Raw genomic sequence first — 72,089 nt, forward strand, 5'->3', positions numbered from 1 at the left:
CATGAGAGGGGAGAAGGTCAGAGAGAGAAGCAGGCTCCCCGCTGAGCAGGGAGCCCAATGTGGGACTCGATCCCAGGACTCTGGGATCATGACCTGAGCCGAAGGCAGTCGCTTAACCAACTGAGCCACCCAGGCGCCCTCAGCAATCTTTTAGATCAAAATCTGGGAAGGTTCTAATTCAAAAATTCAGTCGTTATAGCCAGGAGTCAAACCCAATGTTGTTTGATGCCTTTCTAGCCATATTGTTTTATTTTATTATGTTAACTTTGATTAGCACAAGCTTAAAAATTGATTCAACTAGATAGGGGAAATAGATTTTTGGCCATGTGCCAATGTTGGTTGGTAGTAGCTCTCTTAAGCCCTATATTGCAAGTCTTGTAAGACCATGTCCAGACTCCATATGGAAATGGATCACAATGTGTTACTTAAGCTTGCCATGGAAAAGGGAGGGAGGAATAGCTCTAGCATGTTCTATATATGTGCCCTTCTTATAATAAGAAGTATTTTAGTTTCTATAGAAAGTGTAGTTTTCAACTATTTGACCATCTACCTGGAACACTCCCTTTTGGTTACAGGTAGACATTCTTATCTATCTTAGCTAAAATAATGCCCACATTAAAAAGGTGACCAGTTTGCATTCCCACCAAAGGTGTAGGAGGGTTCCCCATTCTCCGCATCCCAGCCAACAAGCTGGTGCAGCCACTCTGGAAAACAGTATGGAGGTTCCTCAAAAAGTTGAAAATAGAGCTACTATACAACCCAGCAATTGCACTACTGGGTGTTTACCCCAAAGATACAAATGTAGCGATATGAAGGGGCATGTGCACCCCGATGTTTATAGCAGCAATGTCCACAATAGCCAAACTATGGAAAGAGCCAAGAGGTCCATCGACAGATGAATGGATAAAGAAGATGTGGTATATATACACAATGGAATATTATGCAGCCATCAAAAGGAATGAGAGCTTGCCATTTACAACGACATGGATAGAACTGGAGGGTGTTATGCTGGGTGAAATAAGTCAATCAGAGAAAGACATGTATCATATGATCTCACTGATATGAGGAATTCTTAATCTCAGGAAACAAGCTGAGGGTTGCTGGAATGGTGGGGGGTGGAAGGGATGGGGTGGCTGGGTGATGGACATTAGGGAGGGTGTGTGCTATGGTGAGTGCAATGAATTGTGTAAGACTGTTGAATAACAGACCTGTACCTCTGAAACAAATAATACATTATATGTTTAAAAAAAGAAGAAGAAGAAGATAGCAGGAAGGGAAAATTGAGCGGGGGGGGGGGAGCGGGAGGGGGAGACGAACCATGAGAGACTATGGACTCTGAGAAACAAACTGAGGGTTCTAGAGGGGAGAGGGGACTGGTTAGCCTGGTGATGGGTATTAAAGAGCGCACATATTGAATGAAGCATTGGGTGTTATACGCAAACAATGAATCATGGAACACCACATCAAAAACTAATAATGTAATTTATGGTGATTAACATGACATAAAAAAAAGTGACCAGTATCTAAACTCATTCAAGAAGCAGATTTTGTCACTACTTTATTATGTGGAGTCACACTTTAGCAACACTTTCTGCCTTCTCCACTTTTCCCCTTCCCCAGACACAAATCTGTCCTGTTGTGTCTTTGACTTCCTCCTGTCCTGTCTTTTCTCATGGTGCTTTCTCTACCTCACTTATCTGAATCAATTCCCTCTGCTTTCTTATGCCTTTTCTTTCTCTCTCCTGATTCTTCCTTTTCTGAAATGCCTTTTTATCTTGATATAACAACCCACTACCCACTCATCAGCTTTGTTACTAGAACCACAATGGACTCAGCTTATAAATTTCATTCCTTTTAAGAATAAATCACTACAAACTCTCATCATGATTTCTTTCTTAAAAAAGAAGCAAATATACATTATTTATAACTTGAGTGTTCAGTTGCCTTTTTCCTCCCAGCTTTTTGAGATATAATTGACAAACGCATTGTGTAAGTTTAAGGTTTACAATGTGATGATTTGATATGCATATATATTGTGAAATGATTACCACAATAAGGTTAGTTGACACATCTATCACCTTACACAATTACCATTTTGGTTTTTGTTTCGTGGTGAAACATTTAAGATCTACTCTCAGTAATTTTCAAATACACAATATTATTAACAGTAATCACCATGCTGTACATTAAATTACATTAAATTAGTCATCTTCTAACCAAAGTTAGTACCCTTCACTAACACCTCCCACCTCCATGGGTTCTTAAAGCTTAACCTTAACATTCCTATATCAAAGATATTCATTATCAATCATATGGAGGACCTTGCTGTCACTCTTTATAAAACTAAAACTACTTAAGAGCAATTATTTTTATAACATATTACTAAAGCTAAATGTAACCCATATCTCTCTCTGTAAAATAAATAAATAAATCTTTTAAAAAATAAGTAAAAATTCTTAGGTGATTAGTGAAACCAAACAATTTTTTTTTCATTTTTGATAAGTACTGTGTTGGAAAACAGCAGAAATATTTATAAAATTATGAAGTAAATAGCTTTTGAAATTTAAAAATATATCCTGAAGATGAGTAATGGATTTGAAGAAAAATGAATTTCTTTCCAAGATATCATTCTGGTTTAATTTGTTATTTGTTATTTTGCCCCCAAGGGATGTATATATATGATACAGGAAGAAATCTGACAAAGAAAATATTTTTAATCCAATCCAGGGAAAAGAATATATAATTCTTAAAGTTAATGTGCTACATTTTATATTCTGTGGAAGATGTCGAGGAGGGAATGTGAAAAGGTAAAGGAAAGTAAGAAAATCAGTACCATTTCCATGAGAAGTGTTAATTAAATGAAATAATAAAAAAAGGGATGCCTGGGTGGCTCAGTAGGTTAAAGGTCTGCTTACAGCTTGGGTCATGATCCCGGGGTCCTGGGATCAAGTTCCACACTGGGCTCTTTGCTCAGCGGGGAGCCTGCTTCTCCTTCTGCCTCTGCCCCCCTCCCCCTGTTTGTGGTCCTCACTCTCTGACAAATAAATAAAATCTTTACAAAAATGAGATAATAAAGAAATATTCCTAAATTATCCTGAAATCTTACAGTGACTGTACTTCCAGAAAAATGTTTTTTTTATTTCCGATATTTTTGTTCCTTAAAATCATTAAACTCACAGAAATTGTAATATTTTACTATCTGTACTCTACTTCATTTTCTGCATTTTCTATTGAGAAGCACCACAAAACAGTTTTATCAGGACCAAATATCTAAGGTTTTGATTTAGAAAATATGTTTACTGCACATGCTTTACTTCACATGCAAAAGCAGCTACAGACCACCACTGAGGTCTTTAATCTGTGAGCTTTTTTTCCCCAAGGATTGTAATGGGTTCGGGTTAAGTGATGGATATATTCGAACTCAGATCCCTCACATCTAATACTGTACATTTACAAGATAGTTGGTGAGGGTTATAATGCAGTCAGTAGAAAAGAGACAAAGCAAAACAAACATTTCCACTTTGGATCCAAATCTCTTATTCAGGATGCTTAACAATTGATCTAGTCCACATAAGCCAATTAATTACTGTATACTGGAATATTCAATCAGATTAACATGATCACTTACAACTGGATGTAGCACAAATGCCCCAAACTCAATATATTCTAAAATAATTTATTATTTTTTCTCTCAAACCCAATTCTATTTCTATAATCTTACTACCTAGGAATAATCTGATGACCAAAACAAGACACACTTGAGAGTGAAAGGGGGTCACTAAATCATACTTATGCTGAGGCAATGCATGTAAATGTGATATCTCAGGCAAACTGAGATGGAAGATCATACTGTAAATAACATAATCATTTAGTCATTTGGTCAAACAAAATCAGGCGTCCTATTTGACTTACCATTTTCCTTCTAATAAAATAAGCTTGAGGGACTTGATTTTACTTTCTCTTCCCTTTTCTATAATCCCTATGTGAAGCTCTCTCATCATTCCTCACACAAACAGGACTTTCTGCCCCGACCTATCCAATAACCTCTGCCAAAGTGATTGCCTCGCAAAGTGCAAAGTGCAATCTGATAATGTTGCTGTCCTAGTTAAGACAAAAATAAATATATAAAAAGATCTTGCCAACTCCAGGATAAAGTTCAAACTTCTAAACATTTCATGTAAGATTCTTTATGAGCTCATTTCCTCTGAAACACTCCATATTCCTGCTCACACAGGCTCCTCTTAATACATTGTGCTTTTTTGTGTCTTCTTGATCTGAAGGTTCTAATTTCATTTGCACGGAATATTCCCTAATACACACACACACACACACACACACACACACACACACACACACACACAGATTCTTATTTATCTTTTAAATTATTGCCTAAGACTAGAGACTCCGGTTTTTATTCTGAGTACTCAATCTCTGAGACCAAATTCCACCTTTTGGGGAAATATTTCTCCCACATTTCTGCCATATGATTCTAGTGAGGGATTCTAATTATAGATTTACATCTTTTGATGCAATTTCCAAATGAAGATGGACTATTTGTTCAGGGATAGGCATGTAGCCCAACAGTGCCAAATAGTCCATCTTCATCATTTTGTTGATTTGGCTGAGTAAAGAGATTCCGTCCCTATTTGATGAGTAAGCTATACTACATGAGGCATGGGAATGCCAGAAGCCAAGTTCACAAAATAAAGCAATTTGGAAATTGCATCCAATAACACAGAAAGAGACTGTGATGTTAGAGCAGAAGCCCTGCAAGTGTTCAAGGAGATTCCCAGTTCTATTTGTCCCTGAGGTCCATGCTTCCCAAGGAAATACGAAAATTTAAATAAAATCCACTTTACTTTTTTTCTTTTATTTATATCATTGATTTTTCTCAACTGCAAGCAAGAGTAAGATGAGATGGATGCCAAGATGAGAAAAGCTTTCTCTAATCTGTGATTTCATACGATGTTGGAGTTATATCATACAAACTTTACTTACACAAAATCATCCGCATATGCTAATCAAGAGACTAAAAAGAATTAAGATTTAAAATAATGTGGACAATTCCACTCAATGAACATAGGTTTTAATGTGTGTGTAAAATATGAGTCTCTCTCATTTTTAGTTCCCATGTTCCCCCCAGAATGGAAGTATCTTTTGTTGTTGTTGTTGTTGAGTGTGAGCCTTACTTTTTCATATATGATATAATTTTAAAATTAAAAATAGCCCCCAAATGCATAACAGTATCTTGGTTTCTAAATATTATTCACCAATAAATAGAAGTGGGGCTTCTTGGGAAAGTGATTAATTCCAGGACTAGGCAGGGAAAATACATGAACCCAGTTCCAGAAAATAAGGAAGTGCTCAAAGAAAGATTAGGGCTTGTCAAAAGAACACAAGAGCTAACCTAATGGCCCAAAATGGAACACTTTGAGCCTCAAAATAAATAACGATAATGTTGGGATTAGCCTGCAGAATAAAAGAAATATCCAAAGTCCATACTCAAATAAGCAAGAAGGGATAATGTATGTGTAAGGAAAGAGGGAAATAGAAAATCAGCATTAAGCAAATATCATAGTAACAATATCTGCTAATGAGATCTATTAGTGGATACTAAAGCTAACTGGTTAATATCTGAGGAGAAATGGGATTTGCATCATATCAAAATATCTCCCCCCCCAAGTATTCACTAAATAAAAAGTGATATATATAGTAATGTTATATATAGTAGAGAAAGTCCACAGAGGGCACCTCAATCAAGTGATCAATGACAACATCATCAGTAAAAACATATGATCGTCATGAACCCCATGATATAATGCACTCAGAAAATCACAACATCCTTCCTGTGGTACAATGGCTGAAAAGCATAACCACAGTCCTATTATGAAAAAATATCAGAGAAACCAAAGTTGAGAATTCGAAAAATAACTTACCCGTACTTCAGAAGTGTCAAGATCTCGAAAGACAAGGAAAGGCTGAGGAAACATTGAAAGATTGTAGGAAACCAAGGAGAAATAACACTGAATAAATTCAACACTGGATCTAGGATGAGAGGATGGGATCCTAGCAGAAAGAAGTACACTTATGAAACTGTGGTAATTAAGCTAGTGATCTGTTGACAGAAATAGAGTGTAGACAGATCTGATCTGCAGACCCAACAGAGTGCCCACACAGTGACCAGTGCATGTATGGAGCTCAAAATAAGCCAGAATTGTTGGGTCAAATGAATGATAATAAGAAAGAAAAAAATAATTAACCATGGGAAAAAAGATGAGAATCTTTCCCTAGTTCATTTAGGTAAAGGACTGTCCATCCATAGTAACACTCTTCACGATAGCAAAAGCCTGGAATAAACATAAATGGGTAATGATGGAAAGAGGATGAATAAGTTTACACACACATGACTATATTATAAAGAAGTCAACACAAATGAATTAGAACCACATATTATCATATGAATAGATGTTAGCATTAACACAATGGACAAGTCCTAAAAAAATAATGATTTTTATATAAATTTTAAAAATTTAAAAAATTAAATTCAAAATTATACTCTATATTAATACCTATAAGTACAATAAAACTATACTATTAAGAAAATAAGAGATCATGAATATAAGATTCAGAATGCTGGTTATTCCAGATGAATTAGAAATCATCTGCTTTTAGTTATATGGCATTCACACCATCCTATTGCTCTGTCTCATTTGTGGATGTACTGTATTTTAGTCCACCAATCCTTTCTGAGTCCCTCCATTAATTTATCTAATATATTACCTGTTAGGCAATATGAAAATCTTTTTACTTAATTAGTGAGTTAAGCTCATTTGCACTTATTGATATTATTGATATGTTTGCTCTGTGCTAACCATTTTATATAGTATTTCATTATGTGGTTTATTTACTCAATCTTTATTTTTTATTAGGAAAGCTTTTATTTTAATATTTACTTTTGCATGAATAACTCTATCCAAGTCAATGGCCTTTTTCTGATTTTCTCTCATTATGTATTGATTGGTACCCTGCTACAAGCAAAAGGGAAATTAGCAACTAACCAGTTCTTGCCCCCCCTTTTCCGCAGCATCTGATGTGTAATAAATTTTACTCTCAATAATCTCAAGCAACCAAAAAGTTTATTCTACTAGTCTGTGATCCCCTCACTTTATTCTTATATTTTTATGGTTATATTCTTTCTACATTACCAGAGCACAGAGCTATGACATACTGTACTCTCCTTTATAACTATTATTATAACCACTTATCTTGTTTTTATAACCATTATTTAGTCTTGGTTCTGATGGAAAATATATTTTTTATGTTCCTCACCAGTACTTATGTTCATGTCTATTCTGCCATTTGGTAATCTAATCTAGTTCTAGATTCCTCAGGAAGTATGTATGGAAATAATATTTCCTGAGGAAGTTATCATATAAATAATATTATATACTTGTATATTTAGAACAGTGCAGTCTTTTTATTTGAAAGTCAGTTGGTTAGATATAAAATCACTGGCTCACATTTTCTTTCCTGGAGTGTTAAATGTATCATTTCATTGTCCTCTGGCGTATGATTATTATTATTGAAATATTCAATAATAATTTGACTTTCCACACTTACAAGTGACCTTTTCTAGAGGCCTAAAGGATATTTGCCTTTTACATAGGCCTAAAGGATATTTTCCTTTTACATAATTTACCAGTTTTATCAGAATGGCTGCATTTACTGTTCCATGTACATTTTCCCCGATATATGGTATGTGATCTCAGTATTTCATTCTGGAACTATTTAATGAGAAAATTTTTAAATTTGAAAAATTTCAGGAATTTGTTTTCAATGTAAATTTAAGTTTTAAATTTTAGTAATTTTTCTGTGCTGATGGTTTCATTTACTTTTTTGAGGATACCTAACAGAGCTAATTTTTGCACAATGTAAATTGATCCAACAAATAATGTGAAGTACAAGATAAATCAAAATAACAAGTCTATAAATTCCTACCAAATCTGACTTCTCTTCCCATCTTTCTACTGAAACTTTTTGCAAAACTCCCTAATGACTTTCTCTCCCCAATACCTAATGGCTTCATTTGAATTATCATTTGACATTGTTTCATCTCTGATGAATTTGCTTCTGTTGACTATTTTTCCCCCCTCAGGCTTTTTTTTAATTTGGATTCTTGGATTGTTCTTCCTTGATTCTTTTTGTATATTTCTCTATTTTTCTTTTTCCTATCTTTCTCTAGCTCTTAAATAATTGACTCCCTAGAGTTCAGTCTTGATTCATTTTTCTTCTTTTTTGTTACATATATCTCACTGGGATGTCATCTACTCCTAAGTCTTTAACTGGATTCTCTCTGTTGAGATTTTCTAACTTCTATTTCATGCTCCAATATGCATTTTCAACTGCTTACTGAGTACTGCTGTTCTGGTAATACCTCAAACCTAATGTGTTCATAATGAATCTCATTATCTTCCTCAAATTCCAAACCTGTTTTCCTTATTCCACTTGCTTTAAATTTTCCAATTGTTTTATGAATCCTTATTTGGCTCCACTTTCCCACTTTTATTCACATCAGTTGCTTTCTGAATTACCTTAAAAATGCTTCCTAAATGCATTTATTAAAATCTATGCTACCACTGCTTTTAATTGAGGCTTTTTTCAAATTGTCAGCATCAGTCTAACTGCTGTCCCTGCTTCATTTGTCTATGTCTCCCAAAATGCATATTCTTGACCAGACCTTCAGAACAACACTTTAAAAAACATAATTTGGCATATCATTCTCCTTTTACAAACACTGGATAGCTTCTCATTGCATATAGCAGTGATTATCAACTGATTTTATCATTATTTTAGCAATGGCTTTTTATCGTTTTCTCTGCAATGAAGTGTATAGATAAAAAGAGAGTTTCTCTGACAAAGGCAGAGATGGGAGTGCTACAGGGTGGAGGGTCCAGAGTTTTGCCCACTAAATCTTCTTACTCCCTACATCCTGGGACACCCCTGATGAATCCTAAGAATTCAAGATACAGGGTTTGAAAAAAGCCCCAAACATTTTAGCATGCTATTAAAGACCATCATAAGCTGGTTTAACTATCTACTTCTTTTCTACTCTCACACCATTTACCTACTGCAATCCCAACCTACTCACAGTTCGCTGTATATACTATGCATTTTCACAACTATTTTATTGTGCACTTTCCACTTCCTTTTCCCCTTTCTATGCCTAATAACTTAAATTCATCCTTCAAAGGCCAGTGCATAAAATATCCTCTTCTCTTTCACTCCATCCCTCAAAACAAAACTAATTTTCCTTCTATGCACTAATTCTTGAGAACACCTTGTATAAATGTTTCCTACAGTACTGATGGTACTTCACTATCATTCATGTATGTGTATGTCCCTCGAACAGACTGTATATTCTTCAAGTGTGGGCTCCGTGTCTCAGTCTTACCTATAATCTCCCAATGCCTCATATAGCTCCCAGAATTTAGAAGCTGTTTAATAAACATGGGCATAAGAACTGACAATGAGAGTATGGAATAAAATATAAAATTATTATTAAGAATACACAGTTTATAATACTTGGCACCAAATCAAAGTTTGTACTCTATTCATATTTTCTGATATCAAGCCTCAATGCTCATCTTGACATATATCCCAGAGTCACTTTCATCTTTATTTTGGGGGCATGTTGCATTTTCCAAAGATGGCTGCAGCAACAATATCCTTCATCCCACATATTCTTTTATTTGTTTTTTATTTTTTATCCCACATATTCTTTTGGACCAAAGTGGGCAAACTACAGACTATGAACTAAATCAGCCTAGATTTATACCGCCATCTTGTTTTTGTTGTTGTTGTTTGTTTGTGTTTTCACTGCCCGTGAGCTAGGATTGTTTTCTACACTTTTAATTATAAAATAACAAAGAATATTGTATGAGGGGGCGCCTGGGTGGCTCAGTCGATAAGCGTCTGCCTTTGGCTCAGGTCGTGATCCCAGCGTCCTGAGATGGAGCCCCACATCCGGCTCCCTGCTCAGCGAGAAGCCTGCTTCTCCCTCTCCTGCTCCCCCTGCTTGTGTTCCCTCTCTCGCTGTGTCTCTCTCTCTCAAATAAATAAAATCTTTAAAAAAAAAAAAAAAGAATATTGTATGAGGCCTGCAAGATTTAAAATATTTGCTATTTGGCCTTTTGCAGAAAGTTTGACAAACTCTGTGCTAGAAATTTGATGCCTCCTTCGAGGATGGCGTTTGATTTCTTTCCTCAGTCTTGGTGGATTTATGGCTTACTTGTAACCAATAGAATGAGATGGATGGGATACTGCATGATCCCCAAAGCTAAGGAAGAAAAAACCATGCACTGCTTACCTTACTCACTGAAACGTTCTTGCTAACAGTCCTGAGACTGCCACATTGAGAGAAAGCCCAAACTGCCCTACCTGAAGAAAACACATGGAGAATCCTTGTGACTATGTGAATAGAGAAATGCCTGACCAGCTCCCAACCACTCCAGTTTAGTTGCAGCCCCAGGCTGCCTACAACTGCATGAGAGACTCAAACAAGAACCTTTCATCCAGGCTTTCCCCAAATTTCTAATCCATAGAATTTATGTGGTAATAAAATTTGGGGGGTGGTTTTTATTCAGGCATACTAGCTGAAATAGATATTGACACTGGGAACTAGGGTGCTACCATAATGCGTGGCATTGGCTTTGGGGCTGAATGGCAGGCAGAAGTGGGAAGGACCTTGAATGGGCTGTTAGTAAAATAAAGGGCTTCAAGGAGGCTCTTGGTGAAGACGCACTGTAAGAAAGATGATACTGAAAACTGAAGGAAAGGAAATCTGTGTTATGGTATGGTAGCAGGTTTGGCAACTCTGTCCCCTGCAAGAAAGTAGAAAATAGGAAATATGCTTGATTACTGTGATGATAGAAGTAAGCACATTTCCAGGCAAAATATTGAAAGTGGTGGCTATAAGGTGGTGGCTTTTGTCTAGTGGAGAGAACCACAATAAGATTCATAGAAAAACCCACAACACCTTAGGATAAATATGTTGGTAGAGTACTGCCAACTTGTACTATCAAGGACAGACACAAAAAGAAGTGACGAAAGGATTTTGAACCGCCATTATTTTATGGACATGAAGCAGGATGAGGTGACTCAGTTTCAATCTCAGTTTTACTGATTTGTATTAGTTTATTTTTATGGAAAAGAAAGGGCGAAATAAGATTTCAGATAGTGGAGCCAAGAGCCCAGAGAACAGCTCTCAGAGTAGTAATAAGCCCTAATCAAGAAAGTAGTGAGAAGTGCCCAGTTGGGTTTTAGGATTGACATGGACCAGTGACTACTGGGAACCTCCTCTTTTTCTTTGTTTTGAGCAAGAGTCTTTGTATTGGTTTGTGCCTGTCCTACCATTGTATGCTGGGTGTGTGGGGAAGCCGTAATTCATCTCTTTAATTCACTGATTTGTTTTTAATTTAAAAAATGGTACTCATGGTACTGTAGTCAGGGAAATACACCTGAAAAGCCTCATCCACATATCGAACTAACATACCTCCAGTCAGAAGTGTGAGCTTTTTTCCATAGTATGGTGAGAACATGGGGAGTTTAGGGCTAAAAGGTGAGTATATTTTGCAAATAAATAATATTTACTGTGGCCAGAGGACAGACAGTGACATCAGGAGCATATTGCATTTTTTAAAGATCAACACACAAATATTCCCTGTCCTACATGATTTTTTTTTAAGATTTATTTATTTATTTATTTGACAAAAGAGAGACACAGTGAGAGAGGGAACACAAGCAGGGACGTGGGGGGAGGGAGAAACAGGCTTCCTGCCGAGCAGGGAGCCCGATGCGGGGCTTGATCCCAGGACCCTGGGATCATGACCTGAGCCGAAGGCAGACGCTCAACCGATTGAGCCGCCCAGGCACCCCTTCCCTGTCCTACATGATTTTTATTTCTTCTTTTTTTCAGCTTTATTGAGGAAAAATTGACAAATAAAATTGTAATATATTTAATGTGCACAGTATGATGATTTGATATATGCATCCATTTTGAAAGAATTCTCACAATTGAGTTAACACATCTACACATCACATTTTGTTTTGTTTTGTTTTGTTTTTTGGGGTTTTTTATTTGTGAGAATGCTCAAGGTCTATTCTCTTAACCAATTTCAATTATACAAGACAGTATTATTATTTATAGCTACCATGAGATCCATTAGATTGGCAGATCTTATTCATCTTATAACTGAAAGTTTACAACTTTTTACCAACCTCTATTTCCCCACCCCCCTCAGCCCCCTGGCAACCACCATTCTACATTCTGCCACATGGTTTTTAGAAATTTGAAAGTCACCCATAATGAAGTAGAATCTATGTACTCTGTTCTTGAAATCATGTGGGCTTTTGTGACTGCCTCAACCATTAGAGCAAGGTGGATGTGATGCTATATGACTTCCAAACCTAGACCATAAAAATGCCTTGCATATTTGCCTTGTTCTCTTGAAATCTCCACTCTTGGATCACTGCCACCAAAAAGAGATGCCTCTGGTCTACAGCCCCAACCGAGCTTCCAGAAGACCATAAGAACCTACATTCTAACCATGAGAGTGAGCCATACCAAAAATGGGTTTACCGCCATTAAAACCTTATGGAGCAAAAACAAGCCACCCCAGGTAACTTCTTCCATGATTGTAAATACATAAGTAAAATAAGTTATTGATGTGGTTTTAAGCCACTAAATTTTGGGGAGTATATTTTTTTATTTTTATTTTTGTTTTGTTTTTCTTTTTTGGAAGAAACGACCAAGTCTTTATGCACTCACTAAGATAACATAAACAAAAGACAAAAATAAGTGCAAGCTCCCCAATAATCCATTTTTCCCCCATGGAAAAATGTCAGAAATAAATAAATAAATAAATAACAAATTTAAAAATAAAATAAATATTTATTTTAATTTCATATATATTACAATTAATTGCATATAAACATACATATTTACGTGCACACATATATACATATAAAGGGATTTATTTCAAGGAATTGGCTCTTTCAATTACATGGGCTGGCACATCTGAAATGTGTATGGCAGGCCTAGGCTGGAAATTCTTAGAATCTGATGCTGGAGTTCACAGGTAGAATTTCTTCTGCCTAGGAGTGTTTTGTAATGAAGTAAAAGACAACCGATAAAATTTATTTGCTTAGTTTGTCGCCTTTGACTGGACTGCTTAATCTCATGTTTTCACCCACCTCCATTCCCCATGTTTTCCAATCTAGCACAATCTACAATTTCTAGTGCCAGTGGTGCGTCTCTAGAGTTCTCTGAATCTTCCCATTAGTTTGAAACTATTTCTCTGTACTCCCCAGCAGATTATCGCATCTCTTTTTTTATTTTATTATGTTATGTTAATCACCATTACATCATTAGTTTTTGATGTAGTGTTCCATGATTCCTTGTTTGTGTATAACACCCAGTGCTCCATTCAGTACGTATCACATCTCTTTTTTCCTCACCTTTTACCAAACCATGTAACTCTATTAACATTTCATGTATTCTGCTGAGACAAATAATTTTATTTAAAATACTTTGTAAACTGGGGCTCCTGGGTGGCTCAGTCGGCTGAGTGTGGGACTCTTGGTTTCGGTTCAGGTCATGACCTCAGGGTCCTGGAATCAAACCCCCTGATGGGCTCCATGCTCAACAGGGAGTCTGCTTGTCCCTTTCCCTCTGCTCCTCCCCCTACTCACTCTCTCTCTCTCTCTCAAATAAATAAATAAATAAAATCTTTAAAAATAAAATAAAATACTTTGTAAACTTACATTAAAAATAGAAGCCATATGTTCTTTACCTTGTTTTTCATTCTTGCCTGCTAATAGTATACATTCCACATAACAAAACCTCAATAAGTATTTGATGAATTGTATAATATTTAATTTTAAGTAGTTTTAGAAGACATTTTAAATTAATAAACCTGTGACATTTGCTTACAGAAATTGGGGGAAGAGAAACAATATGAAGTTTCCTTAAAAAATTAAAAATAGAACTACTTTATGATCCAGTAATCCCACTACTGGGTGTTTACCCAAAAAATACAAAAACACTAATTTAAAGGCATCTATGCACCCCTATGTTTATTGCAGCATTACTTACAATGGCCAAACTATGGAAGCAGCCCAACTGTCCATGGATAGATGAATGGGTAAGGAAGATATTATATATATGGAATATTATTCAGCCATAAAAAGAATGAAATCTTGCCATTTGCAACAACATGGATGGCTCTACAGGGTATAATGCTAAGTGAAATAAGTCAGTCAGAGAAAGAGAAATACTATATGATTTCATTCATATGTGGAATTCAAGAAATAAAACAAATGAGCAAAGGAAAAAAGAGAGAGAGAAACCAAGAAATATGTTCTTAATTGTTATGGTAACCAGAGGGAAGGGGAGTGGAGGGATGGATAAAATAGGTAATAGAGATTCATGTGTACACTTATATGGAAAAAAAAAAACTTGTCATTATACCACATGAATTTTCAAAGTAATTTAAATATGATCTATTAATGCCAGGCTTTATACCAATTAAGAATTTGCATGTGATTGTTTTCTTTTTTATGAGTAAATATGAATATGTATATAAGGTAGAAAGAATAATATATACTTGAGTTATAGTAAATGTCATGTTTCTTGAAGTTTCGTATAGAATGAATACTAAGCATACCATCTAAAGGCTTCCTTTGTCATTAAAAAATAATCATTTTTGTTTTTTCTGAAAAAAAATGAAAGAAATTGGGAGAATGGACTAAGTTGTTTGGTCCATCTATTAGTTTAGCTTAATTTTTGTTTCTTTTACTTAAGGTTAATTCCTACAAAAGTGGGAAGATAACATACCACAGAATGCTAATTTTTAGATGATATATAACAATGCAGGTAAGCATCCTCTATCCATCTGTGACATCACAACTAAAATATTATCTATTTGTTGTTTTAAATATCCTTGTTGAAATCTGATGGCTATAATATTGAGAGAAGGAAACCAGACAGAAAAAAAGACATGCTGTATGATTCCATGCTTATAAAGTTCAAGAATAGGCAAAAATATTTTCTGCTGCTGTGACACAGGACGGTGGTTTCCCTGGGAAAGACTAGTGACTGAAAGGAGGCAAAAGGAACCATCTGGGTTGCTGGTAATCAGTTTCTTGATCTGAATGATGGTTACATGATTAAGCACTTGGGAAAATTCACTGAGTTGCGTTCATACGATTTGTAAGCTCTGTTTAACAGTATACTTCAATTTCAAAAGTACCTATTTTTAGGCTTCAATTATCTCTAAATATATATTAATGTTAAGTGAAATATGTCTATCAAGATGTGAAGAAATTGAAGAATATAAAAAGTTTAGAAAGACAAGCGACATAAAAGATCGTGTAATACAAATGTAATTTCACATAAAGGAAGCATGTGAAATCTCAAGATGGTAAGCATCACAGCCAAAGTCATGGAGAAATTCAGGAGCAGCATTAAGTGCTTTTATGACTCTTCACTTAGCATTCTTTTCACAGTGCCTACTATATACAGTCATCAATAAAAACATGTTTCCTGTTCTTGAATATATTGCATTACAAAAATAATCTATGAAGATTAATGTCTATTTCTCTTCCACAATCTTTAGGTTCAGAGCATTCTTATAACTTATATTTATGCTTCTAGTTCTTATAAATACAGCCTGGGTCTCTTTTATTCACCACTGATCCATCAAGTGTCTAGTAGCTTTGACCTCAGAAGACCCTTTTGATCTTAGAGACCTTTAAGAATCTATACTTAAGAGATCCTCTAACTCTACTGAAAAGTCATTCTCTGGGTTGTTTCCCATTAAAGAGGTGTAAAAGCTTAAATTTCAGCCTGTTCCCTCTCTGCAGGCATCAAGTCTTTATTAGCTATTTTTCCTAGCACATCAGCCAGGACTTCACCAAAATGCATCCCACTGTGTACAAAGAATATTCTTAAGTTTCCAGACACAAGTATCTTTTGCAGTGACTCCTCTGTCCTTTTTCTCATTTCTAGGTCACTTTCAACTTAGTCTTTACAATACATGGAGATTAATCAGTCAGCTCCTCTAATGACCATGTACTGCTAATCAAACAGCTCCAGCATGCTTCCGCTCTGGAGCTGTCTGCTAGCTGCTCACTATTCCTTTTGACCAGGTGTCATTCTTTTTCATTTTATGAAATGAAACTCCATAATTTAGCATTTTACGATATTTTTATATCAGAAATTGACAGTTTAAGTTTTCTATCTTTATGATGTTGACTTTTTCCTGATTAAAAGTAACATATACCCAGCATAAAACAATTGGGAAATTATAGTAATAATATCAAAATAATAGTCATAATAATAGCTAACATTTATATACAGCTTACTCTGAAGTACTGTGCTAATTTACTTACACATAATAATACCTACACAGTCATATCTTACCGAATCCCACAGTATCCCAGGGAGGTAGACACAGATATAATTAAAGGAAAACAAGCTAAATTGCTTACTTCAAAATCACGTGGCTAGTGAATGTCTGAACAGAAAACTGAATCTAGATCTTCTGAATACAAAACCCCAAATCTTTTAAACTTACTATTTAAAAATAACCATCGTTTACATTTTAGTGTTCATTTTAGTTTTTTCTCCTCACGTAATAAGTACATTTAACTCTAAAAATACTTTGCTATATAATCAGGATCATTCTATAGATATAAATTTGTACCCGGCTGTTATTACTTAGCATTATAACAACTTTCTCATTAAAGCTTAAAATATTTGAAATCTGTATTTTCGGAGTTATACAGTACTAAGAACCTTTTTCTTTTTTTAAATCTCAGTGTTTATAACTCTTCATTTCTTACACACATTACATGAGTTTTGCTGCTCAGTTGTGGTTCTGCCGGACTTTGCTTTTGGATGAGCTCGACTTGGCTTCAGATGCCTTCACAATCCAGAGTCCAAACTGAGGGAGGAGCTTCAATCTGGAAAAAATGCTTGTGGGGAGCACTAGAGGAAGAGAACCCCAGTCAAGTTTTCCAGTTGTAGTTATTCCTGTGTCCAAATGTGTCAAGTCACAAATATTCATATCGAATTGGCACAAGTGTGTCACATGGCTAAGCCCTAAGTAAGTGGTACCAGAAAGCATGGCCAGTGTGAGGAGGGAACAAATGACAGGAAACCAATGATACAATATACCATAGTAGTTATGTCCATACAGCAGGCAAAATATATTCATTTCTTCTACAAAGCACTCAAATGTCTTTTTTAGAAGTAAAAACAGGCTCAAAGCCCAAGACCTTGTGATCCAACTTAGATGTGAAAGCTTCTCTTGAATTGAGGAATTCTCAATTAAAAAGACAAGGGGCACCTGGGTGGCTCAATCAGTTAAGCATCTGCCTTCGGCTCAGGTCATGATCCCGGAGTCCTGGAATTGAGCCCCTGAGCCCCACAGGGTCACGCTCCCTACTCAGTGAGGAACCTGCTTCTTCTCCCTCTGCCTCTCCTTACCCTCCCATCCCCCCCATGTACTCTTTCTCTCTCTCAAATAAGTAAATAAAATCTTAAAAAAAGGATAAGTTATAGGCTCCCCTACATACCCCAAATAATAAGGGAATAGGGACAGAATAATCATAAGGAATATTTACATAAAAACAGAAAAAAATATTTGCAATAATCATCGGTTCTCAGAAATTCTGAAAACTCACTGGGGCATATGTGAGGTTGTCCCTAACCTAGGAAATGCTTCTTGATTAGTTCTGTCCCATAGAGTTGACAACTCTGTCCATTGTGCTTCCGGGCATTTAACTGTCTTTGGGGCTATTCTCTTTGGTCATAGCTTAAGAAGGCACTGGGGTGTGCCCTCCCTGTCATTAAACAAATTTTCCTACCTGTAGAGATTTAAGGGACTAAGGGAAATTTTATGTCTAGAATATTTACAGTATTTTTAATCAAGATACATGGCACGTCGGCGGTACATCTCTCTCAAAAAGTTTGCTAGTTTCTATCTCTCTGATTCTAGTCAGCTCTTTGTGAGCCAAACTCATAATTCTTCCTGAAACACACCTCTCTCAATCTCTCTCTCCACTTAATTTAGGTTCTTTGATTTTATCAGGCTTCCATAGGATGACAACAGTGCACTCTCATCTTTAAGACATTTTGCCCAAATGAAAGGATTTACTGAGGGCCACTTAATAAAACCAGACTTAGTCAAAGTTTAGACATTTATGTCTTTGACTTAGTCTTTGCCCGAGGTTATGTTTCTGTGACCACACCCTTGATTTGGTTTTTATCACTAGGTTTGACTTTAATTTGAGAATTATTTGCCAGCTGGAGATCAAGAAAAAAATGCATTTTCAACTCTGCAAGTCTCTAAGTTTCTGTATTCCCCCTTGGAAACCTTTTTTTTTTTTTTTTCCTGAGCTCATTTCTTACTTGAAGTACCTTTCTAAATAGAGTAACAAATGACCAACTCAGGCTGCCATTATTTTGCTCCAAACCTTTCTACCTAAGGCTCAAAGGTACATATTCTGCATTCCAAGTGGTCATTTTATCAAATATTTCACAACAGAATGCTGTGGTCTCCCTTTTCTCAGCCTCTTATACATTCTCACTGCCTTTCCCCTACCGGTATAGCCAATGCCACAGATTTGGGTGTTCCCTTGTGGCAGCACCTCGTTGATACCACATTCTATATTCAGGTTAAGCTGGGAGGGGGGAACCCTCAAAATACTAAGCGCTTAAGATGACAAATAATTAGTTCTTATTAACATCAAATGAGGATTGCTGGGAGCCCAGGACTCCTCTGGGCTCTTCTGGAAGGAGGAAACAGAAAAGTGCTGCAAGGTGTGCCTGAAGTAAGCCACTTTCTTAGACCTTTAATACATGCAGTTGAAAAACCCCGTTTGCTGAAGCCGGTTTGGGCTTCCTTTCCTATGACTTGTTCCAAAGAGAAATCAGCAGATCTACTTTAGTAAGGAGTTGGATATTTATTAAGAGCATGGCAGACATTAAGAGATTTCCTGTAGAGAGATAACATATGAATTACATTATGAAAAAAAAATGCTCTGCCTGCAATAGGGAGAATGAAGGGGAAGAGCCCAAAAAAGATGGGGACAGATGAGTTTGTAGACCAATGGAGGAATCTAAGTGATAGAAGATTGTAGCTTGGAATAGAGCAGTGGTACTAAAAGAGACATGCTCAGATTTAAGATATTTAACAGAAGATTCATGAATTAATAGTGAATTAGATATGTGGTTGGGGAACAGGGAAATGTCATGGCTGATGCAAAGAAACAGGATTTTTGTTTTTTGCACCCAGACGCATGGCAGGATCAGTTAGTGTGATAAGAGACACTGAAACAGAGCTATTTTCCTTAGAAGATAATTAATTCTTTCTTAAGTATATTGAATATTATGTGCCCTTGAAACATCCAAATGGAAGTGGATGGATTTTTGAAACTGAGAAAATAAATTTTGGTTGGAAATCTACATTTGTGGGCCATGAAGTTAAATTTGGACATAAATTCTTCAAGACATGTAACCTGTTTTGTGAGCATTTTAGAATCTCTTTTCTTTTGATAATAAAAAAAATCATAGCTGTCACTTGTTTCATATGTAGAGAGAACTTTTCTTTCCCCTAGAAATTTGTAAGCTCTTGGGGGATGGGAAATTTACTTCTAGTACCCAGTAGAGCAGCTTGTACTTGGTAAGAATTTAATAAAATTTACTTAGTAAATGAGGATTACAAATGCTATTGTCTCTCTCTAGCATTTTAACTTGATTTTTTTTTCCTTTTCTTATAATTTCAAATGTGGCTTTTAAAGTCTCTTTGTTCCAACTCTCACCCATGTACATGTCCACCAATTTTGCTTTGCTTTTTTCCTTGTTCAGGTACTCACATACAAAGGACCATTTACAAACAGCTCTGCCCTGACTTCTGTTTACACGTAAAGACCAAGAGTGTATTTGCATAAGTATTTTCTGCACAGTTTTTGTTTTCTGTGTTCATGCTTAAGCCAGATAGTAGTGAAAAAGTGAGCAATGAGGGACAGTCTATGTGATGAATTTCGATACAGAGGGTTTTGTTTTTGTTTTTACTCTTTTATCTTTCAGCCTACAGTGCAGAAAGGAAAGTATTAAGGATGGATTATATACATGCAAAACTTGAGCAGTTCCATGGGGGGCAGTATTTCAATTTTCTCGAGTCCTTCAAAAGAACTAGAGGAATATTAAGGTGTGTCATCACTGACCCACTTTAAGATTTTCCACAAATAGTCTGTTCCGTTTATGTAGCAGAAACGTCTGCTAGATGACTAACATAAAAGTGGATTTAACTCAAAGAGGAACAGGAAATTCTTAGCTTACCATTTATTGCCACAGCTGCAATATGAACCAACACATTCTGGGTCTCTACCCCACAGATACAGACAAGTCCAAAAGCAGCTAGCCAAGCGGATAAGAGTTATGTTAAACTGGCCTCAGCTGCAGATCCCTCTCTGCATATCTTCCCATGGCAGAATGACCCTTCACTGCCAAGACCGGTACAGTCATTTGTCACACAAATGATACATTCCTGAATACCAGCGAGCAGAAAGACAATGACACTAGAAGCCACAGTATACTCACCAAACACCCATTATAAAATGAGATGGTGTTGGAAAATGTGCAGGTGTTGAGCTCCAACAGCTTTATTCAAAGAAATAAAGCGTTTGGGCATAAAGCCACGGGTACTTGTTTTAGCCTTTTTCTTTTTCTTAAAAAAAAAAAAAAAAACTAGTGGCATATTAGGCTGGGATAGATTGTATTTTCAGCGTTTGATTGCCTTATAAATCCTCTTTTGTGGAACAAGAAATTGTAATAGAATGGAATTTTGACCATGCAAATATTATAGAAAAACAGCACTTAAAAAATGACGAATTTATTCACTTCAGTGCTGTTAACATAAATTCTCATATGGTCAACTCCATTGCAGTGACCTCTATGCTTCTCTGACACATTTGAACAAAAATCAGACTAATTCTAAATGAATTAGATTGCTCTCTGTAAACTGCATTTCTTCATTCCTCATCAGTCTATGTGGTATGTGTAAGTTCACTTTAAACTAGGCATTCACATGAAGCCAGTTCTTGCACCAATCTGCTGACTTCAGTGCTCTGCCAAATCCCCAGAAGTCCTTAGCCATGCCCATACCTGACATTCGACCTCTGAGATGGAATGTTCCAGTGATTCCAAACATTCTGTTAGGCACCAAGGAAATTCCCCTGTTTTCTCCCAAATGCAGTTTCCAGGAACGTGGGTGTCCATCCACGAGGGCTTTCATCAGTCCAACTATTCTGCAGAGTATCTCTCCTGGGGGCCACTTGGAGCCTTTAGAGTGCTAAAGCTTCATGTTGGTCCACTCATCTCAGAGCAAGGACAGGAGAGAGGAAAGAGTGGTATTGAGAAGAAGAATATGATTCTCTTTGGTATTGTACTTTCTCAGAGGGCTCCCAGTGCATTTCAGAGCCAGGTAAAACTTCTTTTTAAGTTTTTATTTGCATTCCCCTTTCTCCCTGGGATCCAGATATAGGTCCAAGATAACTTGCATGAACTCTTAATAGCAGCCAACATTCTTTTCAAGATTCTTGTCCGAGGACTTTGATTTTCTTATAAAGTTAAGATCATCCCTGGCTCCTTCATCCCCTAGGACAACTTCCTTTGTAAGATGTTCCTTAATCACCTGAAAATATGCTTTCTTGGGGCCATCCAACCAGTTTGCCAATTCTATCTAAATTCCAACATTGACTCATAAATCAACAAATATTTATTGAATCTCTGTCATTGACTAGATATTTCAAATATATTTTTAACTACTCACCAATATTTATCACTAATTTTTATTTGCTGAAGAATATTGTCTTGCATGGCCATTTGAAACAAAATACAAAAAGAAGAATTTAATTACTTTTTGGCAAAAAAAAAAAAGACACAAGAATGAAATAACAAAATAATGTTTACTCCAAATGTTGTGCCTTAGCTCACATGCAGCTTGAGCTGTGAGTGTGTACCAGTATATGCTGTTGACGTTTTCTGAGTGTTAGCTGATGTCAAAGCTTCTCTTGACTTCCCTACTCCACCAGCTCCCCCTTCTTCAAGGAATGGGGGACTACACAGTACACTTACTGTACTTTCTAAAGAGATTCTCTCAAAATCTTTACCAAACGTCCAATGCATTCCACACCATCTCCTTTACCACAGAGGGTGAGTGATAAATCTTGACTGGCAGAACTTGGTTTCAAAATTTCTTCAAACATCCTTCATAGGTAACCTTAAATTTCACTTCAGTCTGTGAGGATACTTCACACCTACTGAACTGGCTTTTGGAGGACCTGCTAAAAACCTGAGACAAAAGGGAGAAGTGTGTGTTACGTGCTATTAGGGTCAGTTTTTTGAGCCTCTACTTTATTAGGATAGCTCAGTCTAGGCAGTTGTCTGCAAGGGCTAATGTGAGGTAAAGTTGAGCCTTCTCTCCACAGCACATGCACTTAGAATCCACTGAGGAAACAAGACAGATGAACTAAATTTCTCACAGACTTCTTTCTCACCCCTCTCTCTGTTGTAACACTTTCACAGAATAATATTTATGACGACAGTCATCAATCAGATTAAATTTCCACTTCTTAGGACTCCTCTTCCGTTTTTTTGGTCAATGATGAGAAATAGACTAGATATTGGTACACAAGGTGAAGGAGAAGACAAGGAGAAGAGAAAAGCCGGAGATCTATGGCACTAAAATATAATGACCTAAAAGTAAACCCATGAACTAATCAAGCAGCTGTTTAATGTTTGTCCTTTACCACTTTTTTTCTATTTTCTTTTCTTTCAAATTCTTTTCACGTCAACCGTCAACTTCCCTTTTGCGACTCATCACCTCACTATGAAAGGATCACTGTAGATAAAAGCCTTCAAAACTATCTCATCCAGATACATCATGGATCTTCTGCATCAAAAGCCTTTAAATTTTTATTTAAAATGATTAAAACATTATCAACTCCACACCTTTCACATTAGTAACTAGCCAAAAAAGAAAACTATGACACCAGAGAAAACAGAGCATTTCACAGAAACCAGCAGGTATACAACAGATCAAAAATCAAGTGCCTTCTTAAAACAAAATGATCGTTCTGTGAAGACCTCTATTAAACTGGGCATAAAGAAGAAATTTATGAAAATTATTCTCTTCACTAAAATATTTTCAAAACTAAATCGCAGTGAAAATCATATCCCAGTGCCCCCTAATTAGAGCACACGCTGAGCTGGAAGCTTAGATATCTTTAAAAGTATTGTTCATAGCATGAAATCTTCTGTAAAGAAAAAGATAATCTCTAAAGCTTTAATTCACATACTCAGGTTGAATAAACTTCCAAAAAAGTAAATAGTTATTCTTGGATTATTATGGAGTTAAAGTTAAATGCAGACACATTTGTTAGATTTTTCTACACAGAGAGGTATCATTCTCACAGCAATCTAGTTAATGGTACACTCGTGGATTAAAAAAAAAAAATAGAAGCAATGTACATGCACAGAGAAACTCTGGTAGTAAATATCATAAAAACAGCAATTCACTTTTAGATAACATTTTAAAATTTAGAGAGCATTTTCTCATTTTTAATCTTACATTCTTAAAGTAAGTTCTCAGAGTTCATTTTTATCATCTTTATTTTACAGACAAAAGGAATACAGCTCAAAGGAGGTTAAGATTTGCCCAGTGTCACATAACTACTTAATGACAGAGCTGGAACTTGCAACCCAGACTATCGCCTCTTTTTGTACCAGTTTTAAGGCTCTTTTTGCTACCCTATAGCTGCCTTAGGTAGAATTCTCATTACCTGATTAGGAAAGAGACTGAACAAGCATAATACATTTATTCAGCTATGAAATTTCCAATTGGCTACCACACAAGGAGATATACGCATCATTGTAAAAAACCTTTGAAACCTTTGAAAGGGGCAGAAAGATTAAGTGGAAAGCAGAGCATTTTCTAGCAGACACTTACAGGGTTATCTAATTCCACAGGAGTCTGAGCCTTCTCTTGCATGGGGTCTTACAACTCTGCAAAGTGTAAAAAAAAAAAAATTATAGTAATAGAAATAATTCTTGTCCATAAAGACAAGATTTGGTCCATGGAGATTAAATTCCAGCCCAAAGATGGTGACCAGTTTTTTGTCTATTGGCAAATTCATTGGCATATTCCCAATGGCCTATATATATATATGTCTGTTTTTTCCAGTCTCCTTTGAGCCAGTTCTAATTTTTACTGGTCTCCTCATTAGCTATTGAGTTAAATAAAAACATTTGATACATGTATATTTTTTATTTGTATGAGAGTCATATTTTTACTTTTTGAAAAATATTCTCATCAAATGAAAAGAAACATGTACTCTACAAGAAATCACCATCTGATAAGGACAGATAGATAAATAAACAGAATGAGAAATATCAAATAATACAGATTTGTGAACAAAGTAATTTACAGAGAAAAATGAACTATACAGTGGAATTAGACAGTAATGGCCTAGCTGAATCTTGAAAACTGGAGAAAGAGAAAAACCACAAAAGGTAAACATATGGTGACCCATGTTTAAGAACATAAATTCAACCACAAACAGAGATAAAACAATCTGTTTGGCATTAATACAATGTCATTCTTAAGCATCATTAAAAATCAAAACAGATAATCTCCATTATAAAATATCCTATCTAGGCTACAATATGATAGTCAAATGAAGTAGAAAATTGCACTACCTTTTGTCAAATCCAATCTTTTTGGCCAAACTGGATATATAGTCCCTAAAAGATTCTTTCCTTAATTATAACTATTTCAGCTGAATAATTTTGTATTTGTAAAGACTAGATATTCATTAAGAGCAAGTTCTTTTTCTACTTCATCTCATTAGCTAACTTGACACTAAGAAAAGATTATTGCCCATAGAATTCATTTCATAGATATTTGATGAATTCAGTGAAGAGTTAAGTTCATGCTGGTACCTCCTTTTGAAGTGTTCTCCCCTAGAAAAATTACATTCATCCTGCAAAGATTCTCAGATTTCCTCCTACTTGAAAGCTCTGCCTGAATCAGACAACTACTTCTGGTTCATTTACAGTACCTCCCATCTCTGTAGAGTGTTGGTTTCATTGTTATCTTGTAATATATAGCTGTTGGCAGATTAGATCATCATATTTTCCCCTCTTAGAATCTAATCTCCTTGAGGTGAAGGTCCTGATTTATGTATCTTTGTAACCCTCAAATGTTTGTCATGGTCCTTGTACAAATATCTGTTGGATGAACGTTATTTTTTTAAAATATTCACTTTGTGTTAAAAATGCTCGACAAAAGGAGGAGCAAGATGGCAGAGGAGTAGGAGCCCTAAATTTCGTCTGGTCCCAGGAATTCAGCTAGATAAGGATCAAACTATTCTGAACGCCTACAAACTCAACAGGAGATCAAAGAAAAGAATAGCAGCAACTCTGAACAGAAAAGTGACCACTTTCTGGAAGGTAAGACATGCAGAGAAGTGAATCTGAGGTGAAATACGGGAAGATAGACCATGGGAGGAGGGAGCCTCCATCAGGCACTACCAGTAAGTGATAGAGCCACAGAGCATCATAGAGTCTGCTCCGCTGAGGGACATCGCTCCAGTGGCTAAATGAAGGGTGGAACCCTCGTTGGGACAGTGTGGTCTCAGGACCCTTGGGGTCACAGAATGATCAGGGGTGCCTGAGTGTGGCAGAGCTCCCAGGTATCGGAGCGGGGAAGCCGGCTGCAGAGACAGAGCTGAGGAGTGGGCTCTCAGCTCGGGGTTGCCATAAACTGTGATCCATGGCATAGTTGGGCCACTGCTCTTCCAGCAGGGACCCAACAAGTGGCAGGGATCTGCTGGGTTTGGAGATTCCACACGGGGTTGAGTGCCAGAGATAGAAATGCTCAGTCACAGGCTGGGTGAGCACAGAGTGCGGCCAGAGACGGGGGAAACAGGAGTGACTGACTGCTTTTCTCTGGGGGCGCACTGAGAAGCGGGCCGAGTTCTTGGCTCCTCCAGGGGCGGATATTGGGAGGCCACCACTTTCACTCTCAACCTCCAAAGCTGTACGGAAAGCTTACAGGGAACAAACTCCCGAGAGCAAACCCGAACAGATTACTTAGCCCAGACCGGCAAGGGCGGGGCAATTCTGCCTCCAGCAAAGACATTTGGGAACCACTGCAACAAGCCCCTCCACCAGAAGATCAGCAAGAACAGCCAGCCAAGACCAAGTTTACTGATCAAACAGAACGGCAGAACTCCAGAGCTAGGGGAATACTGCACATAGAATTCATGGTACTTTTCCTTCTGATTCTTTAGTCTTTCAAAGTTAATTTTTTAATTTTCTTTTTCTCTTTTTCTACTTTTTTTTAATTTTTCTTTTTCCCTTTTTCAACCAACATCTTATCAATCCTTTTCTTAAAAAACATTTTTATTTTTCATTTTTAAAGTCATATTCTATCCCTTCATAGTAGTTACCCTTATTTTTGGCATATATACATAAGTTGTTCTCTCCTTAAAATTTTGAGATACAGTTTCTTCTAACTGATCAAAATATACCCTAAATTCTCTAGGATATGGGTTCGTTCTAGTCTCCTGCCTGATCACATTCTCTCTCCTTTTTTTTTTAATCCTCTTCTTTCTTTTTTCAAACAACTTCTTATATTATCAATTCCTTTTATAAAATTTTTTATAATTTTCATCTTTACAGTCACATTCCATCCCTTCATCGTATCAACCCTTATTTTTGTACATATATAAGTTTTTCTTTCTTTAAAGTTTTGGGAGGCACTTTCTCTAACAGACCAAAATACGCCCAAAATCTAGTGTGTGGCACTGATCTATGAACCAGCCTGATCATATTTGATCATATTCTGTTTTTTTGGTTTTGTTCGGTTTTTGTTTTTATCTTTTTCTTTTTCTTTTTTTTTTCTTTCTTTTTTCTTTCCTTCCCTTTCTTTTCCCCTGGTTTCAGGTCTTTTCTGGTTTGTTTAGAGTATATTTTCTGGGGACATTGTTACCTTGTTAGCATTTTGTTCTCTCATTCATCTATTCTCCTCTGGATAAAATGACAAGACAGAAAAAATCACCTCAACAAAAAGAACAAGAGGTAGTACCAACTGCCAGGGACCTATTCAATATGGACATTGGTACGATGTCAGACCTAGAGTTCAGAACCATGATTTTAAAGATACTAGCTGGGCTTGAAAAAAACATGGAAGTTATTAGAGACACCCTTTCTAGAGAAATAAAAGAACTTAAATCTAACCAAGTCAAAATCAAAAAGGCTATTAATGAGGTGCATTCAAAAATGGGACACTAAATGCTAGGATAAATGAGGCAGAAGAGAGAATCAGTGATATAGAAGACCAAATGATGGAAAATAAAGAAGCTGAGAAAAAGATAAATAACTACTGGATCATGAGGGCAGAATTCCAGAGATAAGCGGTACCATAAGATGAAACATTATTCAAATAATTGGGATCCCAGAAGAAGAAGAAAGAGAGAGAGGGACAGAAGGTATCTTGGAGCAAATTATAGCAGAGAACTTCCCTAATGTGGGGAAGGAAACAGGCATCAAAATCCACGAGGCACAGAGAACCCCCTCAAAATCAATAAAAATAGGTCAACACCCTGATAACAAATAGTAAAACTTACAAGTCTCAGAGACAACAAGAAAATCCTGAAAGCAGCTCGGAGAAGAGATCTGTAAATTACAATGGTAGACATATTAGATTAACAACAGACCTATCCACAGAGACCTGGCAGGCCAGAAAAGACTGCCATATTTTCAGAGCACTAAATGAGAAAAATATGCAGCCAGGAATACTATATCCAGCTAGGCTGTCACTGAAAATAGAAGGAGAGATAAAAAGATTCCAGGACAAACAAAAACTAAAAGAATTTGCAAACATGAAACCGGCCCTACAAGAAATATTGAAAGAGGTCCTCAAAGCAAAGAGAGAGCCTAAAAGTAACATAGACCAGAAAGGAACACAGACAATATACAGTAACAGTCACCTTACAGGCAATCCAATGGCAATAAATTCATATCTTTCAGTAGTTACCCTGAATGTAAATGGGCTAACTGCCCCAATCAAAAGACACAGGCTACCAGATTGGATTAAAAAACAAGACCCATTGATATGCAGTCTGGAAGAGACTCATTTTAGACCCAAAGATACCTCCAGATTGAAAGCGAGGGGGTGGAAAACCATTTACCATGTTAATGGACCAAAAGAAAGCTGGGGTGGCAATCCTTATATCAAACAAATTAGATTTTAAACCAAAGACTATAATAAGATATGAGGAAGGACACTATATCCTACTTAAAGGGTCTATCCAACAAGAAGATCTAACAATTGTAAATATCTATGCCCCTACCATGGGAGCAGCCAATTATATAAGCCAGTTAATAACAAAATCAAAGAAACACATTGACAACAATACAATAATAGTAGGAGACATTAACACCCCTCTCACTGAAATGGACAGATCATCTAAGCAAACGATCAACAAGGAAATAAAGGCTCTAAATGACACACTGGATCAAATGGACTTCACAGACATATCAGAACATTCCATCCCAAAGCAACAGAATACACATTCTTCTCTAGTACCCATGGAATAGTCTCCAGAATAGATCATATCCTAGGTCACAAATCAGGTCTCAACCGGTACCCAAAGAACGGGATCATTCCCTGCATATTTTCAGACCACAATGCTTTGAAACTAGAACTCAATCACAAGAGGAAAGTCGGAAAGAACTCAAATACATGGAGGCTAAAGAGCATCCTACTAAAGAGTGAATGGGTCAACCAGGAAATTAAAGAAGAATTAAAAAAATTCATGGAAACCAATGAAAATGAAAACACAATGGTTCAAAATCTTTGGGATACAGCAAAGGCAGTCCTGAGAGGAGAGTATAGAGCAATACAAGCCTTTCTCAAGAAACAAGAAAGGTCTCAAATACACAACCTAACCCTACACGTAAAGGAGCTGGAGAAAGAACAGCAAATAAAGCCTAAACCCAGCAGGAGAAGAGAAATCATAAAGATCAGAGCAGAAATCAATGAACTAGAAACCAAAAGAAGAGTAGAACAGATCAACGAAACTAGGAGCTGGTTCTTTGAAAGAATTAACAAGATTGATAAACCCCTGGCCAGACTGATCAAAAAGAAAAGAGAAATGACCCAAATCAACAAAATCATGAATGAAAGAGGAGAGATCACAACCAACACCAAAGAAATACAAACAATTATAAGAACATATTATGAGCAACTCTATGCCAGCAAATTAGATAACCTGGAAGAAATGGGTGCATTCCTAGAGATGTATCAACTACCAAAATTGAACCAGGAAGAAATAGAAAACCTGAACAGACCTATAACCACTAAGGAAATTGAAACAGTCATCAAAAATCTCCCAAGAAACAAAAGCCCAGGGCCAGATGGCTTACCAGGGGAATTCTATCAGACATTTCAAGAAGAAATAATACCTATTCTCCTGAAACTGTTCCAAAAAATAGAAATGGAAGGGAAACTTCCAAACTCATTTTATTAGGCCAGCATTACCTTGATCCCAAAACCAGACAAAGATCCCATCAAAAAGGAGAATTACAGACCAAGATCCCTGATGAACATGGATGCAAAAATTCTCATCAAAATACTAGCCTATAGGATCCAAAAGTACATTAAAAGGATTATTCACCATGACCAAGTGGGATGTATCCCTGGCCTGTAAGGTTGGTTCAACATTCACAAATCAATCAATGTGATACAATACATTAATAAAAAAAAAAAGAACAAGAACCATATGATCCTCTCAATAGATGCAGAAAAAACATTTCACAAAGTACAGCATCCTTTCTTGACTGAAACTCTTCAGAGTGTAGGGATAGAGGGTACATACCTCAATATCATAAAAGCCATCTATGAAAAACCCACAGCAAATATCATTCTCAATGGGGAAAAAATGAGAGCTTTTCCCTTAAGGTCAGGAACATGGCAGGGATGACCACTATCACCACTGCTATTCAACATAGTACTAGAAGTCCTAGCCACAGCAATCAGACAACAAAAAGAAATAAAAGGCATCTGAATCAGCAAAGAAGAAGTCAAACTCTCACTCTTGGCAGATGATATGATACTTTATGTGGAAAACCCAAAAGACACCACCCCAAAACTGCAAGAACTCATACAGGAGTTCAGTAAAGTGGCAGGATATAAAATCAATGCACAGAAATCAGTGGCATTTCTATACACCAACAACATGGCAGGAGAAAGAGAAATGAAGGAGTCAATCCTATTTACAATTGCACCCAAAACCATAAGATACCTAGGAATAAATCTAACCAAAGAGACAAAGAATCTGTACTCAGAAAACTATAAATACTCATGAAAGTAATTGAGGAAGACACAAAGAAATGGAAAAACATTCTATGCTTATGGGTTGGAAGAACAAATATTGTGAAGATGTCAATGCTACCTAGAACAATTTACCCATTTAATGCCCCTATCAAAATACCATGAACTTTTTTCAAAAAAAATGGAACAAATAATCTTAAAATTTGTATGGAACCAGAAAAGACCCCGAATAGCCAGAGGAATGTTGAAAAAGAAAAGCAAAGCAGGTGGCATCACAATTCCAGACTTCAAGCTCTATTACAAAGCTGTCATCATCAAGACAGTATGGTACTGGCACAAAAACAGACCCATAGATCAATGGAACAGAAGAGAGATCCCAGAAATGGACCCTCAACTCTATGGTCAACTAATCTTTGACAAAGCAGGAAAGAATGTCCAATGGAAAAAAAGACAGTCTCTTCAACAAATGGTGTTGGGAAAATTGGACAGCCACATGCAGAAGAATGAAACTGGACCATTTCCTTACACCACACACAGAAATAGACTCCAAATGGTTGAAAGACCTCAATGTGAGACAGGAGTCCACCAAAATCCTAAAGGAGAACACAGGCAGCAACCTCTTCGACCTCAGCCGCAGCAAATTCTTCCTAGAAACATCGTCAAAGGCACGGGAAGCCAGGGCAAAAATGAACTATTGGGATTTCATCAAGATAAAAAGCTTTTGCACAACAAAGGAAACAGTCCACAAAACCAAAAGACAATCGACGGAATGGGAGAAGATATTTGCAAATGACCTATCAGATAAAGGGCTAGTATCCAAAATCTATAAAGAATTTATCAAACTCAACACCCAAAGAACAACTAAACCAATTAAGAAATGGGCAGAAGATGTGAAGAGACATTTTTCCAAAGAAGACATCCAAATGGCCAACAGACACATGAAAAATTGTTCAACATAGCTCTGCATCAGGGAAATCCAAATCAAAACCTCAATGAGATACCACTTCACTCCTGTCAGAATGGCGAAAATTAGTTAAGTAAGGAAACAACAGATGTTGGTGAGGATGCAGAGAAAGGGGAACTCTCTTACACTATTGGTGGGAATGCAAGCTGGGACAGCCACTCTGGAAAACAGTATGGAGGTTCCTCAAATAGTTGAAAATAGAGCTACCATGTGATCCAGCAGTTGCACCACTGTGTATTTACCCCAAAGATACAAATGTAGTGATCCAAAGGGGTAAGTGTACCCCAATGTTTATAGCAGCAATGTCTACAATAGCCAAACTATGGAAAGAGCCAAGATATCCATCAACAGATGAATGGATAAAGAAGCTGTGATATATATATATATATATATATATATATATATATATAAATATATATATATATATACACACACACACAATGGAATATTATGCATACATAAAAAAACTGAAATCTTGCCATTTGCAATGACGTGGATGGAACTAGAGGGTATTATGCTGAGAGAAATAAGTCAGTCAGAGAAAGACATGTATCATATGATCTCACTGATATGAGCAATTCTTAATCTCAGGAAACAAACTGAGGGTTGCTGGAGTGGTGGGAGGTGGAAGGGATGGGGTGGCTGGGTGATAGACATTGGGGAAGGTATGTGCTATGGTGAGTGCTGTGAATTGTGTAAGACTGTTGAATCACAGACCTGTACCTCTGAAACAAATAATACATTATATGTTAAAAGAGAGAGAGAGAGAAGATATTAGGAAGGGAAAAATCAAGGGGGGTTATTGGAGGGGGAGATGAACCATGAAAGACTATGGACTCTGAGAAACAAACTGAGGGTTCTAGAGGGGAGGGGCTTCGGGGGATAGGTTAGTCTGGTGATGGGTATTAAAGAGGGCACATACTGAATGGACCACTGGGTTTTATATGCAAACAATGAATCATGGAACACTACATCAAAAACTAATGATGTAATGTATGGTGATTAACATAACATAATAAAATAAAAATTTTTTAAAAAAGGCTTGACATACAAAAAAAAACTTAGAACATAAGAAAATAGAAATTGTTTTCCTTAAATAATTTTCTTGAGATAATAATCTCAAATACTCCAGAATTAGTTTTGAAATTTGTCTTAGTACAAACAAAAATTCTCTGAGCTACTGCTCAGCAGTCTCTACTAAAGTTATATAAATATGGAAAATGTATAGAAGCTATAAATAGATGTACATCTATTATAGATAAATATACATCTATTTATCCCTTCCACCCCCCCACCACTCCAGCAACATATACAAACAGTGAATAAGAAAATGATATCAAAGAATGAAGGACAGCAGGAAATTTTATAGATACAAACACTGCTTTGTAGCAACATTGTGATTTGCTGAGCTTTATTTTTACCAATAATATCCCCTACAATCTGCATGTGAGTGTATAATATATTCCAAACCTAATAAATATGACTATGTTGGAGCTTTTTATATATTTCAGAAAATTAGTCAATTTTTATATCGTCTGAGGTTCTGTAAATTACTATTTTCATGATGAATAAAAATCTTTCCATAAAAAATCTATTCTGAGACATTGGCAAATCACACAGCACTATGACTGCATTAGTAATTCATCCCACCAAGTGAATAATTTGGACAAAAATATCCAAGCACAAGCAAAACAACAGAATCATCCAAAGAATGTTTGATGCAAGGTAGCTATCAGAAGTTTATGTAGTCTGAGGGAAGCCCATAGTCTTAAAGGTAAGAAACAAGGGAGTCTGAAGTGAGGGAGAAGAGGGGCTGATTTCATGTTAAGTTGATTCAAGGATTCATATGACTAGGGAGAATGCTAGATTCATGAAAATAGAGTTCTTAATTTGACAATTTTTAAAATCACTCTTTCCTTAAGTATTATTATAGATTGAATGGTGTTCACCCAAAAGAAATAATGAAGTCCTAACCCCTGGCCTCTGTACATGTGACTTGCTATGGAATAGAGTCATTGCAGATGGAATTAGCTAATATGATGTCATACTGGAGTAGGGTGGACTCTTCCTCCAATGTGATTAATGCCTTTATAAGAAGAGGGAAATTTGGGGCACCTGGTGGTTCAGTTGGTTGAGCCTCCAGTTCTTGATTTCAGTTCAAGTCATGATCTCAGGGTTGTGGGATTGAGCCCCAAGTAGAGCTCCACGCTCAGCTTGGAGTCTTCTTGTCCCTCTCCTTCTGCTCCTCCTGTCTCTCTCAAATAAATAAATAAATAAAATCTTTTTAAAAATAGGAAGAGGGAAATTTGGATATAAGTATAGAAGATGATATTCATGTGATGTTGGAGGCAGAGAATGGAGAGATGCATCTGCAAGCAAAGAATGCCTAGAGCCACCAAAACCTCGAAGGGGCAAGGAAGGGTGCTCCTCTAGAGCTTTTGGAGACAGCATAATCCTGCCAACCCCTGATTTCTGGCCTCCAGAACTATGAGAGAATAAAATTCTGTTGTGTTAAGCCACCTAGTCTGTGGTAATTTGTACAGCAGCACTAGGAAACTAATATAAATACCTTCCTAGGTACTAAAGGAACAAGGTTAATTTTAAGCAGTGGCTTTCATCTACTTAACGTTGGTAATCACAATGACTGAATCACGTGTGGCATAATATCACTAGCATAGAAAAATAAAACACTGAACTCTTGCAGTATGGTTGTCATAAAATCGATATAAAAATATGGCTAATGATGGTAGCAATGATTATCATGTGGCTGATGCATGCTCTTTAATCTCTACAACCATGGGTGGTAGACAATATTATCCTCATTTTGCAGAAAAGGAAAAGGAGGCATAAGTAGGAAGGAGGAATCATCACAAGGTAAAATGTCACAATTTAAATCCAGGTCTTTCTGATTCCGTGCAATATTCTTCTGCACGCTGCCTTTCATCTTATAAATCTACACAATAACAAACAATTTGATTTTTCTTAATTGAATTGACAGTGCATGTGGGCATTTAAAGTTGCATGCTATAACAAACCAACGGAAAGGAGCTTGCTCAAACACCACAAGCATTTATCTGAATTCTTTTAGTCCTATCAATCAGCATAAGATAATTATCAGAGAACATATTTCTCCTCCTACTCACAAATTCTCCATATGTCTACAGCATGTCTTACAATTTTCCCCAGATCAAATGATTCTGACTTGCCCCTTCAGGGCACCAGCATCACATATTGATTACAATGAGAATGGGCTTTGATGTCTTCTGGCCCCTGTGTTCCAGTTTCAGTTCTGGCCCTCGGAAGCTGTGTGGATGTGGCTGTTTCTTGCATCCTCAGAGGCCCAGTTCCTGCATTGTAAAACGAGGGTCAAGCTAGCCGCTTAGCATAATGGCAGGCACACACTAAGTCATTATTACAGTTATGCTTTCAATAGTATATCTTACTTAGAACTAGGAAAATGCGTTGATTATATGAAATTGATCACAAATGTATTGTGAGTTATATAATTTAAACCATCAGCTTTCTAGTTTCTATCATCAAAAGGAATTTTTAAAAAAGACACAGAAATCAAAGAAGGCATTTTCTTTCCTGTGTTATTTAAAGAATTTCCTACAAATCAAAACACAAAATAGTTCTGAAAAGCTAATCTTCACAATAAGAAGGAATCTGTAAAGGTTCAAATTCTATATAGGGAAAAAATGACTTATATAAGCAGATTTAACACCAAGCTGTTTCCACATTTCCTCTGATAATACATAATAGTCCCATATTTCCCATCCAAATCACTTTTGCATCACAATAGGAACCAAATGGAAAAAAATAAAAGGTATTTACTGGGATTTTTTTTCCCCGCAAATTCAGTCTACCCAAATGATTGAATACTCCCCCAAAAAAAACGTTGAAAAGAAAATGACGGTATCAAGGGAGACAAAAGATATTTTCTTTTTAAAAATGTTATCTACTTTCAAATTAGCTCTTAAATTTTGTTTTTGTCATCATTAGGATTAATGACAGGGAGGCAGCAAAGTGTAGTGGTTGAGTGCGGACTCTCTAATCAGAGTTTCGGGTAATTAGCCCATCTTCACTGCTCACAGTTGGAATGAGTAGGGCAAGCCATATGCCCATTCATTCCTCAGTTTCCACATATGCAAAACATGAATAATACTAATCTCACAGAGTAACTGAAAGAATTCTATTAATGCGGGACGCCTGGGTGGCTCAGTTGGTTAAGCATCTGCCTTTTAGCTCAGGTCATGATCTCAGGGTTCTGGGATCGAGTCCCACATTGGGCTCCCTGTTCAATGGGGAGCCTGCTTCTCCCTCTACCTGCCACTCCCCCTGCCTGTGCTCTCTCTCTATCTCTGTCAAATAAATAAATAAAATCTTTAAAAAGAAGAATTCCATTAATGCATATAAAATGCTTTATGACAGTGCCTGGCACATAGATAAGCATGACTTGAAGTTTGCAACTATTATTAATGTTCAGTCTTATATAGTGTGTCTTATGAAGAAATAGTGCCAGATAGCTATTTGAAGATAAATAATGCAAATAGCTAGCATGTACTGAACACATATTCTGAGCCAGACCCTATCATGCGTACACTGTGCCATACATGTGATTGCTATTCCCATTTTACAGATGATGGGACTAAAGAGTATACAAAGGAGCTTGAATCACTTGCACACTCTAGCAGCTGGGAGAATCAGGTTTGTTTTTATTGTCCCTCAACTGTGTACCAGACACTGAGGGGGACCCTTAGGATACAAAAACCTTCCATCAGGCCTCTTCTCTGGACACCAGATAAGAGTTTTCACTTTGAACATGGTTCTAAAGTCATCTTCTCTAAAAGAAGAACCTGAAATAGTGACTTTTGAAATCACTTGAGAAAGTGATTTAACAAGGGAGAGCTTTTGGGAGAAGGGAAGCACGATAGGGCAGGGAAAGAAATTCTAAGCAAAAATGTGGTCTTGGCTGGAGATGAGCTGTGTCTTGCACTATCAGTTGAACCATGCACTTGAGGCAAGGCAGCTAGCCCTTTGTACCCTGTTTTAGTCAGTAGCCTCTGACGGCCCCAGGAGTTAGGGAGCAGAGGAAGTATGGTCTCCTGAGCAAGGCAGCTCCCCTTCCTCCAAAGTCAATGCTCTGACCAAAGGGCAGCTGTGAGCCCCTAGAAACCACCACTCCCAACATGTGGGGAAAAGACACACTGGCCCAGCAAATGGGCTCCAATAGCATATATTGTTGTCTACCTTTTGTTGCAAGGTCTTCCTTTAAGGAGACACAACCTCTCCTTATTCAATGAGTTCTTCATCTGAACACAGGCTCAATTCTAGAAATTAGGCAAAGGACTTTGACTCTTACTGGATAGCTCAGCATTCTGCTTATTTATTTTAAGTATGCATTTAAAATATAATATAAATAAAAATATAAAATATAAATATACACATATTTTTTTTTTTCAGTACTTTTTCTGTCTACCTCTCTGTTTGGGCCCGGGAACATCATGTTCTACTAGCATTTCCATAGATCACGGTGAGCCAGGTGCCTGCCCCTGGCTGGTGTTCTGACCTTGCTGCCCCGTTGGGTAATTACATTCACATTATTTCTGGCACAGAAGTGCTGCCACCTGGCTTTTGTTATGCTGGGATCCTGTCATCCCACTGATACAAGGGAGCAAGTGTTTGTAATGGCATGTCCTGCCATCAGCCCTGTATAGAGCAAAGACAACCACAATTGAGTTTCTCAGGGATACTGGCATTCTCCTTCCAAGCACATATTTTTTCCATCTTGGGAAACAGTCATTTTGTGGGTTTCCAATATTTTATGGTGGACTCAGTCTAATAGGCCCAATTCTTTGTGCTTTTTTTTACCCATGACTCCAGTCTGTCACAGATTTCTAGTTTCTCTACTTTATTTACTGTGGGCCATTGAATTTTCCAAGATTACAAGAGCCAACCAAACAGAGCATTAGGAAGATTTTCCAAGCCCCTTGCCAGGGTGTTAAATCCTGTGTCGTGAGAGAATGGGTTCTCATGTCAAAAGATTGCATTTTTCAGCTTAGAGTCTTTGATCCAGGACTCTCAGAATATGCTGCTGGGCATGTTTTCCTTTTTCATGCTGATACATGTTAGCCAGGTCTTGCAGCTCCTTTGACAGGATCCATCTCCTCCCTTAGCAGGCGGGGCTTTTTCACAGTCAGGTTTTGCTTAACGCTGGACTGATTAATATGGTTCCTACTAAATGTAATAAATAAAGGTCAGCTTTCCCACAGGGATTTTTGCATTTTAAACATAAATGCTCTTTACTCAAATGTTCATTTTTACCCATTTTGTTTGTTTTTACCCAAACATTTCTCTAACTAGGAAAATGAAACATTTTAACCCTTTTTCTCTCATTATGCAAGGCTGGTTGTCGGGGGGAGCGGGGAGCAGATCCTGAGAGGGACAAGCATTGTTTTGTAAGGCATCTGCCTCATTGGAGGCCTTTCCATAGTGGGGAGGTAGAGTGGGCTAGTATTAAAGCTAGGAGGTGAGGGACACGTGGGTGGCTCTGTCGGTTGAGCATCTGACTCTTGGTTTTGGCTCAAGTCATGATCTCAGGATCTTGGGATCAAGCCCACCCCCTCATCAGGCTCTGCACTCAGCAAGAAGTCTGCTTGAGGATTCTATCACTCTCTTTCTCTAAAATAAAATAAATCTTGGGGGGAAAAAAAGCTAAGAGCTGAATCTGAGAGTTCCAGGTTCTCAGGTGCAGCGCTCTAAATATCCCAACATGAAGTTTCAGGACCCTACTCTTTCCTCACTAGGCTCTGTTTTTGACATAGGATACTTGCCAAGACTAAAATTCCATCCTCTGTACAGATTTCCCAGGCTTACAGTGAGGTCCTGTGTCTCAGCTTCAGCGCTGTCTGTCCTCTGGCTGTGAGCAATAAGTCTCTAAAGGAGCTGCCCACAGGCTTTCCAACCCTCCTACAAGGCTGTTCATAGATGTGTGTTTCTCAATTTCTCCTTCAGTACATCAATGGCACGTAGCAACACCCATCAAATTCCATAATCCTTATAATTACTATTTACATTATACCTCTGAAGCATTAGAAACATTACACCAACTAGAGAATTTATTTTTATAAACGGCCTCTTCTAGTCAATTGGTGACAGTCTGAGGGGTCACTGTTACAGTATTCCAGGCCCTATAGATTTTTTACCTATTTTATTGGGATTTTTATTGCCACCTTGCCAGCAAGTGACCCACCTTCACAACTCCATTCTTATAGCCTGCTTCCAAGAATCATTTTTGGCATGATCCTAGGTCAGGATTTCAAAAATCAGAGCCTTAGATGGCCATTCTTTTGAAAGCGACATATTAAAAAATTGCTCCCATGAAGAGAGCTAGGGTTCCACCAGGAGGCACTAGGGGTGAGGCAACTGTGTTTGTATCCCAGGGTCTATGTGTCTTCGGGATCTTACTGTGGTGTAAAGTCTTCCAAGAGGCAATTCCAGGTCAGCTGAGGGCAATGGTCCTGCAGAGGGGAGATCATGAGCCAATAGTCAATAGCTGGGGGAAGGTACACTGATCCAATAAAGAGGATCTTGGGAACACATCAACAGCATCCACTATGCCATGTTTCTGAGACATAATTTAAAGCAGCACTTCCAAATTACAATGCTCATAATCATAATGTACCAATTTAGTTTTTTTTTTTGCTTGTTTGTTACTTACTTTGCTCTACTTATCACATTCCTCCCACCCCAACCTATATGTTTCTACTATATTTTGTGCTGTGTTTTTCCATATATTTAACTCAATTATAAGTTCCTGTAGTGCAATAGATTCTGTCTAATTAATTTTTATATTTAAGAAACTAAGTTATCTGGTTGGGGAAACCTACAGCTTCAAACATGGATGTTGACATCTTCAAAATTCTCTTATTTGGCTGTCAGGAGCATGGCTGAGGTCAACATTTCTCCTCTCGGTCTACGCCACCAAAAATGAAGCCTCTCATGGGTTCTTCTCTGGTCATGTATAAAGAATTCTCAGTCAATGCTTTCATTCTAAGGACATAAAATTTTTTTAAAAATAGCAGAAGTCTCCCTTGCTAGATTATCGATATTAATTAACTTAAGACTTCATTCATAAATGTAAATTTTCCACTCATATTTTTTAGGAAAACCAAGAGCACAATAGGAATAGCATCTGAAGGAGCAAAGGTCCATTGAATGAATAGTGGAAGCAACACAAAAAGGAGGATCTGCCCAGACACATCACTCAAGACTTGCAGAGTTTTGGAAGACAGTATTCTAAAGTGAGCAATATAAAGGGGAATCTCTTTAGAGATTTATGCTCCAATAGTGATTCCAGACCTCCAAACTTTGAACATGCAATAGTAACAAAGAACTTGTTAGGGAGGACAACACATCTAGATTTGCAGTCCACGACCGTCAAGGTAATTATATTTGCATACTAATCCCCGCACCCCCACCTTCGGAAACATGGACATCCAAGGGGAGAGTCCGGGAGTTGGAGAAGGAAGACAAATTTACCTGTTAATCATAGCAGTTGAGGGCCTTAATATTATACTTTGAGAAACTACATTATTTTTCCTCCCAAATTGGAAACAACTCAGTTACATATATATGTTATGATTGAAAACAAACTAGTCATTTGTTAGATTAGTAAATCTAAGATAGAACACAAATGACTGTGTGAATTTGATCTGTGAAATTCTAGTTGCAAAATGCATTAGCTCAAATGTGCACAGGTTAATGCAAAGAAATCGTACAATATTTCAGAAGATTATAGTCTGAAACTACCCCACAATTGCTTTCAATGACAAGTTAGAAATGTGATTCTCTTTTCTTGTGGTACGTGATTGGACTATTAACGCTTGTGTATAATGAAAATTCTTCTCTAAGGAATCACATGGAAATCATCAGTAAAGTGTTCCACATTATATAATTATATTTTTGTTTGCTTGCTTAATATTGAATAAGCTCCAGGTAAAGAAAGTGAAAATGTTTCAATAGTCCTCATACCTAAATTTAAGGAATACCATATTTCAAATTAGGCTGCATATCAATACCCTCTATAGAAACATTATATCAAAACGGTATGCTTTGTCTCCCTCCCTGGTTTCATCTTGTTTCATTTTTCCCTCCCTTCCCCTATGATCCTGTCTTGTTTCTCAAATTTCTCATATCAGTAAGATTATATGACAAACCATAAGAGACTCTTAATCTCAGGAAAAAAACCGAGGGTTGCTGGAGTGGACAGGGTGGGAGGCATGGGGTGGCTGGGTGATGGACACTGGGGAGGGTATGTGCTATGGTGAGCGCTGTGAATTGTGTAAAACTGTTGAATCACAGACCTGTACGTACCCCTGAAACAAATAATACATTATATGTTAATTTAAAAAAAAGACATGTTAGCTTTTTAACTTACATTTTTATTTTTGGCCAAGAAGTTATCTGTGTGCATTTCCTCATTCTCAAATTTCCTTCTCTTTATATTCCGTCTTGCACAATCTTTTTATTTATTCATAATTTCATTCAAACTTCATATTCTCTGTGAAACTTTGTGCTCCTACCAACTCACTCTCAAGTAGGATTGATCAGATTTTCTTCATTTATTTATTCTACTTATATTATCTCTATTATATTATCTACAGCATCATGTTGTAAATATCATTTACTAATTTGGAATCTATATGAGTTGGTAATCTCTTTGAGGGTGGGTATCCTTTCTAATTCTGTTTTACCAGCAACTTGCACAGTGACAAGTACTTCTTAAACAGTGCTCAACTATTTTTTTAAAGATTTTATTTATTTCGGCGCCTGGGTGGCTCAGTTGGTTAAGCGACTGCCTTCAGCTCAGGTCATGATCCTGGAGTCCTGGGATTGAGTCCCACATCGGGCTCCCTGCTCAGCGGGGAGTCTGCTTCTCCCTCTGACCCTCTTCCCTCTCGTGCTCTCTATCTCTCATTCTCTCTGTCAAATAAATAAATAAAATTTTTTTAAAAAAATAAAGATTTTATTTATTTATTTGACAGAGAGAGAGAGACAGCGAGAGAGGGAACACAAGCAGGGGGAGTGGGAGAGGGAGAAGCAGGCTTCCCACTGAGCAGGGAGCCGGATGCGGGACTTGATCCCAGGACCCTGGGGTCATGACCTGAGCCGAAGGCAGACACTTAACCAACTGAACCACACAGGCATCCCTCAACTATTTTTTAAAATATTTATTTAATTATCTTAGAGAGAGACAGAGAGAACACGAGTCGGGGAGAGGGGCAGAAGAAGAGGAAGAGATTCCTCAAGCAGACTCCCCACTGAGCACAGAGCTAGAATCCAGAGTTGGCAGCTAAACCAAATGAGCCATCCAGGTGCCCCTATTTTTTTGAATGGATCAATATAGGTTTTGTCAGAAATTAATAGACAATAATCTAACATGCTCTCTACTGCTTTATTTCCAGAGTTTAGGTGTGGGCGTACTCAAAAAGACAAAGTCTTGATACTGTGGGAATACATGTGTGCTATATTATGCCCTTCTTTTTTGTTATCTTGATTTGGGAAGTCCTAAATTTCCTTTAGCATCTTTTCAGATTGCCCCTTTGAACAAAATTTAATTACAGGCCAATTGAAAAAAATCACCGTGACTCCTGATTACTACCGGGGGAAATAAAGGGAATGAGGAAATATGTTGTCTACCGTAGGATTTAAACTGTTTCATTAAGCCCTTAGTTAAAATTCAGAAGGATGGTTCTCCCTGAAGTAGACTCCACGCATGGCAACTTCATCTCCCCTCAGTTTTTAACCAAAAAAAAATGTAAGGAAAATGACTTTGAGCCAATTAGAAAATCTCAAATGGTAAGCTTTGTGTCTTGTTTACAGATCCTTGATATAATTGTCGACATTTATGTTTCAAAATTTCACTGATTTCAACTTTCCCAGATCTTGCATTTAACTTTCTCATTAGCCCCCAAACCTGCAATAGATCAACATCATTGCCCAAAGAACTTACATAGACTTGTCTTTATGGGGCATCATCTGTACTGTAAGTGAGCCTTTTATTTTTTTTTTAAGATTTTATTTATTTATTTGACAAAGAGAGAGAGACAGTGAGAGAGGGAGCACAAGCAGGGGGAGTGGGAGAGGGAGAAGCAGCCTCCCCGCTGAGCAGGGAGCCCGATGCAGGGCTTGATCCCAGGACCCTGGGACCATGACCTGAGCTGAAGGCAGACGCTTAACAACTGAGCCACCCAGGTGCCCCTGGAAGTGAGCTTTTTTAAACTACTAGAGAGCCTTTTGGCAGCTAGGGAAGAAAAGCTAGATTTTCCAAAGGGTTGATCTCTAAAACAGTGCAGTCGGTTGTTGCTGGTAGGTTTTTGTCAACACACTTAATTCTTCAAATGATAAAAGTCTAGAGACTTAGAAGTCTGTAATATAAAAATTAGATGCCCTGGAAATTTTTATTTCTATTTTAAAGGTACAACTTATCATCAAAATCATGTTCACTGCAAATGTCTTATTGGCAATTTACTTGTCATAAATGTCTATTGTACTGATATACTCGGCAGGGAATAGTGTATGTTTAGTCTCACGTACTTATGAATTTGTAAAGAGATGTAGTGACAATAAAGGTAAAAAATATTATGATTCGCAAACCTCCAGATGATGAGATTTGTTTTGTTGTAATTCCACATTCCAAGGTCTGAACTAAATCCAAATTTCAGAAAGAGAAATACATTATAATTTTTTCACACTGTGAGCACATAACTGACTTGGCATTAGCCAACTCATCCAAAGATTTTATAGAAAAATGTTGCTTTTTTGCATGTGTGTGAAACAGTTGGGGAAGTGTGAATAGGGAAAGATAAGTCAGTCTGAGACAGATTTTTTTAAGACACCTGAAAAGAGATGGGAAAAAAATTTGGAAATAAAAAGTTTGAATGTACACTGCCTTATATAGTTGTGACAGGTGAGATAAAGTAAAACACAGAGAAATAGTACATATCCAGATCTCATTTCAAACTTCAAAGTTTCTTAAAATTGCCATATTATCTCAGGATGTTCAACCTTTGTCACTATATAAAAGTAGCCTATTATGTCAATCATGATACGGGAGATTATAGTCAGAGCAATATATATTTCAAGAATAGTCATTTATTTATGCATGCCTCAATTCATCCAGCATATATTTACCGTGTGCCTATTCTGTGCAAGTAGCTGTGATAGAAATTTCTCCTCTCTTTTAAAATCTTTTCTTGGGGCTAATATTTTAGAATCTCTTTTCTCTCTCTCTCTCTCTCTCTTTTATTTCTTACATTTTTAGTTGATCACTACAAATGGCCCATGACAAATGATGATAAATAAAAAATTGTCTGCATCAGGTATCATCAGTTCAGCCTTTCATTTGCTTAATGTTTATTCAAGAATAGCTTTGTGTAAGCTGCGCTTATCTTAAAGAAGCTTAAAGCATTCCTTTTGTTCATATCCTCAGTAATATACTCAGTTATCAAAATAATGACTTCTATTTTGATATTTTAGATATCGGATTTTTTAAACTTAAATAAAAACTGGGTAAACCATATGACAAATGTAACACATCTCATACACATACTTGAAATTTAAGTTCTTTCATATTTAAACATGTTTTTTTTGTGATACTGACATAAAGACAAATAGATCAATAAAACAGAATAGAGAAGTCAGAAATAGATCATTTATTAAATTTGTTAAATGAGATCATTTATGTATGTATGTATATATGTATGTGTTTACAAAAATTGAAAGAAAACCAGTGGAAAAAGTGAAGTGCTTGGGGAGTACAGGATCCACAACTCAATATCCATAGGGAGGGAAAAAAGCAAACAAACCTTGACCTTATCCTCATATTATATATAGAAAGTAATTTGAGATTAATATAAACCCAGCCATAAACTCTAAAGTAATCCCAACCTTCCTTAGTTAGTTTTTTGCCATCTCATACACTAAATATTTTACCATGTGTTAAATTGTATTTGTTTTGTTTTGTTGCCTGTTTCCTCCATCTAGAATAGAAGTTACAGGAAGATGAGGTTTTGTCTACTTTTGTTCTCTTATAAATATACCATGTATAAGATGTTCAACAATATTTACTAAAAGAGTGAGTGCCATAAGATATTTCGTCTTTCTATGAAGAATTAACATGGACCACAATATAGTTCAAAGGTTCTGATCAAATTCTCTAAAGAACTGAAAATCTTTCAGCTTCATTAGAAAATCAGATTCCTACATACTAGTAATAATAACCACTCCTATTTATTATGTATCTCATGAGTGTCAGGAACCAAGTGAGACATTTTACGTTGAGTATCTTATTTTTCTTTATAATACTTCCTAAAATAGTATGAGATTAAGAAAGTAGGGCTCCTGGTAGCTAAATAAATTGCCTACAATCACAAGAGTAAATGGTTGAGCATGGATTTAATCTAGGTCTGTCTTAAACAAATCTAGTTTTCATTTATTAAGTGAAATCTAATATACTTAAATACACCATGGAACATATTAAGTGATATGAAATCATGACATTTCATTCTTTTTAAAGTTAATGTTAGTTCCTCTTTTTGCACTTTAAAACCTTTTCTTTCTATTCTGAAACACATTTTATTTATTTGTTATTGAAGTATAGTTATGGAATGGTTAAGATACAGCACAAGAAATATAGTCAATAGTATCTTAATAGAGTTGTATGGTAACACCTGGTAGCTACACTGGCAGCGAGCACAGCATAATGTATAGAGTTGTTGGATCACTATGTCTTACATCTGGAACTAATGTAACATTGTATGTCAAGACATTTTATTCTTAATTCAAATGTACATCTAAGATAGAATAAAAGTTAAAGAATTAGCTAAGGTTAATTCTGCTTGTAAAGATGGTGTTCCTTATTTATGCCAGATTAAGACAACAAGTTTTTTGATAATGCTGAATCTGAGACTTGAAAGAAGTTTCTCAACAGAAGAGCTCCATTTTTTTTCCAATTACAGAGAAATATTAAACATATTGGAAGCTAAAATATTTCTTCATTTCATGAAAAGTTAAAGTCATATAATTCCACCATAAACACAGCTTAGTTTACTCAATTTATTTGAAAAATTTGAGTCAGTATTTACCAAATCAGTTCACAATAGTCATTTTAGAGCATATTCTGTTTTGGAAAAAGGACAATGAACACTTCTGTGAAAAGATGTGAATGAAATAACATCCTAGGAAGAAAAATGGGCAGCTTGAGCTCCTGGAGTCTCCAGAACTAGTAGTTGATCTATCAGTTATCAGATTTTCTGGGAGAGTGGCAGAAATTACAGTGAAGGAGCAGGTATTCTGAGTTGGGATGAGAGGGCATTGGCTTGCAGCTTAGGGATCAGAAGCATGGAGTAGTAAACCTAAAGTCTGAAAGAAGTTTCAACATTCTTTTGCATTCTAACCTAAAAAAAAACTCAAAATTACAGTCCTGCCTGTCTGACACAGTTTCTAAAACTTGACATTATCAACATTTGGGGCTGAAAAATTTGCTTGGAAGGCCACCCCATACATTGTGGGATGTTTAGCAGCAGGGGCACCATCCCCCAAGTCCTAACAACCAAAAAAGTGTGCAAACAGGGCAGATGTCTCCTGGTGGCAAAATCACCCCCCCATTTATAAGCCCTGATCTAATATGACGGTTTGCATTTCTAAAATTCAAATTCTTTGCAACTCTGCAAATCTCATATACCAGTTACTAAGGAACACTTAAATTTATCTCTCTCAAGTACCTCTGGTGAGCAGTTGAGTTTCCTTTGCCCGCTGATACTAATGCTGCCGGATGTGTGCTACAGACCTTGCCATATTTATATCCTAAGATTTTATATTTATCAAGTAATGATACTAATTCATTAATATTATACTGAACATTGTCATCTTCAGAACTGCATTATCCATACTCTCAGCTAACTTAAAATGAATCGTTCTCTTACTGATCAATATTTTTCACTGAAATGATAAGGTACAAAATATATTTTCTTAAAATGAATATTAATATGTTAGTCCTATACCTGAAATTAAAGATGAGACATGCAGGTTAGTATATAATAAAATTAGGTGCCGACATCTAACTAAATTTTGCTATGTGGTACTGAAATTAAAGGCTGTAGGCCTGGCGACTTGGTGATGCATTGAAGAGGGAATGATTCCTGCAGTTTATTCATTAGTACAGTTAGTCAGTGCTTATGTAATGAGCACCTACTCTGTGTAATGCATTATTTCTGAGGAAACAAGTAAGGATCCACTTGCCAAAATTCTTCATGGAGTTTATATAATAAGCAAGTAAACAAATATAGAAAAATATAATACTCCATCGATAAGTTATTTGTAGGAAACAAAGCAGGGCAAGGACTAGAGAATTTCACATGGAATGATCAAAGAAATCCTCTCCTCATGGGCAATACCATGAATAGCATTCGGAATAAAATAGGGGAACAAGTTTCGTGGAGAACTGGGAGAAGAGAAGAGAATTCCAAGCAAAGAAGAAAAGTGCAAAATCTAAAGTCAGAATCAGCTTAGCCTATTGAAAGATCAGCAAGAAAACGAGTGTGACCAAATGAAGTGAGTAAACCAGAAACCAGGAAGAGGAGTAAACCAGTTAGAGGAGCCAAGGTTGGAAACCTGTTAGAATACGGTCATGCAGAGCCATTTGGGTGAGGTAAAATTTGGTTTTCACTATGAATGGATAAGACACAGCAGCATCTGAGAAGAGAAGTATGGATCTTATTTACATTTATAAATGGTCGGTCTGGCTGCGGTGTAGAAAAGGGTCCATAAGTTGAAAAGAACCGAACAGTGAGAATTCTAAGGAAGATCCTACACTGCACAGTCTTGGGGAAATGCTGGTGGTTTGGATAAGGACAGAAACACTGGAGGTGATGAGAAATGAGCAGACCCAGGAGCTATTTTGAAGGAGTAACTAACAGGGCTTGCTGAAGGACTGGATGTGCACTGCGATGGGAAGTATTCGAGAACAAGTTAAAGGATGGGGTCGTGAATGACAACGCGAAAATTCGTGTTATTTTCTAAGCAACAGATGTGGGGTAGGAGTACAAGAGGGAGATCAAATGTCTTTTCACACATGTTAAGTTTGAGGTTACTCTAAATATTAAACAAGTACCATTTTATCTAAAGAGCAAATCAGATTCTTTTTTCCTTTAAGTTTCCGTTTAGTGACCAGTTCCATGTCTTTTTGTTGTTACATCAGCTTTCCTGCTTATCCGCAATGTGTTTATTTCTTATCTTCAGGTTGTGCCATAGAAAATAGAGGAGTTTTATTTATTTTTTTTTAAGATTTTATTTATTTATTCATGAGAGACACAGAGAGAGAGGCAGAGGCATAGGGAGAAGCAGGCTCCCCACCGAGCAGGGAGCCCGATGTGGGACTCGATCCCAGGACCCTGGGATCATGACCTGAGCCGAAGGCAGACGCTTAACTGACTGAGCCACCCAGGCGCCCCAATAGAGGAGTTTTAATAGGCGTTTATCACAGTTAGTGATTTTTTTTCCTTTAAGTGCAACATTATCTATCTAAGCCTGAGTAGCTCAAAAAATAAAGCCCATGAAAAAAGCAAGACCCCATGAGTAAATTAAATTTTAGGGGTCTGCTTGTCTCAGGCAACTGGTAAATACTGACAAATACTGTTTTGAAACACAAATGTTAAGGTAGAATTTTTCAAACTTTAAAATTTTACTTAAATCTAACACTTTGGATGTATGTACAACTTGTGAGATCTCTTCTTAAAAGTAAGTAGTTTGACATGATAAGAATCCAAGATTGTTCCTTGAATGTGAAAAAAAGCAACAAATCTCAGTTTGAGCATACTTCAGATATTAATTCATTGGGACAGAAAAAACTGCAACAAACAGCTTCATAGTAAAAGTACAAGCTATAATTTTTTACTGTTATTAACTGGTATTCCACATTAGTACCTTTTTTAATCCTTTAATTAAAAATCAAAACAATATCAAAGAACAGACCTGTATTTCCAGAGTGTCTTGAAGTATTTCACCACAGGTCCATGGAAGATTTTCTGTGGGTCACCCTTTTAAAATGACACCTGTAGGGTGCCTGGGTGGCTCAGTCGTTAAGCATCTGCCTTCGGCTCAGGTCATGATCCTGGAGTCCTAGGATCAAGTCCTACATCGGGCTCCCTGCTCAGCGAGGAGTCTGCTTCTCCCTCTGACCCTCACCCCATTTGTGCTCTCTCTTTTTCTCTCTCTCTCAAATAAATAAAATAAAATAATAAAATAAAATACACCTGTATTGGAAAGATTATCTCAGCAAAGAAAAGCAGCATTTTTTTTTATTCATCCATTGATATGTTAGGAATAATGATATGTTTCTGAGCAGATCCTAAAGACATGTTAACTAAAATAAATTGAGAAAAGGGAAAGATCAGAACCATGGGATATTCCTGAGTCAGAAGCTACCCTAGTGGGAAGTCTGAAGGCAGTTTTATGATCCATAAGATTACGGAGAGAAGGTTAGGAGAAGAGGGAGAGTGAGTAGAAGAGAAATCCTGCCCTGCTGCACGATTTAGTCTGGGGTCAGTCCTTGCCTTCTACATTGCTCTGGCTTCTTAGTAAAAGAACATTACATATAGTTTGAAAACAATTCCAGGCAAGTCATTGTCCTTTGGAATTCACTCTGTACTCATGAAATAAAGAAAATACAAATATAAATGAGACAAAGTTCTTAATAAGACAGATAAGTGAATTTTATCACACTCTAAGCAAAAAAGTAAATTCTATTATTTCATTATAGAAACATTAGTGATTCCTGGGGTTTAGTAATAGGACATAGTCTGATTTACCTCTAGGTCATTTGATAATTTTAAGTGACCTGTGGAGACTGAAAATGTTTTATGCTGTTTTCTATCTCTGTGACAGCAGGACTGGGGAAAGATGATTAACAGCAGCCTTTACGTATGAAAATAGCCCAAATGAATATACAATAACAATTTATATTCATATTTCAAGAAACAGTTGACAAAAATATGTTTTGATTATAACACTTAAAATTATGAAATTTAACTAAATCCTTAGGTACTTGGTAAATTTTGAATTTGGCCTTCAATATTGGACTCTGAAAATAGTTAACAGTAAAATGTGGTCTTACTTAACTTGGAAAAATAACATATTTATGAAATCCTGTATTAAAGCGTAAGCATATTTATTAAATCCTGTATTAAAGCATACTGATGAGTGGTAAATTTACTAAAAGTGCAATACTAAAGAAAACTTTTTAAAAACAGATCCAAAAAAACCAGTACATGCACATTTATTTTTCTATAACTGAATTTAATTTCTAGTCCTTACTAAACCTAGAGGTTGAATTATAACACAATTCGGGTCAGGAGAAAGTCAGCCAATCTAATTTTTTTTTTCAGTTATATACAAGACTTTTTTTTTTTTTCCATTGAGTTTTGGGATTATTTTTGGATTCATTCCAAGTTCTGGAGGGTTAAATAGTATCCATGGAACTCTGGTTGTAATGGTAGTGGAGCTTCTAGTCCTTAAACATTACTACCGGTTATCTTTTAAATATATGCCATTCCTGTTGGCTCCAGATGTCAGCAACTATCTCCTTGGAGTCCACTAAGACACTCATGTTCAGTATCTTTTCTCTGGTTAATCAGGTCTTTTCACGTGTGACTTTTTCACCAAGACACTGTTCAGATAGGCCAACTTTTCTTTACGCACATCTGAGGCCCTGCAGATTGGGCAGGAGAAACTCACATACCCTCCCTCCTCCTTTCTAGAGCATTTAGATTCAGCAATTAACAAATGAGTAGAACTTTTTCAGACATCCAATGAGAATGTCAAAGCTCCTGGAAAATTCCTCATACCCAGTGACTTCTTACTCACTCAATTAAAACCCAGGTATAGTGTAAGTACTTAACAATAAGCTTTTGGGGTTATAATGCAAATGCTTTATATTAGGCTTTGGATTGCTGAGGCATCCATTTCAAAGACACAGATCCCAAACAAACAAATTTCCAGCTTCATGACACAGTTACTAGCTAAAGAACTAGATGAGAAACCAGGCTGCCCGACCCATGAGGTTTTCCTTTTAGAAAGCTCTGGGTAACCTAGATAACAGACCAATTGAGTGACCCTGCATCCTAATTCCCACTCTTACGTTTTAAAATTTACCAATAGAGAGTGAACCCATGAAACCTTAAGCCCACACCCTCAATTCCAATAAAAGCAGAACCTAAGGTACATGCTTTCTTTCTACCTGAAACCTCACGGTGTGTCCCCTGGCAGGCCTGTACTGTCTAGGACTTGTGAGTAATAGCTTTGATTTTTCAAAGTTCCTTGATGGTTGTTGCTTAGGTATGTCTTGTAATCATAATGAGAACCTCAAGAACTGGTCCAGTCACAACACTGACTCTAGTTAGAGAAAGTTTCGTGGGAGCTCAACCATAAGTAGTGGGGGCCCAGGTGAATGCCTCAGGCATTCCTAGCAGGTAGCATCACTATCAGTAGGCTGAGACCTTCATGAAACAGCAAGCCTAACTGGCCATTAGCGCCAGAGACTGACTACTGTTCCTACACGGCTTTGTTCTCCCATCCTCAGACATCTGAAACCGTATGTATACTGTGACCTTCCATAGCTTCCAGAATCTCCATAAAATTACCTTGGCACCAGCAAGAGATAGAACAGGTCTTTCTCCAAACTTCTGTGTGAAGCACCTTGCAAATATAATGGTTGAACTTGGGTTTCAGTCTCAGAATAAAATTCTGTTTTTCTGGATGAAAATTCTAACAGTTTCAGCAGACCCAGTAGGCTGTCTCTGGTTTAAAATAACATTTCATTATTTATCATGATTTTGTGAGTCAGGAATTCAAACAGAAGTTGGTTGGCAATTTTTCTACTTAGTGTGCCAATGACTGATTAGAGTCCCTCATTATTGTCTCCTTATGGCTGTGTTCATGTGGAGGATTCAAGGCTTCGTTCAAATGCCCAATACTTTGGCAAGGACATCTGGAAAGCTGGATTCAGCTAAGAAGAAGATTCCTTCTCCATGTAGACTCAGGTCCAATCTCCACATATTTGTCCGTTTGTTTTCCCCACAGGAAAGATGGAGTTCTTACAAGCAGCTTATCTTTGTATCCGTTATGGATTATTTTTTGACACAGAAGTTATTTTGAACACTTAAGTTCCAAACGTTTGGGAACTTCAGAATTATTTTCTGTTAAATTTGTTATGTTGTTTGATTTTTTTGTTTATCCTTTCTGTGCTCAGAGACATCATCTCTAGGATTTTGATATTTTGAAATTTTTTGAGGTTTATTGCCCCACATATGATGTACTTATAGTTAAAAATTGATTAAATATAACCTACGGACAGTTAAAATACCATGTATTCTCACATTGTTTAGTGCAATGTATATATATGTGAATTAATTTATTGTAGTTAATTGTATGTTACTTATACCAAGCTGGGTTATATGACATTAGCTTATTTTTGCATTATATATTTTGAAGCTTTGTTATTTGAGGTATAAAAAATATTGTTTAAGCTTCTTCCTGAGTTGGTATTTTTTATCATTATGAAACTTTCCTCTATCTCTCGATATACTCCTTGCCTTAAAGTCTCCTTTGATGTTAATATTGCCATACTAAACACCCACTAAGGAGTTACCTGCATAACTTCTGGCTGAACAGTATCAGTCAAGAGAAGTCTTTCTATAAATAGGTGTGGTATATAAAATAGTTATGATTAATATTGTAAAATATTTTTTATTAACCTGAGAGGACCTAACACTAGGTCTAATAATATCTACTAAATATTATTTTCTCTCCCTCTTTTGCAAAAATATATTACATATTTATATTTAAATTTACTGGTGATCATGCTAATGCAAATCATTAATTCTTTTAAGTGGCTGCCTATTTTGTGTGATTTAAGGAATGAAAGTTTGAGTGTTCTACTGGAATAGGCAAATTAAAAAAAAATTGCAAAATGAAATAAAAGTGCGTTCTACCTCCTAAAGTAGCTATTTGAATGTGAGACCAAACTTTATATGTTACTCATTACTTGATTTTTACTTGTTTTGCTTCTTTGTTTTTTGTTTTTGTTTCTGCTTTTCAGTACCCATGGTTAGAGAATAGTTAAGTTTGGAAAAAAGGGACTAAGGAGATGTTATAAGAGAGTCTGCTGTTCCTTAGGACATGGTATTCTTGGAGGTAAAATCAGTAGTCTGAAACTATCACAGTTACAAAGTTTGGTTCACCGAACATTATTTTAGCCTGAATACATGAATTACGCATATATATCCTTACTATAAATGTTTAAATACTGTGTCTTAAAACAATGTATAAATTCTGTTAAAAGAATTAGTTGGGACACCTGGGTGGCTCATTCAGTTAAGCATCCACCTTGGGCTCAGGTCATGATCCAGGGTCCTGGGATGAGCCCTACCTCGGGCTCCTGGCTCAGAGGGGAACCTGCTTCTTCCTCTGCCTGCTGCTCCCCCTGCTTGTGCTCTCTCTCTCTCTTTCTGACAAATAAATAAAATCTTTAAAAAAAAAGAATTAGTTAATTATAGTAGCTTTCAAAAATCACATATTTTCTTGATCAAAACACAAACATTGAAAGTGAAATTACTCTCAGGTAAGGATTCATGATTTTTATTTTTCCTTTGAAATTACTTCTTAAAATCAAAAAGGTAAGAATTACTGGAATGAATGATCTATTCTTGTCTTCCTACCACAGTCTGATATTTTAAAATGGAATAGTTTTATAGCCATAAATCACTAGACTGTATTCCTGTGTAGATATCCACACTGGCATAATTCTTTAAGCTTTTGGGAAGTATGGTTTGCCACTTACTTGTGCACTTTACATGAAAGCAAACATAGTAAAACATGTCTACTTAATAAAAGATATTTGGTCATGATACTAGAAAAAAATACTGAAGAAAGAAGACTTAGGCTAAAAGTTTTATTTAGTTGAATATCAAAATCTATGTAAGTACATGTAATTAGGATTTGTAAAAAATGCAAATACAAAAATGTAAGACAATAAATTCACTGAAATTATATAAAAATCATAACATCATCAAAAACAACAAAAACAATAATAATGTTAATAATGTCTATTGAGTCCTTTTTATATGCGACGTACCATGCTGAGCTTCATACTTGCATTACCTCCTTAAATTATCATAGTGAATAGATAAAATCAATCATGTTTTCTGTCTCACTTTTAGATGAGGAAACAGAGGCACAAAGGTTTTACAAAGTCCAGATAAGCAGTAATCAATACATTTGGTCTTTGAACTTGGGAAGTCTGTCTCCAGGACCTGTTTTCTTATTCATTCATTCCTTATTCATTACTCTATTAATAGGAAATAGCAGATGGGAGAAAGGAGAGGGGGCACATAGAGTGTAAGGCTGGCCTGCCAACTCTTAGGCCAAATCAAGGGATATTATGACTTGGGAAGGAAAATTCAACTTCTTAAATTTATAATTCAAGAAAGAATAAAGTCCCAAGCAAAAGTTTAAACCTCAGAATTTAATTAGTATAATTTGTTTCATCAGGATTAACAATAAAATATGTAGTAATATGCTATTATAAGCTGAATTCATAATGTTGCCTAGGTTTGTAAGCGTGATAGAAATTGTTTAGAAGATTACCTTCAACAGTTTACAGAAAACTGAACAATAGAAGTAAAACATGTCTTCTAAGCTTTTACGTAACCAAAATTTTGGTACAATTTACGCTGTGAATTTGATTCAGACCTCACTCTCACTCCATGCATGGAAGTTAAGGGGAGTAGACTTTCTCAGTAAACCTCATTTTCATCCAGCTTCGTATCTTAGGGGATCACTGAGAAAACCTGTACTTTCTAAGCTACTTTTATGGGGGTTATAAAAAATGGTTTGCTTCTGCAATACTGAGCCTTGAGTGGCTACAAGGAGTTGTAAGCATGTGGCTGTGGAAGGGACAGGCTTACACTTGTATGGACATTCCCTACTCTGAACAACATGCAGGAGTGGCTCAGGAACCCCAAACCCAGGTCCACTCCTGTCTTTGCTGAATTTTTTCTTGGCAATTCTTAACTCCCTCCCCTGCACCCTTCCCCTAATACACCCAAACAAGATGCACATGCCCTTTCTTAGTGAATTAATATAAAACATTCTAAAGTGAAAGTACTGGATCTGCAGCATATTTAAGCAAAGGAACACTACATTATCCTCTTCAAATGCAACTCAAAGTCTGTAGCTCTTCATACGTTCAATCAAATACATTAGCATTCTACAGGTAAAGAAATATCTTCTCTCTATCCTGACCTCTATCTGCAATCAATTTGAAAGTTTTAAATGATTAAGGCTTCAAATAAATGATTAAATATGCCTGTGACAAAATATATGTACAATGAATACATGACAGGTGCATATTTTTCCATGGAAACAACTTTCAACAGAATTATCCTGTTAAAAGGCATAGCCCCAGTAAAGAGGGTATTAATCTACAAAGGGCCTCTATTTTGCACAACTTCAGAAAGCAGCATAAAATAAAATATAAATATCAGCCACTGAAATTGTGCAACATGGCAGCTCATGACCTTACTGAGAAGATTTTTCCATTAGAGGACAAAGTTCACATTTAAAATTTTTTTTTTAGGTTTTGCCATTTTTCTGAGAATTTTTCTGGGAATATATCCCATGATTCCCAATTACTAAAAATGGCCTAAACTTCTAAAAATATTTTTACTTTGCAGTTTTCTAATGTCCTCCTACTTGCCACTTCCTTCTTGCCATCTACTCTGCCTAACCAAATGCCTATAAAATTTTCCTTTTTTCTTTTCTTTTCTTTACTTTTCTTTTCTTTTTTCTTTTTTTACAGAGGGAGAGAGAGAGAAAGGGGCAGGGAGGGGCAGAGAGAATCTTAAGCAATGTGGGGCTCGGTCTCAGAACCCTGAGATCATGATGACCTGAGCCAAAATCAAGAGTCGGCTGCTTAACCAACTGAGCCACCCAGGGGCCCCTATAAAATTTTCAACTTCCAGATTAACCAAGACGAGGAAGAGAGGAGGATTAAAACTCATTTATCTGGAATATTTTGTATGAGTTCTTAAATAAAACTTGGGAACCAAAAGAAAAAATTTTCTAATGCCAACTCATCTCAATCCCTCCATGAAACTATCCCCTGATAATTCTATACACTGTTAATCTTATCTGATCTTTATGAATTTCAGAGTTGAGTTTTTCCCATGGGGTTTTTCTGCCACAAGTAATAAGTAAACTATCATTCAATATTGCTGGTACCTAGATATTGTCATACATCTACTATTATGCTTGGATTAAGTCATCGGTACATGCATGCTCACTGAATTTCAGCCTGACCTTTTTCCCCAAACTGTGTCCATCTATTGGAGTTGCTCATAAAAAGTCAATTTTCTTACTTAGCACACCAGATTCCAAGTGAGATTAGAGCCCTAACCTGAACTATAATTTACTTTGCTGAGTCTTTATTGCTTTGCGTAAGTGACATCATCTTTCAAAATAGTAAACAACTGTTGGCAAAGTTCCAAAAAAGTACACTTTCTCTTGATTTCGATAGCAGTTACCTACCTGAAAAATCTGGCAACTCTTCATAGAATGCCCAAAATAATTTTTTCTCTTTTTTAAAAAAGGTTTATTTATTTATTTATTTATTTATTTATTTATTTATTTATTATTTGACAGAGAAAGCACGTGCACACAAGCAGGCAGAGCAGCAGGCAAAGGGAGAGGGAGAAACAAACTCCCCGCTGAGCAGGGAGCCCAACGGGGGATGGATCCCAGGGCCCTGGGATCATGACTTGAGCCAAAGGCAGATGCTTAACCGACTGAGTCACCCAGGCACCCCGAAAATAACTTTTTTTTCATATATAAAAGTGACTTAGATCCTTGGCTCAAATAATTAAAACCAGTTCTCCATCTACACGATATCTGGTGAGGAATGTAAGAGCCACAAGGAATTTTTTTTTTTATTATTAAGTGATACTTCCTATGCAATAAAGAACACCAAACATTCCTGTTTCTATCCAACAAATGGCAACAGTGCCCTTCCTCCACAGTTTTTGTAATAAAGAATAACACCCCATGCAGACTTCAAATATTTCTCTGTAAGTCTCCACATATGTAAGACTGAAAATGAAGTCAAGAACCAGACCATGGAGAACTTATAATATTTGTAAAAGACTTGAGGTTTATCCTTAGAATGATGGGAAACCACTGAAAAAAATTAAGCCAAAGAGAAATGTGATGACATTTATAGTTTAGAAAACGTTAATTGGTCTACCATGTACAGAATGAATTGGAGGCAGTTTCCACGGCAAACTGAAGATCTTAAATTGTCCAAATAAGTGGTGACTTTGATCAGAATGGTCTGAAATAAGCTATTTAGAAATTAGATTCAAGTGAATTTGGAGATTGGTTCTAAGCAGGTAGAATAGGAGAGAAAGCATAAGGGATAAATAACCACAGAAAAAGCAAGAGAAGGGTCTAGTTGGAATTTAGTCTTACATGTTTCATTTTCCTCTCTACATTTGAGCTATGTTATATCTGAAGATACGCTTACTTTTAAAGATTTTTCTTTGTTATTTTCTAATTTTCCTTGAAGTTGGTTTACAAGTCACTGGAAGAGGAGGCCCCATATACAAAAATTATCTACACAAGAATTTTTATTAATAAACTTACCACTTAAAATGTGATGTGTTCTAAAAACAATCTGTAAGTAGATTTAAATTTTTTCATAAATTCCATATTAATGGAGACTAGCAAGGCTCTGACTTTGTTTTCTTCCAGACTTCAATACTGAATTTTCTCAGAGCCAACCAATTTGTAATATTTAACATCTTTAACTTTTTTATCTAGTATTCAATTTTTTACTCCTCAGATTGAGATTACTACATGCTTTACTTTTACACATATAATGAGATATAAAAACTCAGTTTATAAGATAGCAATTTAAATGTTCAAGGTAGAGTTCTTATACCATATATTTCAAACTTCGGTGTATCATAGAATCACTTGGTTTGCTTCTTAAGAAGACAAATTTCTGGGCCCCACATTCAGAATTTCTGATTCAGTAAGTCTAGAGAAGAGTTCAGGAATGTGACTTATTTATTTTGTTGTTTATTTCTTTATTAATAAGCAACTTAGTTAATATAGGTGGTACTAAGATCACACTTTGATAAACAATGATATACTATATCCAAGGAATATATTACTATGGTCTATTCTGTCTTAGGTATGTAAGGTAAGACAGAATGAGTTGTTTCCAGGCCTATAAATACATTAATTCTTTTAACAGTAGTCTATATTTTTCCAGAAAAATAAATAATATTAGGAGAAAAATATTCCCTATGTGCTAAAAATTAAATAAAGTGACCCAGACTATGCCAATAACTTGAGAATGTTTCTTGGGGTTGGGCTGTGGGGGGTGGTTAGCTAAGGAGTGTGAACATCTAATTCAGTAATGCTGAGGTAAAAGGAGAACACTTCTCAGTTACCCTATTGTGGTGGTTAATTTTGTGTCAACCTGACTAGGCTAAGCGATGTTCAGACAGCTGGTAAATCTTTATTTCTGGGTGTGTCTCTGAGGCTGTCTCTGAGGCTGAGACCTAAGAGATTAGGTCTATTCTGAATCAATAGACCACTGAGTAAATCTCCCCCTCTCCAACGCAGGTGGGCATCATCCAATCAGCTCAGGGTCAGAATAGGAGGAAGGGCACATTTGCTCTCTCTCCACTTGATCTGGGATGCCCATCTTCTCTGTCTCTCAGACATTAGTATTCTTTGTTCTAAAGCCTTCAGATTTTTGGCCTGAATGACACCAGCAGCTTTTCTGGTTCTTCAGTATGATGATGGTAAATTGTAGGCCATCTCAGCCTCTATAATCATAAAAGCCAATTCCTATAACTAATTAATTATCTTATTGGTTCTGTTTCCCTGGAGAACCCTTACATCTTACATGTAGCCTTTTAAACCAGCCACCAGCAGTCTGGACATTATGTCTATGTCAGCTTTCTGATTGCAGGAACCACAGGGCATGAGCAATTTTCAGAGTAAAAAACCCATTTTGAAGAACCTGCTTTATTAAACATATAGATGATAATTTCCTTTCAATATTTATCATTGAATCAACTTAAACACAATTTTTGATGCACACAAGCCTTTCCATTTCTTACTGGGCCACTATAATACCCTTAAATCTTTCATTTTACAGTTCAAGCTGGAAAAGAAAAATCTGCATTTCACTTTTGGCCTTATGTAATCCAACATTTCACAACTAAATGCAAGCAAAAAATAGCTGTATGTGGGGCCATTTGGAATCAACATAGACACATGGAGTTTTTTATTTAAAAACAGCAATCTAGGGAAGTTTTTTGCTGGAGAAATGTACTTATAAGTCTTTATTTCTTTCTTTCAGAAATATTTATTTTTTTAAAGAATTTATTTATTTATTTGAGAGAGCAAGAGAGAGCGCTCATTAGAGAGAGCACAAGCAGGGGGAGCAGCAAAGGGAGAGTGAGAAGCAGGCTCCCTGCTTAGCAGGGAGCCTGATGCCAGGCTCTACTCCAAAACCCTGGGACCATGACCTGAGCTGAAGGTAGATTCTTAACTGACTGAGCCACCCAGGTGCCCCGGAAGTACTTCTTTATTAGATGTTTTTTTCCTTGAATTTAATAACAGTTTAAATAATAAAAAATCATTGTTTCTGAAACTGAGGTAGTAGAAAAATAAGTACAGATACTGCTGCTTCCTTCTTTAAAAAGGAACAATGTCATAATGATAGCAAAGTTTTTCAATGTCAGACAAATAATTAGTAATTAGATACCTAGAATGAGCTAATACTGACAGAAAATACACCTGTGATTTCTCACATATGTGTTTTAATGGTTGTATTAATTTCCTAGGACTGCCATTGCAAATTATCACAAACTTGGTGGTTTAAAATAACAGAAATTTATTATTTTATGGTTTAAGAATTCAGAAGTCTGAAATCAAGGTGTTGAAAGGATTGGTTCTTTCTGGATGCTCTGAGGAAGAATCTATTTCATGCTTTTTTCCTAACTTTCAGTGGCTCTGGAAATCCTTGGCATTCTTTCGTTTGTGGACACAACACTCCAATCTTTACATCCATCTTCATATGGCTAGCCCTGTGTCTCTGTGTGTCTTTCCCTTTTCTAAGGACACCTGTTATTGGAATAGGACCACTATAGTCCAGAATGATCTTAAATTGGAATCCCTTCCTAATTACACCTGCAAATAGTTAGGTTGTGAGTTACCAGGTAGACAAAAATTTGGGAAAGACACCACTCAACTCACTAGAGTAGTGACATTTTATCTCTTATTCTTTTTCATATCTATACATTTCACATTCACATAACCAATTTACTCCATGATAACAAATGAAATTTTCTCCCCAAAATATTCTACTTAAAAAAAGGTAGGAACAAACATTAGACTCCACTTTAAACACCCTGGGTTAAAGTTCCATCTTGGTCAAATTCTAGCTGTGTGGTCTTTGGGAAGTCATAACTTATGTGAATGTTGATTTTTCATCTGTAATTAAAAGATAATACCTGCCCTATCTCTTGTACAAAATTGTTGGAATCAAGTAAGATGTATAAAAGTGATATGAGGGGCGAAGCAAGATGGCAGAGGCATAGGAGACCTGGATTTCGTCTGGTCTCAGGAATTCAGCTGAATAGGGATCAAACCATTCTGAACACCTACGAACTCAACAGGAGATCGAAGAAGAGAGTAGCAACAACTCTCTGAACAGAAAAGCGACCACTTACTGGAAGGTAGATGTGCAGAGAAGTGAATCCGAGGAGATATTCGGGAGGATAGACGGCGGGGGAGGGGCCTACGACGGTCGCTTCTGTCAAGTGATTGAGCAGCAGAGCACAAAATCGGACCTTTTAGAAGTTGGCTCCGCTGAGGAACATCGCTCCAGTGGCGGGGGGGGGGGGGGGGGCTCGCGGGACAGCGTGGTCTCAGGACCCTCGGGGTCACAGAAAGACCAGGGGTGCCTGAGTGCAGCAGAGCTCCCAGGTATCGGAGCGGGGAAGCCGGCTGCAGAGACGGAGCTGAGGCGCGGGCTCTCAGCTTGGGTTTGCCATAAACTGTGATCCGCGGCCCAGTCGGGCCACTGCTCCTCCAGCAGGGACCCAACAAGCAGCAGATCCGGGGAGACTCTCCTTCCTCCCCTAGGAGGAGTGGTGCGGGAGCACACCGCAGGGATCTGCTGGGTTTGGAGACTCCACACGGGGTCGGGTGCCAGAGATACAAATGTTCGGTCACAGGCCGGGTGAGCACGGAGTGCGGCCGGAGACCGGGGAGACAGGAATGACTGCCTTTCTCTGGGGGCGCACTGAGGAGCGGGGCCCTGAGTTCTCAGCTCCTCCGGGCGGAGATTGGGAGGCCACCATTTTCACTCTGGTCTTCCAAAGCTGTACCGAGAACTTGCAGGGAACAAAAGCTCGTGAGAACAAACCGGAGCAGCTTGCTTAGCCCGGACCAACAAGGACGGGACAATTACACCTCCGGCAAAGACATTTGGGAACCATGGCAACAGGTCCCTCCCCCAGAAAATCAGCACCAACAGCCAGCCAAGACCAAGTTTACCAATCAAGGAACGGGAGAATTCCAGCGCTAGGGGAATACTACACGTAGAATTCATGGCTTTTTTACCATGATTCATTAGTTTATCAAAATTAATTTTTTTGAACTGTTTTTTTTTAATTTTTCTATTTTCCTTTTTCAACCAACATCTTATCAATCCCTTTTTAAAAAAAAACGTTTTTTATTTTTCATTTTTAGAGTCATATTTTATCCCTTCATAATAGTTACCCTTCTTTTTGGCATATATATATATATGTTGTTCTCTCTTTAAAATTTTGAGGTACAGTTGCTTCTAACAGATCAAAATATACCCTAAATCATTAGTGTATGGCTTTGTTCTAGTCTCCTGCCTGATCACATTTTCTCCCTTTTTTTTTTTAAATCTTCTTCTTTCTTTTTTCAAACAACTTCTTATCTAATCAATTCCTTTTATAAAATCTTTTATAAATTTCATCTTTACAGTCATCTCCCATCCCTTCATTGTATCAACCCTTATTTTCTACATATATAAGTCTTTCTTCCTTTAAAATTTTAGGAGGCACTTTCTTCTAACAGACCAAAATACGCCCAAAATCTAGTGTGTGGCACTGTTCTATGCACTAGCCTGATCATATTTGATCATATTCTGTTTTATTTTGTTTTGATCTGTTTTTGTTTCTTTTTATCTTTTTCTTTTTCTTGTTTTTTTCTCTTTTTTCTTTCTTTCCCTTTCTATTCCCCTGATTTCAGGTCTTTTCTGATTTGTATATATTTGCTGGGGATGTTCTTAACCTGTTAGCATTTTGTTCTCTCATTCATCTATTCTTCTCTGGACAAAATGACAAGATGAAAAAAATCACCTCATCAAAAAGAACAAGAGGTAGTACTGTCTGCCAGGGACCTACTTAATACAGACATTAGTACGATGTCAGACCTAAAGTTCAGAATCATGGCTTTAAAGATACTAGCTGGGCTTGAAAAAAGCATGGAAGTTATTAGACAAACGCTTTCTGGAGAAATAAAAGAACTAAAATATAACCAAGTCAAAATCAAAAAGGCTATTAATGAGGAGCAATCAAAAATTGGGGCACTAACTCCTAAGACAAATGAGGCAGAAGAGAGAATCAGCGATATAGAAGACCAAATGATGGAAAATAAAGTGGTTGAAAAAAGAGAGATAAACAACTACAGGATCACAAGGGCAGAATTCGAGAGATAAGTGATACGATAAGATGAACAACAATAGAATAATTGGGATCCCAGAAGAAGAAGAAAGAAAGAGAGGGGCAGAAGGTATATTGGAGCACATTATAGCAGAGAACTTCCCTAATGTGGGGAAGGTAACAGGCATCAAAATCCAGGAGGCACAGAGAACCTCTCTCAAAATCAATAAAAATAGGTCAACACCCCGACATCTAATAGTAAAACTTACGAGTCTCAGAGACAAAGAGAAAATCCTGAAAGCAGCTCGGGAGAAGAGATATGTAACCTACAATGGTAGAAACATTAGATTGGCAACAGACCTATCCACAGAGACATGGTAGGCCAGAAAGGACTGGCATGACATCTTCAGAGCACTAAACGAGAAAAATATACAGGCAAGAATACTATATCCAGCTAGGCTGTCATTGAAAATAGAAGGAGAGAAAAAAGCTTCCAGGACAAACAAAAACTAAAGGAATTTGCAAACACGAAACCAGCCCTCCAAGAAATATTGAAAGGGGTCATCTAAGCAAAGAGAGAGCCTAGAAGCAGCATAGATCAGAAAGGAACACAGACAATATACAGTAACAATCAAATTGCAGGCAACACAATGGCACTAAATTCATATTTTTCAATAATTACCCTGAATGTAAATGGGCTAAAAGCCCCAAACACAAGACACAGGCTATCAGATTGGATTAAAAAACAAGACCCACCAATATGCTGTCTGCAAGAGACTCATTTTAGACCCAAAGACACACCCACATTGAAAGTGAGGGGGTGGAAAACCATTTACCATGCTAATGGACACCAAAAGAAAGCTGGGGTGGCAATCCTTATATCAGACAAATTACATTTTAAAACAAAGACTGTAATAAGAGATGAAGAAGGACACTATATCTTACTAGAAGGGTCAATCCAACAAGAAGATCTAACAATTGTAAATATCTATGCCCCCAACATGGGAGCAGACAATTATATAAGGCAATAACAAAAGCAAAGAAACACATTGACAACAATACAATAATAGTGGGGGACTTTAACACCCCCCTGACTGAAATGGACAGATCATCTAAGCAAAAGATCAACAAGGAAATAAAGACTTTAAATGACACACTGGACCAAATGGACTTCACAGACATATTCAGAACATTCCATCCCAAAGCAACGGAATACACATTCTTCTCTAGTGCCCATGAAACATTCTCCAGAATCAATCACATCCTAAGTCACAAATCAGGTCTCAACCGGTACCAAAAGATTGGGATTATTCCCTGTATATTTTCAGGCCACAATGCTTTGAAACTAGAACTCAATCACAAGAGGAAAGTCAGAAAGAACTCAAATACATGGAGGCTAAAGAGCATCCTACTAAAGAATGAATGGGTCAACCAGGAAATTAAAGAAGAATTAAAAAAACTCATGGAAACCAATGAAAATGAAAACACAATGGTTCAAAATCTTTGGGATACAGCAAAGGCAGTCCTGAGAGGAAAGTATAGAGCAATACAAGCCTTTCTCAAGAAACAAGAAAGGTCTCAAATACACAAACTAACCCTACACCTAAAGGAGCTAGAGAAAAAACAGCAAATAAAGCCTAAACCCAGCAGGAGAAGAGAAATAATAAAGCTCAGAGGAGAAATCAATGAAATAGAAACCAAAAGAACAGTAGAACAGATCAACGAAACTAGGAGCTGGTTCTTTGAAAGAATTAACAAGATTGATAAACCCCTGGCCAGACTGATCAAAAAGAAAAGAGAAATGACCCAAATCAACAAAATCATGAATAAAAGAGGAGAGATCACAACCATCACCAAGGAAATAAACACAATTATAAGAACATATTAGGAGCAACTCTATGCCAGCAAATTAGATAACCTGCAAGAAATGGGTGCATTCCTAGAGATGTATCAACTACCAAAACTGAACAAGGGAGAAACAGAAAACCTGAACAGACCTATAACCACTAGGAAATTGAAGCAGTCATCAAAAATATCTCAACAAACAAAAGCCCAGGGCCAGATGGCTTTCCAGGGGAATTCTACCAAACATTTCAAGAACAATTAATATCTATTCTCCTGAAACTGTTCCAAAAAATAGAAATGGAAGGAAAACTTCCAAACTCATTTTATGAGGCCACAATTACCTTGATCCCCAAATCTGAAAAAGACCCCATCAAAAAGGAGAATTACAGACCAATATCCTTGATGAACATGGATGCAAAAATTCTCACCAAAATACTAGCCAATAGGATCCAACAGTACATTAAAAGGATTATTCACCATGACCACGTGGGATTTATCCCTGGGCTGCAGGGTTGGTTCAACATCCACAAATCAATCAACGTGATATAATACATTAACAAAAGAAAGAACAAGAATCATATGATCCTCTCAATAGATGCAGAAAAAGCATTTGACAAAGTACAGCATCCTTTCTTGATCAAAATTGTTCAGAGTATAGGGATAGAGGCTACATACCTCAATATCATAAAAGCCATCTATGAAAAACCTACAGCGAATATCATTCTCAATGGGGAAAAGCTGAGAGCTTTCCCCCTAAGTTCAGGAGCGCGGCAGTGATGTCCACTATCACCACTGCTATTCAACATAGTATTAGAAGTCGTAGCCACAGCAATCAGACAGCAAAAAGAAATCAAAGGCATCCAAATTGTCAAAGAGGAAGTCAAACTCTCACTCTTTGCAGATGATATGATACTGTATGTGGAAAACCCAAAAGACTCCACCCCAAAACTGCTAGAACTCATACAGGAATTCAGTAAAGTAGCAGGATATAACGTCAATGCACAGAAATCAATGGCATTCCTATACACCAATAACAAGACAGAAGAGAGACAAATCAAAGAGTTGATCCCATTTAAAACTGCACCCAAATCCATAAGATACCTAGGAATAAATTTCACCAAAGAGGCAAAGGATCTGGACTCAGAAACTATAAAAACTCATGAATGAAATTAAGGAAGACAGAAAGAAATGGAAAAACGTTCCATGCTCATGGATTGGAAGAACAAACATTGTGAAGATGTCAATGCTACCTAGAGCAGTCTACATATTCAATGCAATCCCCATCAAAATACGATCCATTTTTTTCAAGGCAATGGAACAAATAATCCTAAAATTTGTATGGAACCAGAAGAGACCCCGAATAGCCAGAGGAATCTTGAAAAAGAAAAGCAAAGCTGGCGGCATCACAATTCTGGACTTCCAGCTCTATTACAAAGCTGTCATCACCAAGACAGTATGGTACTGGCACAAAAACAGACACATAGGTCAGTGGAACAGAATCGAGAGCCCAGAAATGGACCCTCAACTCTATGGTCAACTCATCTTTGACAAAGCAGGAAAGAATGTCCATTGGAAGAAAGACAGTCTCTTCAACAAATGGTGTTGGGAAAATTGGACAGCCACATGCAGAAGAATGAAACTGGACCTTTTCCTAACACCGCACACAAAAATAGACTCCAAATGGTTGAAAGACCTAAACGTGAGACAGGAGTCCATGAAAATCCTAAAGGAGAACACAGGCTGCAACCTCTTCGACCTCAGCCGCGGCAACTTCTTCCTAGAAACATCGCCAAAGGCAAGGGAAGCAAGGGCAAAAGTGAACTCTTGGAGTTTCAACAAGATAAAAAGCTTTTGCACAGCAAAAGAAACAGTCCACAAAACCAAAAGACAACCGACAGAATGGGAGAAAATATTTGCAAATAACATATCAGATAAAGGGTTAGTATCCAAAGTCTATAAAGAACTTACCAAACTCAACACCCAAAGAACAAATAATCCAATCAAGAAATGGGCAGAAGACATGAAGAGACATTTTTCCAAAGAAGACATCCAAATAGCCAACAGACACATGAAAAAGTGCTCAACATCGCTCGGCATCAGGGAAATCCAAATCAAAACCTCAGTGAGATACCACCTCACACCAGTCAGAATGGTTTAAATTAACAAGTCAGAAAATGACAGATGTTGGCAGGGATGCGGAGAAAGGGGAACCCTCCTACACTGTTGGTGGGAATGCAAGCTGGTGCAACCACTCTGGAAAACAGTATGGAGGTTCCTCAAACAGTTGAAAATAGAGCTACCATATGATCCAGCAATTGCACTACTGGGTATTTACCCCAAAGATACAAATGTAGGGATCCGAAGGGGTACATGCACCCCAATGTGTATAGCAGCAATGTCCACAATAGCCAAACTGTGGAAAGAGCCAAGATGTCCATCGACAGAGGAATGGATAAAGATGTGGTATATATACACAATGGAATATTATGCAGCCATCCAAAGGAATGAGATCTTGCCATTTGCAACAATGTGGATGGAACTGGAAGGTGTTATGCTGAGTGAAATAAGTCAGTCAGAGAAAGACATGTATCATATGATCTCACTGATATGAGGAATTCTTAACCTCAGGAAACAAACTGAGGGTTGATGGAGTGGTGGGGGATGGAAGGGATAGGGTGGCTGGGTGATAGACATTGGGGAGGGTATGTACTATGTTGAGCGCTGTGAATTGTGCAAGACTGTTGCATCATAGATCTGTACTTCTGAAACAAATAATGCAATATTTCTCAAGAAAAAAAAAAGAAGAAGATAGCAGGAGGGGAAGAATGAAGGGGAGTAAGTCGGAGGGTGAGACGAACCATGAGAGACGAAGGACTCTGAAAAACAAACTGAGGGTTCTAGAGGGGAGGGGGGTGGGTGGATCGGTTAGCCTGGTGATGGGTATTAAAGAGGGCACGTTCTCCATGGAGCACTGGGTGGTATGCACAAACAATGAGTCATAGAACACTACATCAAAAACTAATGATGTAATGTATGGTGATTAACATAATAATAAAAAATTTTTAAAAATTTAAAAGAAGGAATAAAAGTGATATGAGTTAGTAGAGTACAATCCACAGACATTTTAAATATTTTTTTAATATTTAATATTTTTAAATATTTAATATTATATTAAATGTATAATTTAATGTTGACTTTCTGATCATTAATTTACTCACCATATTCAGAATGTAACAATTTCAATATTATTCTCTTTGGAATAGAGCAGAACAAAGATGTTTATGAAGCAAATTGATATATTTTCCCCAGATATTTTAAAAATTTAAATATATTTAAAATAAAATAGTTTAAAATATTTTAAATTTTAAATTGACAACAATTTTGGGGGTAGTCATTTGGCATAAACCTTCCCAGAGTTTTCAACTTTATTTTCATAGATAAATTTTTTTCAATAATATTTCATTTCATATTATGTAATCACAATAAAAGTACTCCTGGCAAAAACATGTTTGAAAACACACACTTGACCCCTGGTAAGCATTCAGTTCAACTACTGGATGCAGATGGGTATGGCCATATTTTTTTTTTAAGATTTATTTATTTATTTGAATGCAAATGAGAGAGAGAGAGAGATAACATTCCAGCAGGGGGTGGGGCAAAAGGAGAGGGAGAGAGAGAATCTCAAGCCGACTCCACACTGAGCACAGAGCCTGTCCCAGCACTCGATCTCACAACCCTGAAATCATGACCTGAGCTGAAACCAAGAGTCTGATACTTAAACGACTGAGCCACCCAGGGTCCCCTAGGTATGGCCATATTAAAAAGTAGCTTAGTTACTAGTGTTAAGAATATTTGGGACATTAATTAGTATGATTAATGGGAGAATGGAGAACTTTTGTTAATAAAGCTATTTGGTTACCTAGGGGTTAGTTAAGGGAGCATTTTTACTCTAATTTCATATCCACCAGGAAATAATTGTTCTTCTTTCCCACCTTATAAATCCTATAACAATTTATCACACTACCAAATATTCTTTTTTACATTTGTTTTGCTCTTTAAGAGCATCCCTTTACATTGTCTACTAGATTAAATGCTCCTTAAGAGAAGAACTGTGTCTTGTTCATCTTTATATTTTTCTCAGTTTCTCCTGACATAGTCCTTGTACACATTGAGTTTGCTGAATAAATGAACACTGCCTTAAGAGAAACAGGAATAGTTTTTTATTAAATAAAAACATACCTATGTTTTGGTCTTTGCTGTACTTGGAACTTTGGAGAAATTAGGACATGTACCTGATGAAAATAATTATGTGTGATTTGTAGCCTAATTTGTATTTTCTTCACCAGGAAAAAGTGAGGGAAATAAAATTTTATCCATGTTTTAGAAAATTTAATGCTGAGATAACTCTTAAAAATTATAAATTTGTTTTTTGTATTTAAACATCACATATTTTTATAACTTTAGTGTTTCTATTCACTACAAATTAGATAATTATATTCTACCAAAAATCTGTATTTCTTCCCAAAGATTTGCATTTTTGTTTTTAAATACATGTATATTTATGAAGAGAGGTCTTTTTTGTTGATTAATTTCAACATAAACACAAAGCAATTATCATGCTAAAATAACATTCAGTTTCATTATCAAGAACAATGAATCATGGATTTAAATCATGATAGTCATTCTAAAGCCAAGGAGATATTATATAAAAATTTTATCTGCCTTCTGAGAGAACTGCTAAAGCTGGATTAAAATTATCCAGTGCTGCGGCACCTGGGTGGCTCAGTCGGTTAAGAGTCTGCCTTTGGCTCAGGTCATGATCTCAGGGTCCTGGGATCAAGACCCATATTGAGCTCTGCATGGGGTCCCTGCTCAGTGGGGAGTCTGCTTCTCCCTCTGCCCCTTCTCACTGTTCATTCTCTCTCTCTCTCTCAAATAAATAAATAAAATCTTTAAAAAAAAATCCAGTTCTTTGTGGTAGTTATCTTAGTGCCTGACATATAAAAGGAGTAGGTGTTCATAGATGTTTCTAAGTTGATTGATTGACTGATTTTAACCTTGGTTGTCTTGGATGAACACAAGTTGAATTTACAACTCTCTTCTTGTTTGAATCAAAACCTATACAATAGGGCATTCCAAAATGACTAGTTGCTTGTTTAAAATTTCTCCAACCTGAAAATGTCTGTAAAATTTGAGCTAGATTATACACAAGGAGAGAAAGGAGTGCTTGTGGGCCTGGTACCCTCAGTTCAGCTACACTTCAGTGAAAAAGAAGAATGCAGCAATGCTCAGGAAGATGTCAACTTGGCTGAGTTTTCATATGGCTTTTTTCAGATAGGCAAGTGCAGTGCTAACAACAGAATACCAAATACTACCTGAGTATGTGTTTATAGGGAGAGATACAAAAATGATAGATGGATAGATAGATGATAGGTGATAGACAGTTGATAGAGACATTAATATATGAATTTAGCATTTCCTAAAATTTCAGTAGTGTTCAGAAGGGAAATATAGAGATACTTTACAATGGTGCCAAAGAATGGAGATATAAGTCACTGAATAATAATGTACCTCTAGGCATTCCATTTTTTATTCCTTATTTCTTTTGTAAAATGTTCTGCAATGGGGGCTCCCGGGTGGCTCAGTGGGTTAAGCGTCCGAATCTTGATTTCAGCTCCAGTCATGATCTCAGGATTGTGAGATCAAGCCCCATGGCGGCTCCGTGCTGGGTGTGGAGCTCACTTAAGATTCTCTCTCTTCCTTTCCCTAGGCACCTCCCAAGCCCACTCACGTGCTCTCTCTCTCTCTCTCTAAATAATAATAATAATAATAATAATAATAATAATAATAATACATTCTACAATGGTCACATCAGAAGCCACAGACTTCTTGGTTGTGAATAGTCTGTTCTTTCCTACTTTATGGCAATGAATATTCTCAAACCACATTTCAGAAACTAAGAGCATAATGCATGTGGTGACCATTGACAATTAAATAAAAATTTATTAATGCAAAATATGTGTCCCTATTTTACCTTGTACATTCCTACGTCCACATTCCTCCCCATGCTACATTTTATTTTTTTATTTTATTTTTTTTTTTAAAGATTTTATTTATTTGACAGAGAGAGAGAGAGAACAAGTAGGCAGAGAGGCAGACAGAGGGAGAGGGAGAAGCAGGCTCCCTGCTGAGCAGGGAACCCGATGCGGGACTCGATCCCAGGACCCTGGGATCATGACCTGAGCCGAAGGCAGCCGCTTAACCGGCTGAGCCACCCAGGCGCCCCCCATGCTACATTTTAAATTATTACAGTTTCTGTCTCACGGTTCTCACCACTGTGGGCCAGGATCTAACCTGACATAGATGCCTATTTTTTTTTTCACCTTTACATACCTGAGCATACTGCCAGGTAGATAGTAGGCAGTCAGGAATGTTATATTAATTATAAGTGACAAATGAAAACCAGTACATATTAAATGAATTACAAGTTACAAATGAATGTCTGAGTGGTGTTAAGAATTCAAAGATAAGGGGCGCCTGGGTGGCTCAGTTGGTTAAGCGACTGCCTTCGGCTCAGGTCATGATCCTGGAGTCCTGGGATCGAGTCCCGCATCGGGCTCCCTGCTCAGCAGGGAGTCTGCTTCTCCCTCTGACCCTCTTCCCTCTCGTGCTTTCTATCTCTCATTCTCTCTCTCTCAAATAAAAAAAAAAATCTTTAAAAAAAAAAGAATTCAAAGATAAGGGGCGCCTGGGTGGCTCAGTCATTAAGCATCTGCCTTCAGCTCTGGTCATGATCCCAGGGTCCTGGGATCAAGCCCTGCATCGGGCTCCCTGCTCTGCGGGAAGCCTGCTTCTCCCTCTCTCACTCCCCCTGCTTGTGTTCCCTCTCTCACTGTGTCTCTCTCTGTCAAATAAATAAATAAAATCTTTAAAAAAAATAAAGAATTCAAAGATAAATTATCCATCTACACTGAAGTAATATATATTACTTGGCAGAAAAACTGGTAGTTGAGTTTGGAAGGATCTATCGGAATTCTACATCAGGTAGAAAGGGAGAAATATGGACAGAAATTTCAGACAGAGGAAAATCACAAAACCAAACAAACTCACTAAGGTATGAAGTATAAGTATGCTCAGTACTTTGGGTTATAATTTTATCATTTATTATCTAAATTTTAATACCTGAGAGCATCCTATTTTCTCTCCTGAGTAAATACTATGATTTTCAGCTTCCTTCTTAAAATGCATTGTGGGTAATCCTTGCGTTGATTTAGCTTTGCCATAGGGATCCAGTTCACTGTTATGGGGAATCCCACTACAGTTCACACACTATATCTTAAAAAAATCTGAAAGAGCAGTGTTCCATACTCCCAAATGAACTTACTGAAAGATGGTATGAAAAGTTATTTAACCACCATAAGAAACACACTACAAATCCACAGCTTTATCAAGGCTCGGAGGAGTTAATTTCTCTTGAATGATATTCAAATGACTTTTTTTTTTTTTTTTTTTTTTTTTTTTTTTTTTGGTATACCAAGGGTAGGAAAAGAGTAAACTCTCCATTCTGTGTGTCCAAGATATTCTGACCTGGCTCTCTACAGACAGATATCCCTCATCTTTTTTTTTTTTTCTTCCCCCTGCCTCAAAAAGTGACTTTTTTTTTTGTAAGGCTCATCCTTTATTTCCTCAAAAAGCAATAGTCTGTTTGGGCCCCATGTCGCCAGATACCCAGTGATGCACCTCAGATTATCCACAAAAGACTCTTCTAGTTGTCCCTAGTGTGGCCTTCATCTCCCAGTATGACTTCTGTGGTAGATTCTTATGGTTGGATGACCAAATCTCCATTTCCAGGTTTATTTTCCCTCAACAAATTCCATCCAGGGATGGCCGTATGACCGAGCTGTAGACAATGACAACGACAGAAAAGTCAAATGTGCTGCAGAGTGTCTGGGCAAGTCTTTGTTCTGTCTGACACAAATACTG

Source organism: Callorhinus ursinus, unplaced genomic scaffold (genome assembly GCF_003265705.2).
Source record: "Callorhinus ursinus isolate GAN/ISIS: 27379988/994484 unplaced genomic scaffold, GSC_fseal_2.0 scaffold9, whole genome shotgun sequence".
In the NCBI taxonomy this organism is placed as follows: Eukaryota; Metazoa; Chordata; class Mammalia; order Carnivora; family Otariidae; genus Callorhinus; species Callorhinus ursinus.